The sequence below is a fragment of the Dendrobium catenatum genome, unplaced genomic scaffold (genome assembly GCF_001605985.2).
Source record: "Dendrobium catenatum unplaced genomic scaffold, ASM160598v2 fragScaff_scaffold_703, whole genome shotgun sequence".
NCBI classification, from domain to species: domain Eukaryota; kingdom Viridiplantae; phylum Streptophyta; class Magnoliopsida; order Asparagales; family Orchidaceae; genus Dendrobium; species Dendrobium catenatum.
In genome coordinates, this window is record NW_021319165.1 from 220,360 (window position 1) to 292,448 (window position 72,089).

At 34.5% G+C, this 72,089-nt stretch overlaps 1 protein-coding gene across 1 annotated transcript; it reads left to right on the forward strand.

Annotated features, from left to right (window-relative positions):
- Positions 1-11,696: 11,696 nt before the first annotated feature.
- On the forward strand, positions 11,697-59,632 carry LOC110109304 (PH, RCC1 and FYVE domains-containing protein 1). The gene is made up of 9 exons (XM_020840311.2): positions 11,697-12,200; positions 15,141-15,227; positions 32,717-32,806; positions 34,320-34,400; positions 34,530-34,724; positions 34,808-36,940; positions 38,022-38,168; positions 55,964-56,334; positions 59,075-59,632. The coding sequence occupies exons 1-9, from the start codon at positions 12,141-12,143 to the stop codon at positions 59,208-59,210; spliced, it is 3,300 nt and encodes a 1,099-aa protein (XP_020695970.1). The 5' UTR covers positions 11,697-12,140; the 3' UTR covers positions 59,211-59,632.
- The last annotated feature ends 12,457 nt before the right edge of the window (positions 59,633-72,089 follow it).

Sequence of the window (72,089 nt, forward strand, 5' to 3'; positions counted from 1 at the left end):
ATCACAAAACCATAGAATTTTCCTCCAAAGTTGGCAGTGCTAATGGGTCTAACTAAATCCATATGAAGGATTTTTAAAGATCTAGAGGTGCTAATGTCCTTAATGGAGTGAGAAGACGAATGGACTTGCTTCCCTAATTGGCAGGCATAATAAAGGTGGTCTTTAGAGAACTTAAGCTTGGGACACCTTTAACTAGGTCTTTCTGGGTCACTCTCCTAAGGGTTTTCATACTGGTATGACATAACCTCCTGTGCCACAACCATGAATCATCAGTAGTAGTTTTTAAGTAAAGTGAAGCAACACTTTTAATATTATTTAAGTCAAGCATGTAAACATTATTAATTCGCAATCCCTATAAAATAGTGTTGTTATTTAAGCATATAATGCAAGTATTTGCCAAGAATTTTATGATGAAGCCCTTATCGCAAAGCTGACTGATGCTGAGCAAGTTGTGTTTCAGTCCATCTACAAGCAAAATATTTTCAATCAAAAGGTTCTTGGAGTTTCCAATTATACCTGTGCCCACTACCTACCTGGTGGTGTTATCTCCAAGAGTAACCTTACCTCCTATCCTAGTTTCTAGAAAAATGAATTGATTGGCATCTCTAGTTATATGTCGTGAGCATCCGCTATCCAAGTACCACATGCTCTCATGAGGACTTTTGTGAGAGCAAGCCTGCAAAATCATCAAACGTCAAATTTAGGAACCCAAATGTGTTTGGTTTCCATCTTATGGAAAATAGAATGCAATGTATGGGTGTTATGCTATGAATCATGCGATTTGAGTCTCCACACCCAATGTGTACTACAGTGAATGGTGCAAGTGTGTGAAATGTGTCCTAACATGCCACATGAAAAATATCTAACACTAGGAAAAGGATGTACTAATATACTCAGGTGGTAATGCTTCTTTTTAAAATTATGTGATACATGCAATGATGATTTATTATTTTTGAAAGCTTTGAGATTTGCTAATTTCTTAAACTTCTTTTCTAACTCAGCATGGGATGACTTTAAAGAATCATGTGCATTAAATAATTCAGTATGGTTTTTGTTTAATACATCAAACTCATCAAGTAATGACATGTGATTGCTATTAATTATAGAATGATCTTTAAGAACAATTTCATACTATTTTGTAAATTTAAAAACTCTAATTTCAAGCTAGTATGTAATTTCTTAAGTTTCCTATATGATGTATGAATTTATTCAGAAACTTCAAGTAGTTGCTCATAGGTTAGTTTATATACCTCTTCTTGGTCACTTTGGCCAAAATTTTCGTCTACCATCAAGCACAAGTTTGTAGTCTCCTCTTCAGCTTCAGTCTTAGAGGAGTTATATATATAATCTACCCAGAATGCCTTTTAGAACTTCTTATCCTTTTTTAACTTAATTTTCTCCTCACCCTTCTCCTTGCTAGGATGAGTTTTAAATATAGGGCAATCAACTTTAACATGTCCTGGTTTCTTGCATTCAAAATAAATAGTATCATTAAAACTCTTAAAATTTTTACTACCCTTACCTTTATTCCACTTATGATGGTTCTTATGCTTCTTCCTTAGAAAGCTTTTGAATTACCTCGTGATTAAGGCAACATCATCGCTTTTAAACCTGAAAGATTCAGTGTTTGTATTGTTGGCCTTCAGTGCCATAGTTTCTCCTTCTTTTTTCTCATCTGCATTAAAATTTCTTTAATTTACCCCTTGATCATAAGCAATGAGTGATTCAAGTAAGTTATATATCAAATAAGCATTCAAATCTTTAGATTCAATAATTGTAGTAATCTTAGTATCAAAAGAGGAAGGCAAGCATCTTAAAATTTTATTCACTTTTTCATACTTAGTGAGTTCTTGTCCTAAGGCATGCAAAGAGGTAACAATTTGAGTAAACCTTATATACATTTTAGAAATTGATTTAGAAGGCTTCATACAAAAATGTTCATAATCATGCAACAAAATATTCAAATAAAATTGCTTAACTTCATTTGTTCCTTCATAAGTAATACACAATATATCTCAAATCTCTTTACTAGTAACATAAGTTGAAACACGTATGTAGTCTTCATATTTTAAAGCACAGAAAAAATAGTTCAAATATTTTATATTAAGTTATGCTAAATCCCTATCATCAAAAGTCCATTCAGTAAAATGAAGTTTAATTTTAATACCATTAATTTCATGTGAAAAAGGTGAATATCCTTCTTTAACAAGCATCCACATGCGATACTCAATTAATTATAAAAATATAGACATGCGAGTTTTTAAAAAATCAAAAGGAATATTGTCAAATAAAGATGGTTGGGTAATAGAATACCCTTCCATAATATTACAATTACTGGAGTTAGCCATGGATTAAAATTCAAAAGTTTTCAAAAAAGTCATTTTTATAAAACCTATCTCTGATATCACTTGAAAGTTTGTTAGGGATGTTAAGTCCTTATGAACTAGTCCAAGCTAACCAAGAGGGGGGGGAGGGGTTGAATTGGTATTTTAAAAAATCTTTCATGATTAAAAAAATAAAATCTTAACCAAACCAAAATTCACCACAAAGAAATCGTGAGGAAATTAAATGCGAAAAAGTAGTAAAAAAGAACACAAAAATTTATAGTGGTTCGGTCAATTCGACCCTCCGAGTATTGCACTAAACTCAATGACTCTCCTTTTACTCCCATAGCAAGGCGGAGAAGCCTGTACAAAACCTCCTTTCCACCGACACCGGTGAGGTAGAGAATCTAACTCCTTTTGTTTCCTCCTGAAGCAGGAAGAGAACCTTGATTAATTATTGAAGTGGACCTCTCTTGAACCTCCAAGAACAAGGTACGATGATCAGAGAAGACGACTTGGATCCTTGCTTGGATCAACCTTTATAAAACCCCCTCACAATATCCTCTCTCTCCCTCTCCTCTAGACTCTCTCATGTTAAGACAGCAGCAAAAGATGAGCTCTTAGATAGAACAAGAGCTCTTAAATAGAAGAGTTTCGGAATAGCTCTTATTTTATACAAATTGACTTTATCGTCCTGGACGATCAGCATAAATTTTGCTCAATCGGCTTGGATGGTTTCGGATAATCAGATGATTTTTGTTCATATCGTCAAGACTGATAGGATATCATCCAGTATGATTAGTACAAATCCTTGAATATCATTCAGACAACCATACTGAATGGATGTCTACACGATAAAAAATAGCTTGATCGTCCAGGTCGATCTCAGGATCATTTCGGATAATTAGTTTAAATCCGTGAAAATCATCTAGACAATCACCCTGAAGGCAGTTGGTCGATGAAGACCGTCCAGGAATAACTAAGGTTTTTTGAAAAGATCATCTCGGCCGATGCTGCGATCGTCCAGGATGATTGGATCGAGTAATCAAAACCTTAATTACTTTCCTTAATAAGCAGATTAATTTAGGCATAATTATGTTACATCATCCACGATGATGTCCAAAAATAAATAATACCTAAACAGATCTGGCGATTGATTCTTTCTATTTGATCTTATTGTATCAGCCTGGCAGATGATACTTTCTTATTTGAGCCTATCATCCCAGCCTATATAAATATCATCCAGGATGATAAGCTTAATAACGACTACCTTAACCAGGATGCCATAATTAGGGTTTCTATTTTTAATAGATCATCCAAGATGATATTTGGATCATCTCGGACGATGTGATAAATATAGAGAACTCTAACAAACAGATAAAAATTTTCCCCCATGTGTGTGTGCAAGATTACTTAGCATCAGGAACCATATCGTTTACAATAGACTCAAAACAGAAAATAATTATAAACTGACTCTGACCTAATCTTCCCAATCTTAAGCTAGCTTGAGTTGCACTCGATCTTGTGGACATGAAATGTTAGTGGGAAAGACAGTCGTAGAAAAAACATGAATGTGTCCTATCATCAAAATTCTAATCCATAAAATCAGATTTGCAACACATTATTCTTAAAACTGAAGATCATATTCATATTACACCACTTACCACTTACTACATCATGGCTAACCTGGACTTCAATATATCTAATCTTATCATTCGTTATGTTGACCATTTAACCTACATTAGAGACACTGGCTATAAATGAAAGCCAAACCTAACCCTAGGACATCGCATTACCTTTGTCCTTGAATCAAAATACAATATTCAATTTTCAGCTCCACCTGATAATCACCCTTTCTTATATTCCAATAGCTCTCTCCACACCCTTCACAGTATGCATCTTCACAATATGCATGAGGAGCCTAGGGAAGAGGATGAAGAACCTATTCTTGCACCTGTCCCTATCAGCCAGCAATCTTAGATTGATCAACTGATTTGATCAGTGGGAGGCTTAGTTTGTCTCCTATATAATAGAATATAGCAGCAGCATAATTAAGACTTAGCTCATTTTGATGCATATATAGTATAGTAGCAGCAGCAAAAAATGGCCTGGTTTAGTGATCAATTTGCCTCTCTTCACCCATACTTTTAGCCACCACCACCACTTCCTGATAAGGATCTCAATGGGTTCTAGTTTATTTTAATTTCTATTATTATTTTTTCTTTATGATGTATTTATTATTGCTCTATTTTGTGTTTTCTTTCCCCTCCTTTTTATGATATCAAAAGGGGGAGTCATGTGTCATTTGCATCCTATGTTTTAGAGAAATTTACTTTGTTATGATTTTATTCTATTTTTTTCTTATGTCTCATAATTCCTTAAAAATAAAAAATAAAATTTCCTAGCTCTCAAAATTTTAAATAACAATATTTTCCATTATAAAAAAGGTGGAGATTATTGAAAATTTGTGTCAAAGTACTATGATTCTGATGATAACAAATATTATTATTTTTTTACTACAATTATTTTTGCATATATGTTTTGTTTTCCATGCTTACTAACCTTTTAGATCCAGAAGTTCACTTGCAATGCAAATCAGCTCAAGATCAAGTAGACTAGAGTCGAGTCTGTCTGTAATTTCAATTTCATTATACTTTTTTACCTTTTTGAGTTAAGTCATGTATTTAGTGGACCCCAAGCTAAGTAACCTTGCACACACACTCAAGGGGGTGAGTTAGTGAGTTAGTAGAAAAATGAATTTTGTATTAATTATACAATACAATGTAAATCGTGCTAGACGATCAATTATATAGAAAACCCTAATTAGGGCACCCGTTATTAAGTAAGATTGATTAACTAATAATACATAATGATTTAGATCATATATGATGATTAGTTATAGATATAAAAAATAGTTACTAATCACAATTTAGGTAATATTTCAAACTTTAAATTTTGTTCTAATCGTATAGGATGATATACATCGTAATGAATAATTTATGACAATCATGCCAAAATTTATCCTGTGATTAGGGGACTAAGTACGGTTAGATTGCTCGATCTGATTGTACAGGATGATCTATGACGATCGTACTAGACAATTTTTGATATTTCATGAAAAGATCCCCCATCGTCCAAGATGAAAACTATAATTTTCTTCAAATCATACAAGCGATCATCTTGGACATCCGAGGGATGTGTAGGACAATATGTAAACCACCTCTCATTATCCCATCTTGTACTAGACGATCAATACAGTATCTTGAACTAATCATCCTAGATGATCACAAATTCGTACTGAATGATATGTACAAATACTTGAATAGAACGTATAAGATAATAATATTTGTACTAGCTAAAAGTGTTACTTTGTACTAATAGTATATGACGATATAAGGATTATATTGGATGATCTTTGACGGAAAATTAAAATTTTGGGCTTCTTTTGGAGGATTTCTATTTAATCTCTCATATGTTATATTTTGAGAGGTCTTTTGATATTGTGTTGACTTGAGAGAGAGCTTAGAGAATGAAGAGAAGAGAGCTTTGGGATAGAGAGAGAGAGAGATCCTTGTAAGGGGGAGTTATGAGGGATTCACAAAGTTTACTCCAAGAAAGGTTTCCACCATCTTCTTCAGGCTTCTTACTTAGTTCCTTGGTTGCTCTAGGGAGACATTCATCGACATTAGGTCTAAGGTTTTTTACCTACTCCAACAGGGAGTAAAAAGATTCTAAGGTTCTCGGCCTACTCCGTGAGGGAGTAAAAGGATTTTCAGGTTCTCTATTTGCTCTAGGAGGGAGTAAAAGGATTTAAGATACTCTGCCTCACTAGATTAGTGGAAAGATTTTGTAAGGGCATTCCTCCTTGTTGTGGGGGAAAAAGGTGATACACTACTTTTAGTATAATACCTAGAAAAGGAGGTTTCCAAGGAGTGGACGAAGGCAAGTTGATCGAACCACTATCATTTTGATGTGTTCGTTCTATTTATTTTACCGTATTTAATTTATGTATTTGTCTGTGATTTGTTCTGTGTTTGAAATATCTCATTTTAGTTATTGAGAAATTAGTTTTGTTTCTAGATTATGGGATAAGATTTCTTATTTTAAAATATTCAAAAGGATTTCAAAAAGATTTTCTTTTTATCTAAATAAAATTTTTAAAATAACCAATTCACTCCCTCTTGATTAGCCTTGGGCTAGTTTATAAAGGTTTAACAACTCCCATGAACTTTTACATGTCCCATTGAAGGATAAAGACTTCTCTACCTTCGCAGGAGCAAAATGAGTGGTTAGTGAAATTCTTAGGGTGAGGACTCTAGGGAATGGATGTAGGCCAGGTTGACCGAACCACTATAAAAATTCTAGTTTTCCTTTTTTTTTTGCATTACTTTATATTTTGCATACTTTGATTTTATGGTTAGAACTACTTTGTGTTAGAATTAAAAAAAAAATTATAATAAATTCTAATTTTTTAAGAAAAATATTTTGTTAAATTATCTTGCACTCAAAGTTTTTTTTAATATACCATTTTAAAAACCAAAATTTAAAAATTATTAAATTAGTTTACTTATGTTGTTACTGTGCTACATTTATTGTTATAATTTTCAAAAGAATTTATTTAAAGTCATCTAATTCACCCCCTCTTTTAGTTCTGCCAAGTCACTTCCATAATTTATACATATAATTTTTAGCATGTGAGAGTTCTATTTAGAGATGCTTGAAAATGCATATGGCTAGAAATCTTGTCATGGAAGGCAGTTTCAAGTGGCAGGGATGGTTAAGTGAAGTCCAATAGGGATGAGAGACATGTCCTGAAATGATCCCTAGGTTTAAAGACATCTGGGAAGGTCATTCCACCATTTGAGTGCACATTATTGGGTCAACTATGGCTATTTCTTCCCACCCTAACCTAGCTAGCTATTTAGTTGAGTTGGTAGGGGTGCTATGAGATTTTAAGGGTTTTAAGAAAGCATATATTGGGTTGATTTGGCTTTGTTGAGTTGAATTAGGTTTTTAACAATTTAGGTGCATTTGGGTCAACTCAGTGAGTTCACTTTGGTTAGCCTAAGTGGCTAGGCTGGCTAAGGGAGCTAGGTTAGAGTCCTATAACTATAATTCCTTGTTTTGGTTCCATGGGTTTGATGTTTAGATGAATCAAAACTTATGAGAGCTAGAATGGGTTTATGAATGGTATTTTGATAATTTGACTTAATAATAGTCAACTAGGATTAACCATGAATTAAGTAGGTGTTAAGATGATCTTATGATAGTATTGAATGATTTGAACATAATTATAAGATCAAATGAAGGGTATTAAGAAACCTAAGATATGCATCATAAGGGTGCATTTTGGAAAATTTTGAGTCCAATTATGGTCAACAGGGGTTAACCATGAATTGAGACGAGTCAAATTTCTCCCATAGAAAGTCCTAGATCAATATGACTCAAGCCCAAGGTCACAAGACTAGCTTTGAGCTAGACTTACTCAAGGATTAGGGTATAAGGGTATTTAAGGAATTTTTGTTGATGGATTGACCATGGTCAAGGGAGTGTATCAATGGTCAACATTGACTCTAAATGACCCAAAATGGGTTTGGATCAAAGAGAGACACTTACAAGGTCTTCTGATTAGGTTTAGGTTATTGGGTCAAGTCCAATAGTCAATGTGAAAATTATGAAATTTTCTAGTTAAATAGCTAGTTTTTGTAAATATACTGTTATGAGTAAAAAATCACTCCAAATGACTCCAAAAGAGTTTTGGAGGTATTTAGAATCAATAATAACCCAATATCCAGGGTTTGACCTCATGGGTACAAGGGTAGGTCCTATAGGGGCATTTTTGTAAATTTACCTTTTCTTGTCAAAGGGGTTAACCAAGAATAGGGAATGACTCATAATGTTTAAAAAAGGTTGTTAGGACCCTTTATTTATTTATTTTTTCTTTTATAATGTAAATTATATAGCATTTTAGGAGCCTTTAAAATCTACCCCAAACTTTGATTTAGGGTTTTGATCTAAGGAGCTTACATAGGGCACCTTAGGGTATTTTGGTAGTTTTACCATTTTTGGTCAAATAGGGGTTGAATAAGATTGGAAATGAGTTCAAATGATTTTAATATAAGTTAGAATTCATTTAAAACTAATTCCAAGAGCAAATCACAATGCTTGAGTATTTGGGAATAGGTTTAGGATTTTCTATGTATTTTTATTCCTTATTATATTATGTTAAATGTTAAGTATGCTTGATAAAAATATTATCTAGGTTTAGATTTTTTTTAAAAAATTTTTTAAATTTTTTTGTTTTTTAGATTTATGTTTTTCTTTTTTTTTTAAGAAAAGAAAATTTTATTCCACGAAAAAAAAGGAGTACAACAAGGGCCAAACAAGCATAAAGACTGGATACAAGAAGAGATTACAATAGGGGAGACCAAGAAGATAAGTAGCCACCAAAGCCCACTGGGCTCAGTATTGGCAAATACTTCCAACCACTCCGAAGCCAAGCACGGATCATCCAAAGGAGTGAGTGAGCAATAATCCACCAAAAAGCCAACCAACCGCCAGCACCGCTAAGAAGAAACACCAGCAAAGGTTGCCAATGAGCCACAAATCCAGAGTGGTGAGCTCGAGTCACATCATAGCCCAAATAAAAATAGCTATAATAGCAAAGCCAACAAAATACCACCTCCAGAAAAACCAAAAATTCGCCAACAAAGGAGAAGAAACAAAACAGAAAATTGGCACCCATCAAACAAACCAAGAATGAGCTATTTTTTGGATTTTCGCTTTCTACGTATACCCACCCAAAAATTATCATCTTGCAAAATACCTTTATGAGCTAAAACTTCCATTTCTTCAACCTCAGAAGAAGAAGGAGAAGAGCTTTCAAGCCAATCAGTTTGCATCTTAACCCTTTCCCCCAGTTTGACGCCCACATGTGCAATCAAAACATTAGCATAAATTAAATTAACTGAGATCTCAACAAAGTTGTCCATACAACTGAACAGTAGGCGTCACCGGAGAAACAACAGTAGGGTCCACTTTGTAAGAAACCAAAGAATTAATCCTGAGCTGACCCACAAGAGAAACAGTCAAAGCCAAATCCACAGAATTTTGAGGAGAAACAACATGAACCGAACCACTGGACAGCTCATGCCCAACTTCCCTATTAATCTCACATAAAGCATTATTCTCCTCCTTCAAACATTCTACAGCTATAGAAGTAGAAACTCTCATAGGTGAAAGATCACATTGTAAAACACAATCACTCAATGCATTAGGACCACCCAAACTTTCTGAGTTCGAAACACCTTCAAAAAACTCAGGAACAACACAATTTAGAGGGTCAACCACAATAGGGGGCAAGGCCACAGGCCTAGCAGGCATAACCACCACACTAATGGGAGGAAGACTATCATGAAAAGAATATGTGAGAATTAACACATCCGAAATAACAGGATTAATACTTGTAGAATCAAGCATAGGCAACTCAGCTAAATTTACCACATTACCAACAGCAGTCGCAGAAATGTCGTGATAGCCAACCCCCAAGGAATCAGGAGACACAACAGGACTAGCACTCGAATTGACTAAACATTGGTTCGTCTCTAGTTCCACAACAATAACCTAAACGTGATAGGCTAACCTAAATTCAAAACCTAAGTTAACCATAGGGTTTGAATTTAGGTTTAAAAAAAAGGGTTTGAATTTAGGTTAGCCTATCACCTTTCTAAGGTCACGAAGAAGTGTCTTAAAGGGTTTATAGGCTTTCTTGAGCAAGTTATGCTATCTCCTTAGGTGTTCCCTAAGCATAATCCTATAGGCAATTTCTACACTATGGTATGAAATATTGAAATTCTAAGTACTAGGAGTCATCTTAAGAGAGAGAAGATTGTCTTTATTTAAAAATGAGATCAACAATGCCACAATAACGCAAATTATTTTTAATAATTGTAGCATAATAATAATCACATTATATTTAAGAGTTAAAAAAAATTACTTGTTTGACCCTCCTTATGTTAACATACCATTCTTTTTATCACCATATAGATTATGTATGCTATCATGAGGGCAATCTACCTCAAACATAAGGATTTGTCAACTATGACTATTTTTCTTCAAAAATGTGATTATTAATTCAGAATATCTATAGTGAAATAATTTATATATCATAATAATATCTTATTTTGAAAATTTTAATAGCAAATATTTAAAATGAATAATAATACTGTTTCTATAATAGTAGCCTTGTTCTTATTTACTAACACAATCATCTTATAAATATATATTTAATATCGAATATATACATATAAGATTCCAACTTTCAATTGAGATTACCCAAAAAAAAAAACCTAATTAGTGAGATCGAACGGCCATCATGGCGTTGAACCACGCTCTCATTTTCAACAAATGAATGGCCTTGATTTCATTGATCATGTGGAAAATCACTGAACTTTTTCCTAATAATGGAACTCAATTGCATGAAGCAGCAGGCAATCATTTCCTTCCCATCTTTTCCATTGCTCATCATCTCAAAAAACCTAGAAACCAAAAGAATACATCAATCTTCCATGATTTCGTTTAGAAATATTAGATGATAACTATATAGTTCATTTTTGGGGAAGTAAGAAAAATAATTAAAAAAAAGTGCTCTAACTATATTTTTAAATATTTTACTTCATTCTTACAATTTTGTAAACTTCTATAGAAAAAATAATTTTTAAAATTGTTGTAAAAAATATCTTCATAATATAAAATTTTTTTTGGAAGCAGCGAAAAAATAATGGCCAAATTAAAAATATTATTTCATGCTGAAAAAATACAATAATAAAAATGTTGTTGCACATAAAATATAAGCTTTATTAAAGTATTTATCTTAATTTTATTATTTGATGTAAAATGAAATTATGTGAAAAGATATGCTGCTTAAGTTAGAGTAGGATTTTTAATTTGAATCACATAATTTATAATTTATAGTAAATCATTCTTAAAAAAAAGATATTATTATTTTGTTGAAATAAATATATTTGTTGGTTTCTGCTTTGAAGTTAGTGTCAAAAGAAATTTCTATTTTTTTTTCTCCGGAAAATAAATAATAAGTCGTCATAAATGACATTTTTAAAAATTACATTAAATAAAGGCAAAAAGAGAATTAATTAATCAACATGGTTATACTTCCCAATGCGGGTTCCCAGGTGGCCGGGTTAACGGACGACCGGTTCGAAAACCGAACCGCTGGGTTTACTCCCCGATGGACTTCGGGCAAGTAAAGGAGGGTAGTTATGCAAAATTATCAGATGACAGGGTGTTTTTTTATCTCATCCACTCACTGCAGTGCAGCTCTAGCTCTCCTTGGTCACCGTTTTTCCAATGGTATATTTTCTTCTTTATTAGATCGATCGGCAGTGATAAAAAGGCACTAAAATACCAATAAAAAAAAAAGGAAGAAGGAGAAGAAGAAGAAGCGAGTTCTCTTTTCGTCCTCTTCCCTCTCCGCTTACATTCTCGCCCTTGATCCGCTGAGAAAGTGGGAGCTCTACTTCATCGCCATTCGGATCCAAAGACAGCCATCGGCTACTAATGCTCATACGAGGTGTTGAACTGCATTTCCGGTACCGTAGAGGCTGGATGACGGGGGGATTCGGTGTTTTATTTCCGATTGAGGGCTGAGTTTTTGCCGAGTTTTTGGGTGGGGCTGGTGATTCGGCGACGTTTTGCTGGAGATTGAGGTAGACGGGAGCTCGACCAGTTGGAATGGGGGGAGATTCGATGTATTTAAGTAGTGGGATCGGATCTTAATGCTTGGTAAGGGAGGAAAGAATGTCGGCAGCGGCTACGGATAATGCAAGGAGTGGCCATGTTGAAAGGGACATCGAGCAGGTACTACTCCGACGATTGTTTTTTCCTGCTTTGCTACTCTTCTTTGAGCTGAGATTGAATGTTTTGCTATTCTAGTAGTTTGAGATGTGGTGCTGCTTGTGGATGGACTGGGCAGTACTGAAAGAGCAGCACGTTTTGATTGTCTTAAGTTACACTTGTTTGGGAAGGTTGTAATACTAGTGAATTTTAGTACAAAATCGGAGGAACGGAATAAATGGAAGGTGTTTACGTTTATATCAATTTCGGTCGTCAATCAGTAATTTTATCTCTGTTGACTGTAGTTTGCTGCGTCATTTGAAACCTCATAGGACCTAGGTAATCACATGCTCAGGCAATATCTATGGAACCTAGGTTTTGATGCTGTTAAATCTTCCACTCTTTTTTTTTTTTTTGCTCTTTAAATCTTTGTGAGAGAAATAACATTCTGTGAATTGTCCAGCCATATGTCAATGAAATATTATTTATCATTATCTGTGGATTGTTTCTATTCTGAATGATGGCAACTGCTTAGGATTGTAATTAGTCCTTTAATGTTGTTCTTCCCTTTGAGGATAGGCTTCTAGTATGTGCGCATGGACTGTATTTTGTCTGGTGATAGAATACATTTCAGAGAATATCCCACTTTTCAACCTTATTTCTGTAGCGGATTTTACTAATGAATAAGTTTTCTGGGATCTCTTTTATGATGGAAGTTATTTCTATCTCTTGTAGAGACTCTTTGATGTATGTATTGGCTGTCCTGTTCTAATAATTACTCTTTAAAGCTAAGTTAGAGCCCCCTAAATTTATGAGAAGCAACATTTAGAAGATCTATGCTGCATTTTTAGTATAGCGTTGATTTATGTTGCTTTCCAGCAATGCTGCACTTTTGGGTTGATTAATACACACGATGTAAATCCCTAACTTGCTTTTGCGCCACCTCAATGGATTCGCGATCATGCAGAATGCACTTTTAGCAAGCTATTGCATCTTTGAGAGCAGTGTCGGCTTATTTTGTACATTATAACGTAACACAACAGTGGACAACAACTAAACAAATCCTGAGTTAATTTGTCATTTTCTGTGCATTCTAGGACCTTGTGTTGCATTGCCTATTATGAAAATATATTCCCAAAAAGGTTGTATTTCTTGATTTTTTTAATTATGATTTTAAAATTGATTTGGAAGATGAAGTTTATGAATATATTTTTCCATCACCCCAATTTATCAAATCCGTCACAAACAAAGTCATTTTTGAATTAATATTACATTGTTAATTATGACTTGATGACTTGTTAGCTCTTTGCTCTGACCAGAACTGTTGTGCTGGTTTGCTTGCATGCAAATATAATGAAATTATTGGCACTTATGGGTTTTTTTTTAATGCATTCCTTTAATTTGAAGGTTCCTGAATTATTAAGTTTTGATTTAACCATTATTACATGGTAAAATTATCTTACTTTGAAATTTATAAATGGATAATTCAAGTAAAGTTAAAAGGTGACTCTAGTGGGTGGTTAAGTTGTTATTGTGATTTGGAGGTCACATGTTCAAGCGAAGAAAATAGTTTCTTTGTAAATGCAAAAATAAGGCTGCTTGCATCAACCTTCCCTGACCCTACATTGATGGAAGCTTCATGCACCAACTATGCCCATATTTCATGAAGGATTAGTTTTTTTTTTTAATTATTATTCAGTCAACTGGCTTAATAAGTTTTCATATTGTTATTCTTCATTCTATCTAAAGATTTCTCAGCTTGGGCCAAACTAATCATGTCACGAGTCTTGTAATTTTATGGTGTATCAGTTCACACTTTGATAGTTTAGAATTTGTTGTATTCACCATGACAGATACCGCTACATTTGCATAAATATCAAAAAAGAATGTGTCTGAAAACCTTACAGCTGAAAGTATCTTGGAAGAAAACTGTTTGCTTTGGGAGGCAAGCTACCGTGGAAGGTGAATAGAACACAACTTTTCCAGTGAATGAACAATAATTGGCATACATTTAGGATTTGGTCTACAACACAGAATTGAGTTAGAAAGGTTGGAATTAAGTTTAGTGAGACTTGCTAATCAGTTGGAATGGTTGGAATTAGAATTAGTGCCACATTATTCAGTTGAAATTATTTGAGTAAAAAAGTGTTACATGGCAATATGGCATTTAGTTGTAATGGTTGGAATCAAATTCTGCTCAAAGTCAGATGTAGGATAGGATGTATCAACTGATTTTCCCTTCTCTGCTATTATCACTGTTTCAGATATGCACTGCTTTATGTTTAACCTTTGCCCCAAAAAATCTTTTCATTTCAATGTGCATGTTTGTTTCATTTCCCATTACGCTTTTTTACATGTATTTTTCTTTATAATTGATTTTGCAACTAGACCAGTTATGTTTTAGGAATCTAGGTATTAGGCAACAAAGAAGTTATTGACGACCAAGTTGAATTAGTTGAATAGGCCATAATGGAGATTGAGATGGTGGATAAGTGCTAAAATTAGGAAGGATGGAGTTTGAAAGAATGGAAGAGCACGTTTAGAAGTTAAGATGGTGGAAAATATATAGGAAAAATACAGTAGAGAATAAGAATTGAATGTTAAGGAAATGGATAAATTAAAGCTAGCCGGGCTAGCTTTTGTGGAAAAAAAAAACTTGCATAAACTAGGGTTAATACATAGCACTTGCAAGTATAAATGGAGAAGAAAATATATAAAGCCAACCTAAAATAATTGGGAAAAACTTTATTGATGATGATGAGGATGGCGATATTGCTTTTGAATTAAGGTTTTTTATGGGTCAGCCTACATTTTAGATTTCATATATCTCAATTTGATGCGCAGAATATTGAACAACCTTTTCATGTACGTTAATTTATCTTTACCACTAATTTTAGCGTGCATTAAAACTTAAAATTCATGTCCCTGAATAAATCATTTTACCTTTTGTTATTTTCCTTGCAGGCTATTACTGCTCTTAAAAAAGGGGCATATTTACTCAAGTATGGGCGCAGAGGCAAGCCCAAGTTTTGCCCATTTAGACTGTCTAATGTACAGTAACTACTTTCTTTAAACATATGCATCTCTATCATTTTTTTTCTTCAATAAATATGTCAGGTTTGATCGTTCTATTGTTTCTGTCTTGCATGTCATCCTCTGATGCAAGTTTTCATCTGTCCTTAGCACTTGAATCTATAATTAAATGTGCTTTAATTTTTTTTCTAAATGTTTTGAATATGGAATTCTATAAGAAATTCAACTTGAATCTAGTGGAGCACATTTTTAATCTTTTATACATTCATATCATGGCATATATATTTTTAATTATTTGCCTTATGAAATGATCCGTTTTAATGAGTATAATACAAAGTGTAAAAGATTGTGACACATCAACTTCATGGAGCTTAGTTACAATGAAGACTGATAAATATATTTATGTCACTTTCTAAGGTTTCAGGGGATTTTATGTTTGAGATACTTTGATTGCTATTTGCTAGAAACAAGTTAAAAACAATTAATATTGGTATTTTCACAGCGTTTAGCACAGTGTGATGCTCAAGCCTTTTTTTGCTTCATTGTGCAAAGTACAAAACAAATTGACACTTTCGAAACTAGATTCTTCATGACATGACATTAGTCATTTAATTAACTAAACTTAAATCATATCAGGTAATAATTTTTAACAAATATAATGATACATTCAATAATTTTAATTTATTTCTATTTTAAAGAAAAATAAAATCAAAGATATAAATAAGACAGCAATAACATCAAAGCTTTATCACATTATGTGGTATTGGCTACATGAATCATTTTTCTCTATTGTGTCCTATTAAAATTCAAATTTTCATGTAAATCTAATAAAAAATGCCATTTCTAATATTTTTTAACCAAATCTTTTTAGCTATATCTCTACCTCTCTTAACATAGGTCAAATCTAAAACATTTACGCTCCTAACTGGGTTATCAAAAGGCCGAGATTTTATGTGAACAAACCATCTAAGGTGACTTTCTAATCTTATCTGCCACTGGAGCTACTCCAACCTTTTTCGTATATGCTTGTTTCGCATTCCGTCTCTAAGAGTAAGGCCACTCATCCACCCGAGCGTCCTCATCACTGCAACAGTCAATTTAATTGCATGTTTTCTTTTAATGGCCAACATTTTGCTCCATAAAGGATTGTAGGTCTCACCACCATCTTATACAATTTTCCCTTAAGTTTGAGGGGTACTTTTCACAATAGGCCCAATGCATTCCTCCACTTCAACCATCCAACTTTGAATTTTACTGATAAAATCTTCATCTATTTCACTATCACTTTGGACAATAGATATAACTAATGAAGAGATAAACAAATACTAACAAAATTATGAATTCTTATGAGAATGAGTGAATAACTAGAGATTAAGAGGCAGACTCAACGTGAAATGAGAGAGAGTGAAGATAATGCTTCAAGAAGCATTCTCAAGAAGAAGCTTTTGAGTTAGAAGCTCTTACTCCAACAACAAGAATCAAGCAGTTTATAAGAAAAATAGTGAAAGAGAGAGTGTAAGCAGAAGAAACTTGTTTCAGTGGTTAGCTTCTTCAAAATATTTTTCATCCACATGCATGATCATAATCCCCTTTTTTTCCTTTCAGTGAGCATTTAATAAAGAGAGTGTGATTAGTTTGATATTGAGTCTCACACTTTTCAACATATTGGGAAAATTTGTCAAGCCAAGCTCCAAGAGATTGTTTAAGGCTACAAAGTTTTTAGATTTGACATACCTTATTAATGTTTCTTTGATTTTTCAATCTAAGTGGGATTTCCATGTGTGCTTCCTCCTCAAGTTTCCCAATAAGAAGATCATTCTTAATATCAAGTTGATATAGAGGCTGGTCCAAATATGGTGTAAGAGAGGGTCAAACTTGAATGCTGATGAGTTTTGCAACTATGAAGTGTTTTGTAATAGTCAGGTATCATATGGTTGGGTATATTATTTTGTAACAAGTTGGGCTTTAAATTTATCCATGTTCTTGTCTGCTTTATATTTTACTGTAAAACTCCATTTATATCCAATTGGTTATTTTCTTGGTGGAAGTTTAAAAACTTTTCATGTACCTTTCTTTTTTAAGGCATGAATTTTTTCCATTATGATTTTTTTCCACTTGGTAGTTTTTAGAGCTTCACAAATATTATTTCGAATTTATTTTTAATAAAGAGAAGTGACGAAAATATGAAATTCAGTGAAAGCTCTTTAGAAGTTACGAAATCATAGATTGGGTGTTTGGAGCATGACCTCATCCCTTTTCTTAAGGCAGTAGGATAGTAGTGATCTACATCATCATCTATGGATTTATTCAAACTAGTTTATTCTTCATTGGTTTTTGAATTAGGTTTGTGTTTTTGGGTGTGCTAGGGATATGTTGGTTGTTGCCTTCTTAGTTTTCCCTTTCCGTCCTAGTATAGATATGAAGCTCATTCTATATATGATGGTGTATTTATAAGTTCATGGGGGAGTTTGTGGATCCGGTAAGGGTTTCGTAGGTTGAATTGGGTTGCACTAAGAAATATTCATTATTGATGACTTTGATGAGAGTTGATGTTGGATGGTCAAATTAGTTTTAAACTTGAAATTCTTGTTTTTGAATTTCCTTCTCCTGAATTGAGTTTGGAATTATAATGTTGGTGTTTAAGCAAGGTTATGTCCATGATATGATAAATTTTTCTAGTAATCAGGAATTAACATTTGTACATTTTTAATTTGGTGAGTGTATAATAAAATTACTCTTGATAGGTTTAGGGCTTAATTTGATCTAGTGCTAATGAATGTGAATTAAGATTGAACACCCAAAATCTTTTGAAGGATGATAAAAAATGAATTTATTCTTGGGAAATGAATAAAGAAGGGTTTGAAATTTAAGTACTGTTGAGGGTGTTTTATTAATGAGATTTATAGTTTTAGGTCAACTTCTCTCCAATGATGCTTAGGAATATTTATGGAAACCATTAGTGATCTATCTAGCTCTAAGAGGTATTAATTTTTCCTTTCAACATCCCTATTGAGGAGTGTTGACATAAAACTTTGGGAGATAATTTGCTAATACCTATTCAAAGTATTCTTTGGCATTATTGTTTTTTAAGAAATAGATTTGGATTGAAATTGAGTGTGGATCATGGTGTTGAAATGATAAAAATGTATCCCATGTCGGTTTTTTCTTTCAATAAGAAAACCCAATGAGATGTGCATGATGTCACACCTTATTTCAACCCTCCCTATCTTGTTAGTTTACCTGAGGTGTAATAGAGATGAATAATCCAATTATATGTGTTTTCCACCAACACCTATCCTAAAATACACTCATTAGGATCGAGTGTGTAGAAAATTAGTTTGTCTACACTATCATAACACAAATACTGTACTTGAACTATGAGATTTAAGGGGGGAGAGATGCTCCAGGATTTCAGGGGGATAAAGCTTTGTTTATTTTTTGAATTACTCCGATCCTCAATTCCCAATTTGATTGAATGGTGGCGGAGGGTTGCCGGTCATCGCCTTCTGATGACGGGAACACCTCCATCCCATACTCTGCGAGGTATTCTAGTGATTTTCATGGTGGATCCAAAAGCATGAGTATTACCAACCGGGATATTAAGATCAAACAACGTCCTTTGATCATCTATGAATGAGGTTGTTTCGGTGATGGGTAAGGGGAAGGAAATAACTGAAGCCGTTCAGAAAAAGATTTTGATGGCTCCTTCACCAATTAAGAATCTATTGTCTGGAATGGAAAATGATTCGGAAGCTTCATCTTCCATTGGCTTCAAATTGAAGGTTAGCAGATTCTCTAATCTTGCTATTGCTGAAAACATTGCGGAAAAATAGGGATTTTCAAATTTGAATTTAGATATGACAAAGCAAGATAAAGATTTGATTACTGTTGAAGAAATGCCTATGAAGAAGGGAATGAAGGTGTTACTGGAAACTGACAATAGCTATTTTGGTTCGGTAAATGAGTGGTATAAGAGCCATCATATTAAAGTGAATTATGTGAATCCGGAGCCTGCAGAAGTTGTAGATGCAAATGTGGTTAAATTGAATATGGATAAGGTATGTGAGAATGTGAAGTTACTTCAAAACTCTCTTGTGGTGAAAGTGTTTGGGAAAGAAATTCCATTTTCTCTTTGTAGCATTGAGCTAAGGAGACAATGGGATAGATTTGGTTCTTTTCAGCTAACCTCATTGGATTTAGATTGGATTTTGTGTTCATCTCAATCTACTCAAATTATGGAAGAAGTTCTGAGCGGTGGTCCTTGGTATGTGGGTGGACATATTATAGGGATGGATAAATGGACACCGCAATTCTCCCCAACGTCGTTAAAAGGGTTATCCTCACTAATTTGGATAAGATTGCCTCATCTGCATCTGCATTGTTGGGATGAGGTTAATGTTACGAAGATCGTTTCAAAGATAGTAGTTCCATTGTTCTTGGATAGAAAAATGTTTAAGTGGGTAGACTGAATTTGCTAGAGCTTGTGTTTGAATTAATCTAGACTATAAATTACTAATAGAGTTTGGATTGAGGGTTTATATGAAAAATTCTTTCAAAATGTTGAATATGAGAAGATCTTGTGCCCGTGTTTCAAATGTGTAAGATTGGCCATAAAATCGATTAGTGTCAGGTTGTTCTTATAGAAGATCAAAATAAGGTCAACTTGGAATCAAAGAATAATGAGAATAAAGGTTTGAGCTCTGAAGGACCGGTTGGTTCTGATAAAATAGCTTTGGGTCCTTGGATACATGTTAATTTCAAGAGAAGTAAAAGAAGAAAGAAATTTCAAAATTAGAATTCTGCAATTAAGCCTTTGGCTGGGAGAATTGATGCTTCTCATAAGGAATCAGCTAACAAGTTTAATGTGCTAGCTTTTGGTTCTGAAGCTAGTAAGGAAGTAGAAAAAGGTAATATCCCGGTTCAAATTGAGCAGGTCAGTTTGCAAGCTACTGATACAAGAAGGAAAGATTTCGAATTTTGATGCTGTTCCTATTGAAGACGGAGAGATTGTTCAAAAATCTGTCAACATTGATGTTGATTCAAAATTAATTGATATGTCAATCCTTCAAACCGAGCTCTTTGAGAATGAAGTTGTTGTAGTTGTTAAAGAAGGAAGTTCTGGAAGATGTTGCAGATATTGATAAAAATATTCAAGTTTTTGAAAAGGTAAAGTCTGATGCGGCTGATTCTTTGGCTTTTAAAGATAATGTCAATGCTAAGGAATGTTTGATGGAGGATGGTAAATTTTTCATTTGCCACCTAAATCAGTTCATCATAAGAAGAAGTCAAATAAAGATTTGAATTCTTTTGGGCCGATCAAAGGAAGTCTTAGAGGAAAGAAATTGGAAAGTCTTGATGAAAGTGAAGGTGGATCTTCACTATTCAAATCATAAATGAGCTTATGAAGGGTGTTGACGGTAGGTATCAAAATAGACGTGGTAAAGTCTCGGAGGAGGTTAGCTATCTGCGGGTAGATGTGGTAAGCTATTCCAACGATGGTGTAATCTGTCAATGGGAGTTCTTACTTTATAAAACTGTTGAGCTTTTTGGTTGGTGCATTGGAAATTAAGGCGTGGTTTATATGAAGAATATGAAGTTTGTGAAGATCCAGTATTCTCCAAAGACTTTAGGATCTTTTTTACATGTTTTTCTTTCTTGTATTAGTTATTATTTTCATTTTTGTTTTTGTTTAAAATTAAGCATGAGTGAGTATTTGAAAGATGGGGATAGAATAAAGAAATTTAAGAAACTTTCTACTCTTTATTTTTTACTTAATCTCGAATTCTGGGATACTAATCAACATTTTTGGTTGTTTAATTTTTGGTATCCCCTCCACCCCAATTGGTTTAAAATAAGGAGTAGAGAATCTTATTTTCTTTATAAAATTTCATATCCTTCAAATATTTTTCTTATGCTTGATTTTCGGTTTAATAAGGCTTCCTTGTTTTCAAAGGATTGCCATTAGATTGTAATAGCTTTGGTTTTCTTTTAATGCAATTTGCATCTTCTAAAAAAAAAAAAAAAAAAAAAAGCAATGAGATTATACCTTAGGATTAAATATTCAGAAGCATGCACAATATTCATTAATACAAAATATAGAGCTTTACTACATAAACTCATAAAATTTTACGTGTTCAAGATCTTTAATTTATAGCTTACTGATCAGCATTCTATCTACTTAAAAAAACATACACCTAAAAGGACTATGTATAAAGTGTCGTTGATCACCTGCCTAAAGTTTCGTTGGCTCCATTCCCTTTCCTGTAGCATATATAGTAACCTAAACACTCAATGGGATAAACAATTCTCGTATAGGATTCAAAATACGAGAATAAGAAACAATTAATATGCATGTTAGTATTTTGAGCTAATGCAAGAGTACTAAATAGAAATTATATTATGCCTTAGTTTTAAAAGTAGGAAGGCTTAAAAGAGAAGATTATAAATAATATAAAAATGCAAGTCTAAAGGAATGTATAAAGTGTATCTCATTTAATAATTGATTAATGCATAACAGTGTGCAATTACTATATGAAATTTTCAAAAATTCTCTCACTGAATTCCTATTTCATTCTGTTCATTATTTTAAAAAAGTCATATGATGACTATAGGCTTTCACACATTCAAGGTAGGTTGTCACCTAGCCTGCCGGTTAACTATTTAAGGTAGCTTGTCACCTAGCCTGCCGATTAACTATTTAATAATGAACTCTCTCATTAAGGTTGGATTCCAATGTGCCAACTTTTTATAAGTCAGAGTCAAGTACCTCCGTACAATCCCTATTAAGGCTTATGCTGTTAGGTCTTTCACATTTTCCTAATGTAGGTCATTATTTGTTGGCCTATCCCCCATAACATTGAATTTTCACAAATTTTCATTATCAAAAGTATTGTTTTTACCTGTAGTGACTTGGTGAGCATGAATGCATATGTAATAAAAATAAACTATCCTAATAGACATATAGAATACATTTTGATAAGAAACAATTCTAATGAATCTTGAATATCACACATTTGAGATAAATTCTTTATAAGCATGTAATCCTAAGCGTGCAATTTCAACTGTAAATGAAATTATTGTTCTATGCTCAACATGTAGAAATTCTATAAAAGTAGTATTTGCTTCCTCTAGTAGAAATTGAGCATCTTACTAAAACAATTGGGTTCTCTTTTGGATGCATGTCCTTATTTTTTCCCTCCGAAGTCTCAACCTTGTATAAACTAGCAAACAATGATGATTTTATTAAATTATAATGCTTTTTTGAATGTCATATTTTAATTAAACACAAATAATCTTAAACAACATATTACCTCAAAATGCTTCTCCCTCATTCAAGTTTCTTATCCCTACAACACGAGTCCTACACAATTGAAACTTCCTTACCTAATCTCTACTTCTTCATTTCCTTCTCTTTTTTTCCTTTTCTTTTTTCTGGTTCTAGCAGCTTCTTCTTCTTTTCCTTTTTTGTTTTCAGCCTCTACAGCCACCTCTTATGCCTTCAGATTCGGCTAACTGCTACAATACCGCCAGCAGCTCCTCACGGGCCACTCTTGCTTTGCCCCGCTGCAGGTATTTGCAAGGGAAATGGCTTAGGGTAACTTTAGATATTTTTTATGTTATAAGAAATTATATTAAATTGAATTAATTTTAAGTTCCATCAACTTAATCAATACCATTCTATCTTTATTTATTAGTTTTGAAATCTGGATTTCAGCATAGCTATTGTAGATTAATTAATCTGCAGTAATATTAAACCTAAACTTTAGAAAAATGTAATTCTATGCATATATTAATTTAAGTTGATTATTTCTATAATCTCCTATATATCAAAATGATTGAAATGAAACGTAGTATTTAATGAAACTGATTTTGATGAATTTCGAGATGTTTGAAAAAGGGGTGAAATTTTTAAGGAAATTTTAAGCTAATATTTTTTGCAAAAATTTGGGTATCATATATGATCAGTGATGAAGGAAATAAATCTTGCTCTAGAGGCATTTTTAACTATTAAGGTTACGAAGGTTTGTAGATTTTATCATGATAGAATGTATGAGTGTGTTTAACTAGATAATATATTTCATACTAAAAATTATTTGAAATTTTTTTGTGAATAAAGAAGAAATTAATTTTTAAGAAAATTATAGTTTGGGCGTCTAAGGTGATAATTTTAAAGTCAAACATTACTATTATTATTTAAAATGTATATAAAATTTGAAGGAGTTTTTGTGACTATATAACTTTTTGTTTGAAGCCTGCACCATAATTTAGAAGTAGAGTCCCGGACACACATTTGCACTACCAATCATTTTCCTTGAGTGAACCTAAAAGTTGCAATGATTTGGTGGAAATCAACAGTACATTTCTTTTGTAATCTCAAGTGTGTTTGATGTTTGATAATAAGTTGCAATCTAGGTTAGGTACTAAAAGCATAGAGTTAAGTGACAGGTCTTTGGGAGAATGACAAAACTTGTTTCGATCACTTTTAAGAAGTAACCCATCTGCGATCTTTATACTAAATTTTTTATGGCTTGGTTGAATTTTGGTAGATATTTTTGTCTCCTGTCATATAATTTGACACTCCTGAGTTGGCCATTTAAGTAGTAGTTTTCTTCTGATTTTAATGAGGGTGATTAATGATTGACCTTTTTGAGCAGCCAAGCTTATTGTCGTGATATTCTGGGAAAACTTTTACTACGAGAATAATTGTTTGTTTTAGGTTTGTTATTTAGTTGGTTGAAATAAAAAGAACCGAGTTATTGCGATTGTCTTTGTTGTTGTTCTTTTTTGAAAATGTTCAGTCCAACGTTTCATTATGGATTATTTAGATTTTGGATTTGAGTTTTTCATTTTGAAGCTAGTTTCAAGCATTGTAGTTGTCAGCTTGTTAACCAATGATTGTTTTGGTGGCAGTTGCCATCATCATCATCATAGTTGCCACGAAAGAGGATCATTCACAGATGTGTTCAACACTTCTTTTTGGATGAAGATTAGCTTTTAATATTAGTGTGGACCCATCAACATAGAGGAGAGGCTCTATACTAAAGAATCATTTCATCTCACAGGAAGTAGAACAGTAATGTATCTGATACAAACTTGAAAATTAGAATGAGAAGAGTGAAGAGTAGAACATGAAATGTTGTATGATTGAATTTTATTCCCTTGTTTTGTGTTAAAATAATATGAGAAATTACATAAATAAGTAAAAAAAATAACAATCAAGGAAAGAAACAAATATGAAATCTAGTCTTTAATTATAGAATCCAAAATTAACTACACAACAAAGAATGGATGCTGCTGTCACAACCTGGCTCGGATGCTCGACTTAACGAGGTTGTGGGCTCCAAAAATTCCATTGTTCATTTGCCCCGGCCTCTCCCTACAAGTATTTTTTCTTTTATTGTTTGTGTAATGACGGCGAAGAGTTTTAACGGATTTAAGTTCCGGGTGAATTTTTAGAAGGAAGATTGGGTTTTAGAAAAGACACTGACTAGAGATTTTGACCTCTTTTTGTGAGGATTTTATGATCTTAGTTCTGGTTTCCTATAGGCGCAATGTCCATATAATTAATTACCCCTCATGATAACAAGAGAGCACTTTTGATTAAGGCTAGTTATTAAAGAGGTTAAATAGGTTGTAAATCCAGCATATAATAGCAACAATCTTAGGGTTTGAATTTGAGATATGAATTTTATGATTTGGAATTTATCACCATAAACTTAAAACTAGTGGTGGGGGGAATGAAGATGAGCCCGATCAAGATCCCATGGTTCCGTTGTCCTGGGCTGTCATGTTCCTTGGGCTACTTTGTCAGAGGAGGTAGTCGACCGAACCTGACAGAAGGTACCTTATCGGCAGCCATGGGTTGCTTCGTCCAAGAATACATTGTAAACTTGGGTTGATGTTTGTCTAAGGGTATAGATTTGAATCCACCTTAGATGACAGAGGGCTTTATGCCTATTAAATATACCTTATGATTCATCACTCAAGGGTTTGACACTGTTAGGAAACATACGGGCTTTGGCCATAATCGTAATATAATGGTGTTATTTTATGCCAAAACCACCCGATCAGAGGGCACGTGCCACTTCCCTGCTGGCAAGAGACTATTTGAGGATGAATCTTACTGATACACTCGACACGCATGCGCTCTTTGTGAGCTGAGGTTAATTTCAAATTTATCACCCATGACAAACTGTTGTGGGAGGTGAATTGATTTTAGTTTTAAGTTTTTAAGATAAATAATTTCATTTTAGAAATTTAAACTTTTGTTGAATTTGAGATTTGACCCCTCCGGTTGAGAATTTTCTTCATCACGGCCATCATCGGGGTGGAGTTTGAAGTCATTTGTATTTTAGTAGAACTTTAGGAGGTATTTTGTACTTCAAGTCATGTCAACTCCGGTCCTTTCGAGGAGGAGGATGAGACTTGAGTATTTGACCCGTGCAACATTCTCGAACTATTAGATTTCGGACTCAGATGTAATGATCGGAGCACATGCGGGTTATGTTTAATTTAATGATATAATGAGTGTTTGGCCCTACGCAACATTCTCAGACATTTGTGTTTATAACTTTAGCACATTTGTCTAACCACATGCAAGGTTATTTTGTGCTTCAGTTTAAGGGATTATATTTAATATATATGGGACATTTTAAAATATTTAAATATGATCCATTTACGCTAGTGATTTTATTTAGAAAAATGCCCGAGATTTTATTTAAGGGTCTACGAACGCCTTTTATCTGCTTGTACATATGTTGCAGATCTGATGGCATTTGAGTGTATTAGATTTCACTTTTCACTTTAAGCATTCTATCCTTCAAATCTTGAGCCTTTATATTCATGCTCATGTTATCATATGATCTTATCATTGCGGTGAAAATAATATAATAAAACTTATATTTATTTCTCTTCATGAGCAAGCACATTTCTTTTCTTGCATCTATGTTTCTAGTTCACCCTTATGTATCAATTACATCATTACGAAGCTTCCAGAACGACTCTTGTTTAGTATCTTTTCTACAAGCTCTTATTGACACTAACAAGTGTACACTAAGTAATGGAGCTTGATTCGATGCATCATTAATGTTTATAACATCAACAATAACATGATGGCTTGCACTTTTCAATACTATGATCAATTGCCTTGGAGGTTAGTTCACATTTGTAGGAAGTTGGGTCAATATAATATAATCATCTTATAATTGATCTTGACATTTGACAAGCAACATAAGCAAGATGTCTTAGAAACTTAGAACATAATAAAAATCTTCTATCAAACGATATTTATTTTATAGATGTGAACTCATTTACTAGCCTTAGTTACAAATCTAATACCTAATTAAAGTTGGCAATGCAAATTATATATAGAGAAAGTTGCTAGCATCAAATCTTCCGCTATGGACTTCTAAAAAATTTTCACCTTCATCTAGAATGTAGTCGTTATAAAGGAAATCTAGTGATAATTTCCCTTTTAAACTACCACTATATATTTAGGTAATTCCATGATATTTAGGTAATTCAATGTTCCTTTATAGAATATTTTCCTATCAATGGATTACTATTATCATCAAATAACCTAGTTGAAAATATAGGTTTCACAACCACATAAGATGAACTGCCAGTATTTTCTTTGATTTGCAAGTCCTTGTCGGTTTAATATTTCTCTTCTAGTAGGATGAATTCATACAATATAGAGAGGAGAGGCAGGTAGCTAACTGGGCCTCCTAAGGTGCTTTCATACAAAATGCTTAAGTGTAAAGGGTGACATATTTTTTTTCAAGTTATAAATCATGCTTTCATTAGAAAATTACCCCTTTTTATAATATAATTTTGAAATATTTTCTTATCCAGAAACTTTTTTAACACAAGGTGTTTTCATTAATCCGAATTATTTCATTTTGAGATTAATTATGAGGGGTCCTTTAATTTGTTTAAAATTTTGGCAGCCTCCCAACATCTCCTCTCCTTGTTGAGAGGTAGAGGAGGGCACTTGCCCTTTTGGCTCAACTAGGTCGGATCAAATCGATGGCAAGGAGCTCGGGAAAGTGAATCAATCCCGTTAATAGTGTTCAACAATTCTTGTTGCGCGCGATGTGTCGATTTAAGCAATTTTAATTTAATTAAATTTTTTTTAAAAATATTTTTTATTCCCCTCGAAAATCCGGCAGCCTTCCGGCGCCTCTTCCCCGCTAGGAGAGGTTAGGGAGGGCACTTGTCCTTTTGGCTCGACTCGGTCGAATCAAATCAATGGCAAGGAGATTACGAGAGAGATCGAGTTTTCAAGTCTTCAATCTCTCGACCGGATCAGCTCGACGGCCAAGGGTTTTGGGGGATCGAATCAACCCTGGGACTTCATTCTAATTTTTAATTTATTGTGATACCTGTTATTATTATTATTATTATTATTATTATTATTTTATTTAAATTTAATTTTAAAATATATTTTTTTTCTTTTCAATTTAGACTTTGTTTGGTATTGCTTTCTTAATGCCTATTAAAGAAGCTTTCTAGTAAAAGATTAAAATTTGTGTGCTAAAATGCTGCTTTAAAAAGCAGTAAGAAAGCCGTCTCAAATAAAACCTTAGTACAACGATTCAGATTGATCTTAAATGGTCCCTCAAAGATTAAATTACATGTGATTTTTTTAAATTAAATATATAATATTATATTAATAATGATAATATATATATATATATATATATATTGCATACATTTATGTAATATGTATATATAATATAATATAATTTGTTATAATATATTATAATATGTATAATATTACATATATTTTATAGAAGAGAGGAGGGGAAGAATCAGAGGAAGCTCAATTGGGCTAGGTCACACACGGCGGAGGCGGAAGCGGTCAGGTCGACCTGGTCGTCGGCAGAGGCGGCAAGTCGGCCGGTGAGGCTAGAGTCAGGCACGACGGCGAGAGTTGGGATCGGGCTCTGAGAAGGAAGCACAACAAACAGGTTAGAGTTGCGGCTGGAGATGGAAGAGGATGGCTTTGACATCGGGTGTTTGAGTTGCCAGCGGGATGAGAAAGTTTGGAGGTCAGCATTGGCGTCAGTTGTAGCAAACGAAGATTGGTGTTTACGTAGGCTTTGGATGAAGGAAGCAGCGACGGCGAGCCGATTAATTCGGTCGGCTAGGGCAGAGCGATGAACAAGAGCATAGGTAAGGTTTTTTAGCCTTTCTTCCCTTGCGTGCATGATTTTCTATGTGCGTAAACCTCCGAATGAGGGAGGGCATTGTTTTTGTGTCGTGAGTGCGACAGTTGTTCAAGGTCATGGGATCGTTGGTTGAGGTTTGTCGACAGTTAGAGGTCTGTGAGGTTGTGTGGTAGTTATAGGTCAACAAAGGCGGGAACTAAAAGTCGGATGGTATTAACATTCCATTCTTTTAAATGATCACATTAACATAAAATCTCTTAAATCAACTGAATAGCCACTATAACAAAGATATTCCATAAAATTTATTCATTTCACTTTTCAAAGCTAACAATTACAACTGTCATAATTTACCTGTTTTCATTGTTACATCGTCTTCTATAAACAATTTCTTCCTTTCCGGCCATTTCTAATCTCTGAGGACTTACCTGTAACATAATTTAATGGAATGAGTTTAGAAGATAAACTCAGTGGGTTACTGTTAAAAATAATTACATGAAATAAAATATACAATACATATAACATTTAATATACATCTATTCATTTCCCTTCCTTATCTTTATTTTATTCATTTCAGTCATTCATGCATATCATTTCACATTCATTTATAACATTTATAGAGCTTTGATATTTATTCATTTTTCCATTTCATTTGTACATGAGCACCGTCTAAATATATCGAAGGTACAACCATTTTCATTTTTCTTTTCCTTTTTCATATCCTTTTCCTTCTTACATGCACGAGTACATTGCTTCCCTAGCCAGTACTATGCGGGGGTGAACTTTTGTAAGTTTGCATGCATATCATTTTTCCTTTTTCATTTATTTTAAATTTCATTCATATAACATTCATTCGTATGTATACTTTTTAAATACATATGAGTATCATGTATATGCATAACTACTTTCTAATTTTTCTTTCCATTTCTTTTACCTTCTTTTGCTTATTCATGTCATCTCTACATACTTTATAAGGATAATCTAATACATTTGAAGTTTACATGGCTTTATTCTTAATAGCCTTAAAATAAGCAAAGCAATTATAAAAAGTTTTCTTTCTAATAGCCTCAAAATAAGCAAAACAATTATATAAATCTTTCTTTCAATATGAAAATGGAATGAAATAATGAAAATTCAAATAATTGTAATTACCCACTTTATTTTCCTCTTCCAATATTCGTCTAGTTTTGAAAATCTTTAACTGTTCACAAGAATATAATAATTTAATTAATATTAAATATCAATTAAATCAACCATTAAAAAACGGACGAGGCGTTCGCATTGAGTCGCGTCTCAAGTCGAGGCGGAAGTCATGCGTATCGGGGCTTACGCCTCGAACCATTCAGCAAAGCGTACGATTTTTTCGCACAAGGCATACGCATCAGAGTGTAACACCTCGAGGCAGTACGAGGCGGCCGTGAGTGCATGAGACGAAGTCGAAAGGAGACGACGCAGGAAACGAAGCCGAAAGCAATAACGGTTTCGAAAGCATATAACGAAGCCAAATTTGTGAGTGCAAGAAACGTTCAGGCCTCGGTTAGGTCGGAAGAGGAGGTGAGTGGTGTTGTGGGCCTTGACTTTGATGTGCAGTAACGAAAGCTTGAATAACTCTTGATTCGACTTTCTTTCATTCGTCTTCTCAGTACATGCTAGGTACTGCTAGGTATCGCTAGGTACATGTTCGATACCTAGCAGTATATGTTCGGTACCGAGCATGTACCTAGCGATATCTAGCGGTACCTAGCAGCATGTACCTAGCAATACCTAACGATACCTAGCAATACCGAGCATGTACCTAGCGATACCTAGCAGTACCTAGTGATACCTAGCAGTATATGCTCGGTACCGAGCATATACCTAGCGATACATGCTCGGTACCGAGCGGTATATGCTCGGTACCGCTCGGTATCTTTCCATACAAACAACTTATGATCTTAAAAACAAGCAGAATTTCAAAATAACTCTTACAATAAAATTTTGTTCATGGGGCGCTGCCCCTGAAAACCCCCGCAGGGGCGCTGCCCCTTGACCCCGCGACCTGACCGGGATATTATAGATGAAAAGTAGAATCGTCAATTACACCAACACTTACATGCAGTTGCATACTATTTTAACCCTCAATTTCATTATGATAAAGACTTTGATGTTGATAAAGAGGTGAAAATTGGTTTGTATGCATATATGGACAGACTCATTTATGAAGAAGACTACCTCAAAGTGAATGATCAACTTGAGGAATTTTATTTGAAGAAGGGAATGTTTGGATTTAGAGCAGCACAAACATGCTACAAAACACGATCTCCTGGTATGTTTATAATTTTGATTTTAATATTTATGTTTAAGTCTTATACTTCAATCAATATTTATAAAATTCAATTCATTTTCATGTAGAATGTTGGTGGAGTCAGTTTGGAGATGATGTTCTTGAATTGAAAGCTTTTGCAGTTAAAGTTCTTAGCCTAACATGTTCGGCTTCTGCATGCGAGCGTAATTGGAGCATCTTTAATCAAATTCATATTAAGAGAAGAAATCGATTGGCGACAGATCGAATGAACAAACTAGTTTATGTTATTTTTTAACAAAAAACTGAAAGATAGACATCTCAAATTACAGAAGCAAGGAAGCATTGATAATGAAATTGACCATTTACTTATTGATGCTTTACAATATGATGATGAATGAGTTACTCCTAAGAATGTTGATGTTTCTGAAGTTGAAGCAAAAGAAAAAAAAAACTCTTATCAATAAAGACAATGAAGCAACTACTCATATATATAAAAGAAAGAAACAAAGTAAGATTGAAACTTAAAAAAAATTCAAAGGTATTCTTAAATATAATGAATTTTTTTTTATGCTATTATTATTTTATTCTAGAGCTAATAAAATATTAATTGATATAGGGGATAAAAGAAAAAATATTATAGATGAAGAAGAGTTTGAGGATGATTTTGACATTAATTATGAAGATTTTTCTAAAGACAATCAAAGTGATGATAAGCCTGCATTGGGTCTTAATCCTGAAGGAATGTTTTATTTTTAAGTGAGTTTATTTTAAATCTTCTTTTCCAGTAATATACTAATATTATCTTAGAACAAATCATCAAATTCACAATTGACATAATATTTTATTATTTTTTATCATTATTCATAATTTTAAATTACATTATTTTTATCATTTTTGAGGCTTACGCCTCGATCCGCCTCGAGGCTTGCGCCTCGCCTCGCTTAGCCAAAACGCCTCGATTCCCGATTTCTCCTTTTAAAACGTTGAGTTAAATATATCAATAAGCATTTAATAGCTTCTTCAAAACTTACCTCACAAAATTTTCTTTCTTGTTGAATTCCTTGAAGAACCCAACTTCTACAACTTGATCTCTCCCTTTCTAAAATCTCTAAATCCATACAATATAACTTTTATGAAAATGTGATTAGATAACAAAATTTAAATAAAGTTATAAATAGAGAATTCACTTACAATGGAATTTTCTCAAAATCCCAAAATCCTTCTTTCTCTCCCAAAATCCTTTCTCTTTGCTTTCAATCCCTTCCTTTTCTCTTTATGAAAATATCATTGATTTTAAATGAGGTAAATGACGAAATTTATAAGAAAAATAGAAAAAAATTTAACAAATCTTCTTCCCTCTTTCCCTTGGTCGTTCCTCTCATTCTTCCTAATCTCCACTTCTTTAGTGATAGGAATAAAGAGGAGTTGATGATTCTTATCTCCAAACACGATGGAATGCTGAAAATGGTGAAACAAGTTCTCCAAAAACTTCTGCAGCGAGTTCGGCCATTCCTGTCGTGTTCCGCCCTTTGGCCCCTTTCTGTTCATCCGCTCCTGTTCGCGGTTAATAAAAAGGGTAGCCAGCCGGTTCAATTGAACCGGCCGGATGAACAGGTGTTTACAGCTGCTGTCCATGGATTTCTGTAGATGGAAAGTTGTCCACATTGGATTGTTGTAGGTGGAAATTTGTTGTCCACAAATTGCTAAATTGCTGTAGAGGGATTGTTGTTGTCAATGAATTGTTGGGTTATTGTAGATGGAATGATGCTGTACAATTATTCAAAATTATTTCAACACATATTAATAATGTATGGTGAATGAGATTAAGTACTGCTTCCATGTTTACTTTGGTCTTTCTTACTTTAAGCAGATGAAAACAATATCTGTATTTATTATGCGCCCCGATTTTGACAATTGTTTTTGTGGATCATATATTATCATATTTCAACACTCACGATCCATTATTTATTTTGAGGCATCAGCCTGAGTTTTTATTTCATATTTTCTAACTCCGAGCCTATCTAATTTGACTTTTTTTTTTTTTTTAATTTCAGGACGAATCCATGTTAATATGGTTCTCAGGCAAAGATGAAAAACACTTAAAACTAAATCATGTATCCCGGATCATGCCAGGACAGCGAACTGTAAGTCAAATTATAGTCTAATAAGTGACGATACCTTGTATTTTTGGTCTAAGAAAATACTTCAATTAAAGCATCTGCGTTTTTTGTAAGCAAGTTCCAATTTAAATCTAAAGGTAAGTTGTTGTTTACTATGTTCATGAAGTCCAAAGTGATTGTTTTTTGAACAGATTTGTCACTTACAATGCTTTTTTTATTTCACTGCTTCCTTTTAATTGCTGCACAAGATGGCGTGGTCATTATTTTAAAACAAGATTTATAGCAATACTATGTGAAATTCAATGTTTAAGACTGTTAAGGCTTGTTTTATACCTTGGAGAACATATTCATTGAGTTAGAAATGTGTAGATAATACCGACTAGTAAGATGACTCACCAATTGCATGCTCCTATTTAATTCTCTTGCCGCCAATGCAGGCAAGGAGAAGCTCAAGTTACTGTTTCAGCATATCAATGAAATGAAAAGAGTCATCTTATCACGTTCATGCTAGTTATTTATAGTCTAGACAGATGGCATGATTTTGTTAGAGAGGAGGAGCGGGGGACAAATCATGGTTTGCTTTGGTTAGGCTGCCTCACTAAGTTGATACTCATAGATGAGCTCATAGCACAATCTTGTGCCATCAGTCATTTATATGGCTCTTCTCTACTGAATAAAAGTTATAGAATGAATGATGGAGCTTTTTTTTTATTTGTGCTGGACTAGTATATGTTAGTTATTAGTATGATATATTTAAAACAGTGAAAGAAGAGATTTTGTATACCATAGGGCTAGTTTGTATATTAATATTTTGGGGATCCTCTAGACAATATTGCTAGTTTGTATATTTATATATTCACTTTTTTTGTCACCAATGAAGGTAAGACTGCACTCTAGTTTCTGCTTCATAACGGTGGCATGAAAAGGATTAGCTAATCACGTCATGCAGGTTCTTGAAAGTCTAGACAGTGGCATGGATGCAATAAAGAGAGTGGGGCGGTGGCAAATCATCATTCGTTTAGTTTGTACGGTGCTTCCTCATTGGCTTGATATTCATAAATAGAAAATGATCTAATTGGTACCTTAACTATTTTTAATGACTAAAATAGTAAATATGGTATCTTGACTCTTTAAATATGGATCAAATTAAATGGGATCATTTAAGTCCCTATTTAAAAAGTCAAAGGACTAAAATGAGGTTTTTAAATAATCAAGGATCATATTAGTCATTCGGAAAAAGTTAGAGAACCATTTTGATCTTAATAGAAAAATATAGAATTACCAAAGGAGTCCTTTTTGATCCTTGCTAAATCATTTTATGTGAATTAGCTATGGTTGATGTTTAAAGCAGAGTTAGTTATATTGTTTCAAGGATTGAAAATGTCTAATCTTGTTAGAATAATCTGAAAGTTCAATTGTTTTGATTTCCCTATTGCGGCTCCCTATTCCTACTACATAACTTTTAATTTGCATTCTTCTGATTTGAAGTTGTGCTGAACTGATTTATGAATGTCACTTTTTACATTGATATCTTCAGGCAATTTTTCAGAGATACCCTCGGCCTGAGAAGGAATGCCAATCTTTTTCTCTTATCTATAGTGATAGGTCCCTGGATCTTGTAAGCATTACTTATTTTGGGACTTCTTGCTACGTTCCTATGAAATTATTAGTTGAAATTGGCTCACTTTACTGATCTCTATCATTATATAATCCTAGATCTTGTGTGGTTTTTTTGCTTGTATGCCAGATATGCAAAGATAAAGATGAAGCTGAAGTTTGGTTTGCTGGTCTGAAAACATTGATATCACGCAGCCATCAGCGGAAATGGAGGACCGAATCAAGGAGTGATGGAGTATCGTCTGGAACACATAGTCCAAGGACATATACCAGGAGAAGTTCACCTTTAAGTTCTCCTTTTGGTAGCACTGACAGTATGCAAAAGGTACTGTAGGTTATTTATAATTCTTTTACTTTCATGTACCTTGTTATTATCAATGATCGTCTTAAGTCTTTAATTCAACTCAGGATGGAAGTGATCCCTTACGAGTTCGGAGCCCATATGATAGTCCACCAAAAAATGGTTCGGATAAGTCATTCTCTGGTGCAGTATATGCTGTTCCTCCAAAGGGTTTTTTCCCTACGGACTCTGCTTCTGCTTCAGTTCATTCTTTGTCATCTGGATGCTCAGATAGTTTAAATGGGAACATGAGGGGTATGAATATGGATGCATTTAGAGTTAGCCTATCAAGTGCTGTGAGTTCATCAAGTCAAGGATCTGGCCATGATGATGGAGATGCTTTAGGCGATGTTTTCTTATGGGGGGAAGGAATTGGGGATGGAATTTTAGGTGGAGGAAACAATAGAGTTGGAAGCTGTTCTAGCAGTAAAATGGACTCTCTGATTCCAAAAGCCTTGGAATCTGCTGTGATTCTTGATGTTCAGAATATTTCTTGTGGTGGACAACATGCTGCGCTTGTTACTAAACAAGGAGAGATCTACTCTTGGGGCGAAGAATCTGGAGGAAGGCTCGGACATGGAGTGGACTCTGATGTATCACAGCCTAAGCTCATTGATGCTCTAGTCAATATGAACATTGAACTTGTTGCATGCGGTGAGTATCATACTTGTGCTGTTACTCTGTCTGGCGACTTGTACACTTGGGGTGATGGTACTTTCAATTATGGGCTTCTTGGTCACGGAAATGAAGTGAGCCACTGGGTGCCAAAAAGGGTTAACGGTCCTCTTGAAGGTATTCATGTCTCATATATTTCATGTGGACCTTGGCATACTGCCGTTGTCACATCGGCTGGACAGTTATTTACTTTTGGAGATGGAACTTTTGGTGTTCTTGGTCATGGAGACCGAAAGAGTGTTTTGATACCGAGGGAAGTAGAATCTCTGAAGGGTTTACGCACGGTAAGAGCAGCTTGTGGTGTTTGGCACACTGCTGCAGTTGTTGAAGTTATGGTGGGAAATTCAAGTTCTAGCAATTGTTCTTCTGGCAAACTATTTACATGGGGAGATGGAGATAAAAGTCGTCTTGGGCATGGTGACAAGGAACCCAAACTCGTGCCTACTTGTGTTGCTGCTGTGGTTGATCCAAACTTTTGCCAAGTTGCTTGTGGCCACAGCCTGACTGTTGCCCTTACAACTTCAGGCCAGGTTTACACCATGGGAAGTACTGTCTATGGTCAACTTGGAAGCCCCCAAGCAGATGGAAAGGTCCCTGTACGTGTTGAAGGAAAGCTCTTGAAAAACTTTGTGGAGGAAATATCTTGCGGTGCTTATCATGTTGCGGTTTTGACTTCAAGAACTGAAGTTTATACTTGGGGTAAAGGCGCAAGTGGCCGTTTAGGCCATGGGGATACTGATGATAGAAGCACCCCAACATTGGTTGAAGCATTGAAAGACAAACAAGTTAGAAGTGTTGTATGCGGAACTAATTTTACTGCAGCTGTTTGTATTCACAAGTGGATTTCTGGCGTGGATCAGTCCATGTGCTCAGGCTGTCGGCTTCCATTTAATTTTAAAAGAAAACGTCACAATTGTTACAACTGTGCCCTTGTATTCTGTCATTCTTGCAGTAGTAAAAAATCTCTTAAAGCTTCAATGGCTCCCAATCCTAACAAACCTTATCGTGTTTGTGATAGCTGCTTCAACAAGCTAATGAAGGCATTTGAGAATGATTCATCATCTCATTCTGCAGCTAACAGAAAAGGAGGTACCATTCAGGGCCTCAATGACGTGGTTGATAAGGAGGAGAAGATTGATTCAAAATCTCAAGTACAAACCTCCAAATATTCATCATTAGAATCTTTAAGGAGTATGGATGGTAGATCTAAGAGAAACAAGAAGCTAGAATTTAGCAGCAGTCGTGTTTCTCCAATACCAAATGCAGGCTCAAATTGGGGCTCTCTTAACTTATCTAAATCTTTCAATCCAGTATTTGGAACATCAAAGAAATTCTTCTCAGTCTCTGTTCCTGGTTCAAGAATTGTTTCTCGTGCAACTTCACCTATATCTAGAAGGCCTAGCCCTCCTCGTTCTACCACACCAACACCAACCATTGGTGGATTAACTTCTCCAAAATTTGCAGTTGATGATGGAAAAAGGACAAATGACAGCTTAAGCCAAGAGGTGCTTCGACTGAAGGCTCAGGTAGACATTTTAGCTTATAATGTTTGACATCATCGTTCTTCTCAACTACAATTGATCTAGCGTGTACCTCTGTTCCATCAAACTTAACATACCACGTTAGTTACTAATGCTCAAGAACCTGAATATTCTACACCCATATATTTTGGAGCGAAGAAACAAAAAGTTCATTTGTCCATCATCTTTGGGGCATTTTTTGGGTTCGACTTTCCTGGGCAAACCAAATAAAGTATCTCAAAGGCGGCCAAATTATTTATTTCTTCAAAATTTCTGTAGTTAGTTCTCTTCATATACTTTCTACCAGCTTTTTATAATATACTGAACTGACTATGATCAACAAGATCGTTTGCATAGGTCTACTTATAAAGTTTCAATAATTTTACTTAGCCAATGGTCATTAATTTATTTGTCAATGCATTGCAAACTTGTCGATGGGCTGTTTGATCGGCAATATTAATAGGGATTTGCATTTTATTTTTCTGTATTTAAATTTTTTATGCTTGTTTTTAAACAAAAGAAATACGAACAAAATGTTTTGAGGGATTTGAAATATCATTAAATCACAGTTTTTCCTACATTTGAAAATAACCCAAATTTGGCAATTTTTAAATTCCATGCTCGTGATTCCCAGTTGCTAACCGCTCACCTCCTTCGTTCGCCAGTAGCCTTGCCCGCCAATCATTGCCAACACACTCTGCCATCGTTCCCTGCCCATTGCCATTGCCGTTATGCTCATTTCAATGCCTTTAACATGTATCATATTTAATTTACATCTAAGTGACCAAGTGCTTTATTTCTAAAATGCATACATCTCAATTACTTTGAATTCTAGAATGCGTGTATTTAAGAATATCAAACCAAAAGGCCCTAAGTGGAAAAAATGTGCTCTGTTCCATGCGGCATGGTTGAGATACTCCATGATCGTGAATACCATAGCTGCAACTCTTAAATTTGGACTTCAATTTTAGTTTGGAATGTGCTTCTCTTTTGACAGTAGAAATGGAATGCTATATAATCTTGCATTTTATGGAAAACTAGAAAAATACTGAAGTTGTTGCGAGAGTTTGATGATGCTTGTTTGTAGGTGGAGAATCTCACTCGGAAGGCTCAGCTACAAGAAGTTGAACTGGAAAGAACGTCAAAACAGCTTAAGGAGGCTATTTCGATTGCCGGAGAAGAAACTGCAAAATGTAAAGCAGCCAAAGAAGTCATCAAGTCGCTCACTGCACAAGTAAGGTTTTGGTTCAAAGCCACTCTGTTTTATTTAACTAATTTTGTAGTTTATTGGTTAATACTGCTTAGTGGATTCGTAACTACAACTAAGAAAAATGTTTGTTATATGTGCACCTGATAATTTGACAATTTTTTAGCCTTTTACATCTTATAGGAACAGTGGCAGTCATTCAAATAAATATTTTTGGATTGGTGTTGAAGGAGTTTTTTTGTTCATGCAGCTTCTATGGTTTAATATTAACAGGACATCGATGCCATAGTTTTTTACTGTGGTTTGATTGCATTTTTGAGTTTATTTCCTACTTCAGTCTAGCAGAACATAATATTTCTTCTCGTAGAACTTGTGTCCCTGAGACAGTTTGTCAGGAGATGGCCCAACTTCAAAGTTATTTGTTCAACAAGATAGAGCTGGTTTGAGTGTACCATGATCATGAATTTTCATGTTAGATTCTATGCTGCTGCTTACACTGCTCATTTCCAACCCAAGAAAGTTCATAATAGACAGTGTGTTACATTCTCTATGCAGTGATCAATCCCAGTTCCAGCCTGAGCCAAAATGATCTAAATGTGACATACCCCTCACATTCATCGACTCTGAGAAAACTCCACTCCTGCATTGTGACTACAGTGAACCATTGCTAAATTCTAAAATGGGCATTATTGAAGTCAATAGGGTTGATCCAAAATCATTAGCTTTCATGCTTAGTCCTTGGACCCTTCATTCTCTTAAACAACTCTCTTTCTCCCGAAACTCCTATAGCCAAATTAAGTTTTAATGGATAATGTTCCAATCGTTTAATCTCTACCCTTTATTCATTCAGTTTATAAATAGAGAAAAGTTTATTTATTTTTTTTTCTCGTATAAAGGGAAGATAAATATGCTTGATGCTGCTAGGGGCAGAGCTAGAAAATTCTTTTTAGTTGTTAAAAATATGATCCATATTTTTATAAAAAATGATTGTGCTTTAGAGACTTTGGGGCTATTTGGTTGCTTGAAAAAAGAACGTAGTAGAAAAGGAATGCGGTGTAAAAGAATACTTTGGAGTTATTTGGATAATTGTAAAATGAATGCATGATTTTAGTTTGATTTGAAGTAAAGTGAATGCATTGTAAAGTTGGAGGGTGGTGGTTGCGGGTGGCAATAGCAACAGTGGTGGTAGTAGATGTTGGGGGTTGTGGCGATGATAGCGGGTGGTGATGGTTGTAGCTGCGATGACAGCGGTTGGCTGCGGCGGTGGTGGGCGACGATGGTGGCGGCTACTCGTGGAAGTTGCAGCGGCCAGCAGTAATGGTCGTAAATGGTGGTGGCGACGGTGGCGGCCGACCGGAGGGCCACAGTAATAGCCATCGGCAGTGGTCAAGTAAGCGAACAAGCGTTGTAAATTGTTCTCGATCAAAATGGACAATAATGCTTTACCTTAAAAAATGAACTAAAATGGAATGCACTGTATTTACTTTATGTTGGATTTACTTTTCATCCAACCAAAAACTGAAAAAGTAATGCATTTGGAATGCAACGCTTTTTTTCCAACCAAACAGCCCCTTTGAGCAAATTTTAATCTCGTTAAAAATGATGATAATAATAAAAAATATAATATTTTCAAAGTAATTTAAAAATAAGATTTTTTTTTTGTTAATACTTTACATGATAATATTTTCAAATTATCATTGTTGATCTTAATGTTAATAATCTTGCTATTTACGGCCGTCAGCTAACACATGGGTGGTTGTGGTTTAACATTCCCAACTTATCTAAAATATTTCCAAATGCAGAATTGTAAAGTCCCTTGGCGAGTTGACTACCCGTCTGGACGTAAGGAGTGTATATCACTGCATTCGCAAGCTTTTCTTTTACAAAATGCATGTCCACCTGCACATATTTTATCCGATCATGTGAACTAGTTTGTGGGCAGTGTTAATGGCGCAATTGTTATCATAGTTTATTCTTATATGTCTTTCTCATTTAATCTTCAAGTCTTTTAGAATAGTTTTTAGCTATATGAGTTCACAAATTTCTTATTCAATTGCTCTGAGAAAATACTCTACACTTGATCTTGATTGTTAAATATTCATCCATGTTACAAGATTTCTTCCTAGTAATATCCTGAAGTTGATATTTTATCAGCCAGCATAATCAACATTTGTATATCCTTCCAATTATATTCATATTCATCCATGTTACAAGATTTCTTTCTACCTTAGTTTATATCTTACTAAACTTTCAATATATTTATATTTTAATGTAAGCTTTTATATACATCTCACAATACTTTATTCTTTAGGCAAGTCAAGTATCTTTGTTGTGTGATTCCTTTCTAGAGTATTCATCTCTTTTCTCCTATGATGCACCGACACGGACACGTCGACACGGACACGACACGACACGGACACGGGACACAGCATTTTTTTAAAATATAGGACACCGGTGCGGCGTGGACACGGCATAATAATTTTTTAATATAATATATATAAATTAAAGTGACATTATATTAAAAATGACAAGCAATAATAAATCAATTTCATGATAACTAGGTACCGAGCTTGTACCTAGCGGTACCGAGCATGTACTAAGCGGTACCTAGCGATACCTAGTAGTACTAAGCATGTACCTAGCGATATCGAGCATGTACCTAGCGATACCTAGCAGTACCGAGCATGTACATTAACTTTTTTTTGGTAAGTTTCAAAAAACAACAATTAATATTTCAGGCGTCGAGAGTCAGGTGTCAATGCCATTTATCAGCCACCGAGAGAGGAGATGAAAATATCTTCATTGCCAAAAAGAAATGAAAATGAGAATATTCGATGATTAGGAATTAAGCGCGGACGTTGATTTTGTGTTGTGGATAGAAAATAAGAAATTTACTTTAAATCTCGCAAAATACAATAAATTATATTTAAAAAAATTCATAAATTATTTAAGATACGCGTCCGTGTCGGACACGCGTATCCAATTTGCATTTAATATTTTTTAATCGAACACGTTTTCGGCGTGTCCGACATGTGTCGGAGGAGTGTCGGACGAGTGTAGTGTCGGACACGGTGTCGGACACTGCATGCCTCTTTGAGGAGAAGTGTCGGTGCATCATAGCTTTTCTCATACTTCTTTCTATTTTTTTTATATGGATAGAAATCTACCCTAAATTTGTATTATGTTAACCCAATGCCAATACATATATAAAGTGAACACAAGATAAGATATATATCTGGTGGAAGAGCAATTCTAGAAATTAAATCTACATAAATCTAGAGAAAATTATCATAGTTGTGTTTATTGAGATTGTTGCCTGAAACCGTTTAGTTAGACAAAAAGGAGTGTGGGCCGGGCCTTTTGGTAAATAATCAATGATTATTTTTTTAGGGCTTCATGGTTCTTTCTAATTCTTGTTTCCCATGCTTTAAATAAGATTTGTGGAATTTCAATGGTGATAATTTTTGTGAGGAAAACTGTGTTAGTAGAATTGACAAGGCCTCCAACATGTTCACCACCACCAACAACAACAACATCAAGCCTTTGTCCCGCTACGTGGGGTCGGCTACATGAATCCTTTTTCTCCATTGTGTCATGTTAAAAGTCAAATTCTTGTTTAAATCTAATAAAGAGAATCCTTTCTAATATTTTCTAACTAAGTCTTATTAGGTCTATCTCTACCTTTCTTAACATAAGTCAAATCTAATACCTCTACTTTCCTAATTGGGTCATTGGGAGACCATCGTTTTATGTGCCAAACCATCTAAGGCGACTCGCTCTAATCATATCTTCCACTGGAGCTACTCCAACCTTTTCATGTATATGCTCATTTCATATCCTATCTCTAAGGGTGAAGCCACTCATCCACCTGAGCATCCTCATCTCTGCAACTCTTAACTTAGTATTATGCTTCTCCTTTAATGGCCAACATTTGTCACCATAAAGCATTGTAGGTCTCACCTCCATCATATAGAATTTTCCCTTAAGTTTTAGGGGGACTTTTCTATCACACAACAAGCCCGATGCATTCCTCCACTTCAACCATCCAACTCGAACTCTACTGATAATATCCCCATCTATTTTACCATCACACTGAACAATAGATCCAACATGTTCACCATCCTACAAAAAGATAAGCAACATGCTAGCGGGTTAGGTCACCTTGCCTATAAAACACAATTTTAAGTCCCAACTTTTGGTCTCTCCATTATTAGTTCTGTTAGTCTCACAGTAAGGCATGATTACTACTTACGAAAGAGTTAACTTGGCCCATAGCTTGATAGCTTCCTACAGCCCAATCCTCTACATGAAAAAGGAAGAGTTGGCAGTGTTAACCTAATGGCTTCTCTAGATCCTATCCTCTACATGTAAAGGGTAGAGTGGATAAGATCTATTGCCTAACAATAGCACTAAGCCCAATCTTCTGCATGAAAAGGGTAGAGTTGACTAGGCCCATAAATTAACAACTCTCAAGACTTAATTCTATGTACATGAATGAGGGAGTTGGTGTGGTCAAATAAAAAGAATCCCAAGAATGACTTTAAGTGTTGGGACAAATATTAAAGATTGCTAACTACATGAAAGAAAAACTTACAAGTAAAAGATAAATGCGAAGAAGACTCGTGCCAATTGGCGCATATAGTCATTATCTTGATGACTTCTCTAGATCCCATCCCCTACATGTTAAGAGTAGAGTCGATAAGGTTTATTGCCCATCAATAGCATAAAGCCCAATCTTCTACATGAAAAGGGTTTAGTCGACCAGGCCTATAAATCAACAACTTTCAAGACTTTATTCTCTATACACGACTGAGGGAGTTGATGTGGTCAAATAAAAAGAATTGACAGATTGACATCGAGTGATGGGGAAAATATTAAAGGTTGCCAACTCTGATAATGAAAACTTATAAGTGAAATATAAATGCAAAGAAGACTCATGCCAATCGGTGTGAGCATTCATTATCTTGGTTTGCATACCAACATGTCTAGCTACTATGATCTGGAGACTTAAAAAAATTCCCACCCTACTCTTTTATATGAGCTGGTCTTTGTTAACTTTTCATAGCGTATATTACATATTAAATAAGACACTACTTAGCTAATTCACTATCATTTTGCAAGGAATTTATGAAATTGTTTCAGGTTTCTCAAAGGTTCAAGCTTTTATGAATAAGCATCATTTCAAAATCACGAGTGAGAATTTTCTTTTGCTTAGAACTTCTAAAAGTTTGAGAGTTTTAGGATATAAGCCTTGTTAACTCCGGTCTTGTCATAGAAAATTAGGCTTGAAAAGTGGGATTTATGGTCCTACCTTTGTAGGTAGGGTGGCCCACTTGAGCCCATGCATGTTGCATGATGAGTTTTGATTTTAAAAGAGAGTTTGCATATTTTTAAAGACTTTTGTACATCTATTGAAGCAATTTTATGATCTTTGGAGCGATAGAAGTTTAGATTTTCTCAACAACAACAACAACAACAACAACGTCAAGCCTTTATCCCACTACGTGGGGTCGGCTACATGAATCCATTTTCTCCATTGTGTCCTATTGTGTCCTATTAGATTTTCTCAAAGTCGTTTTAATTCAATCTTTGTAGATATGACTAGAGAGAGTTGCCTTAGATGATTTGAACACATAAAATTTTATCTTCCGATGACTCGGTGAGGAGAGTAGATGTATTGTATTTGGTCTATGTTAAGAAAGATAGAGGTAGATCAAAAAAGATTTGGCTTAAAAATATTAGAAATTATATTTTTTATTAAATTTAAATGAGAATTGGACTCTTAACAAGACAATGACGACGACAACAACTAGCATTTATCCAACTATGGGAGGGCCCTTAACAAGACAGTGGAGCAAAAGTATTCATATAGTTGATCCCATGTAGTCAGATAAAGGCTTGATGTTGTTGTTGTCCTCGTCTTAATTCAATCTTTGACACTGGCACTTATATGTTAGAATGCATGCACAAGTTTTAGTTTGGTGAATCAGCATAGTTTAAGGGACGTGCATTCTTTTAAAAGTGCATATGATAGTTTACTTATAACAATTGGTATGTTGTTAGGGGATTGACACATTTGTTAGAGCTATTACACTTTTTATGCAAGCTAAGTTGTTTGTGTCGTTGTTGTTAGATGCAACATCATGGAATGCAAGCATAATTATTCTTTTGAGTTTATTGTATTGCATTTCATTTTCTTGCATGACTTGCTAGGCACTATATTTAAGTTGAAATCTGCATCATGATATATGTACAATATTTTAAATTATTCAAATTTAATTATTTATGTAAATGTATTTCTATTAAAATGCATTATTTTTGTTTGAAATTATTGCTCACATTCTATCTGATTGCAGATCTTCAAATAGTAGACTAGTTAGTTAAATTATATGTTTTTTCTGGATCTAGTTGCCAGTATTTATAATTTAAATTTTTATTGCATACTTAAGGCTGTGAAATTTTCTTGTATTTGGTCTGCATTTTGTTCCCGTAGACCCCACAGTTTATTTTTTTACATATAAATTGAGGAGCTAGAAAGTGGTTATTTTTACAGCTAGTTCAATTTCTAAGTGTGTTCTGATAGTTCTAGAAGCAAATGCAAAGATTTTGTTCATGCTCATATTCGAACTGTCATGTCTTATGTAAGTCCAATTTTAAGTTAGTTCTATGAAAAAAAATTTGTTTTGAACATTCATTTTATTCTTATATTAGAATTTTGCAATCTTTCATTGTTTTTGGTCACATAATGCCCAAACAAAGCATTGTAATTTTATTTTTTTAGCCTATTAAGAGAATTTCAACAACATCCTAACATCACTTTCATGTAAGGAGTATTAGGGGAATGTTAGACCCGCCTACTATGTTAAAAAAGACATCAATGAATGGTATAAATCATGACCAAGGTCTTCGAAACTCACCATTCAAGGAATGACATGCATGAGTAACTTTTGCAATGCATATAGTTTTCTTTGTTATGCTAAGAAAAGTATATATAGGGCTTAACCGTTACATCACATATGTTTCCTACAAGTTCACCTATTGTATTAGAAAAAGCATGTACTGGTTTCACTCGTGTCAAATGCGTTGCAGACAATATTTATGTGACATTGAGAAGTTGCTTTTTATACATTTGTTAGTGGAGGCGTTGGCAACAAAATTTGTTGCGAGGAAAAGAACAAGTCTACACTTTTTTTACCTCTTTGAATACAAGAACGGAAAAAAGAAAAAGAAAAATATCACTATATATATATATATATATATATAAAGAGAGAGAGATGAATAGTGTTCGGGGAGAAAGAAAGAGCACGTGAGTCAATGACTAAGATATAATAAAGTGAGTGAGTTGAGAAGAGCATGGGTGTAAACAAGTCGAGCTAAGCTTTAGTTACCCCTGGCTTGAGCTTGAACTTAATTAATTAATCGAGTTCGAACTCGAGCTACATATGAATTTTATAGAGGAATTAAGTTAATGTGTTTTACTTTAAAAATATGGGAGAGAGTTATGGAGCATAGGTTGCGGCGTGACAATAATGTTTCTTAAAATCAATTTAGATTCAGGTCAAGTAGGTCTATTATGGAAGCTATATATATTTATTGAGAGGTTTGATGGAGAAGTATAGAGAGAATAAGGAGGATCTATATATGATTTTTATTGATTTAGAGAAAGCATATGATAAAGTTCCAAGAGAAATGCTATGGATAGTTCTACGTAAGAAAGAGGTTATTAATGCTTATATTCAATTCATTAAGGATATGTATGCATGAATTGTTACTTGTTTTCAAACACAAGGTGGTTTGACCAACTATTTTCCTATTTTAGTTTGATTACATCAAGGATCAGCCTTAAGCCTATATGTTTTTACTTTAGTCATGGATGTTCTCACTAGACATTTTCAAGAGGTTGTACCCTGGTGTATGCTTTTTTGTTGATGATATTCTTCTTGTTGATGAGACTTAGAGAGGGAGTTGAAGGTAAACTTCAATTATGGAGGTCAACCTTTGAGTCTAAAGATTTTCGTTTGAGTAGATCTAAAACTAAATATATGGTGTGTAATTTTAGTAATGATATATCTTGTGGGGGGTTTGTAACTTTGGGCGATCAAGTCATTAATAAGAGCACTCATTTTAGATTTCTTGGGTCTATTGTTCGTAGTGATGGTGAAATAGATGGGGATATTATTAGTAGAATTCAAGTTGGATGGTTGAAGTGGAGGAATGCATCAGGCATGTTATGTGATAGAAAAGTCTCTCTCAAACTTAATGGAAAATTCTATAAGATGTTAGTGAGATTTGCAATGCTTTATGGTGCAGAATGTTGGCCAATAAAAGAGAAGAATAATATTAAGTTAAGTGTTGCAGAGATGAGGATGCTCAGGAGGATGTGTGGCTTTACTCTTGAAGACAAGATACGAAATGAGCATATATGTGAAAAGATTGGAGTAGCTCCCATGGAAGATAAGATTAGAGAGAGTCACCTTAGATGATTTGGTCACATAAAACTAGCGGCCTTCCAATGACCCGGTTAGAAAAGTAGATGTATTAGATTTGAAGAAAAGTAGATGTATTAGATTTGATTTATGTTAAGAAAGGTAGAGGTAGGCCTAAAATGACTTGGTTAGAAAATATTTGAAATGATCTTTTTTATTATATTTAGATGAGAATTTGACCTTTAACAGGACACAATGTAGAAAAAGGATTCATGTAGCTCACTGCACAAAGTGGGATAAAGGCTTTTTTTTTAAGTGGGATAAAGGCTTGTTGTTGTTGTTGAGCTTGAGCTAGCTCATGATCCGGCTCATTTATTATGAAAAATAGAAAAAGTCTTATGATTCAAGTAATTATCGTAATAAAATGGTAAGAAAATGAGATAGTCAATGAAAAATATAAAGAATCATTTAATATAAGAAACAACATCAACAACAATAACAAGCCTTTATCCCACTATGTGGGTTCGGCTACATGAATCTTTTTTCTCCATTGTGTTTTGTCAAGAGTCAAGTTCTCATCTAAATCTAAAAAAGAAAGGTCATTTCTAATATTTTCTATCCAAGTCTTTTTAGTTCTACCTCTACATTTCTTAACACAAATCAAATCTAATACATCTACTCTCCTAATCGGGTCATCAGAAGGCAACCGTTTTATGTGACCAAATCATCTAAGGAGACTCTCCTAATCTTATCTTCCACTGGAGCTACTTCAACCTTTTCATGTATATGCTCATTTCGTATCATGTCTTTAAGAGTAAAGCTACTCATCCTCTTGAGCATCCTCATCTCTACAACACTTAACTTAATATTATGCTTTTCTTTTCTTTACCAATATTCTGCACCATAAAGCATTACAAGTCTCACTACCATCTTATAGAATTTTCCCTTAGGTTGAGAGCGACTTTTCTACCAACAAGCCAGTTGCATTCCTCCACTTCAACTATCCAACTTGAATTCTACTAATAATATTCCCATCTATTTCACCATCACTCGGAACAATAGACCCAAGATATCTAAAATGATTGCTCTTATTAATGACTTGATCGCCTAAAATCACAATCCCCCCACTAGATCTATTATTACTAAAATTACACTCTATAGTTCAGTTTTAGATCTAATCACTTAATATAAGAAAGTGAGATATAATTTTAAATATTTTTAATAATTTTGTACTTAAAGTTTTGAATGCTAATATATTTTAAGTACATTTTATATTAATATTTTTTAAATGAGTCAGCTCGCAAGCTAAAGAGTTGAATTAGGGATGACTCAAACTTAGCTTGCTAACTCATTGAGCTTGTCTCACAAGCTTTTTATCAAGTCGAGCTTAACCAGTCTCATTAGTCAGCTTGACTCACACCCCTATGAGAGAGTGACATTATTATAATTATAGTTTAGGGTTTAATAATGTTTTTATTCAAGTCATTAAGGATATGTATGCGGGAGCTGTTACTTGTGTTCAAACCCAAGGTGGTTTGACCAAGTATTTTCCTATTTCAGTTGGATTACATCAAGGATCAACCTTAAGTCCATATCTTTTTTGCTTTAGTCGTGGATGTTCTCACGAGACATTTGCAAGAGTTGTACCCTGGTGTATGCTTTTTGCTAATGATATTCTTCTTGTTGATAAGACTAGAGAGGGAGTTGAAGGTAAATTTTAATTATGGAGGTCAACCCTAGAGTCTAAAGGTTTCATTTGAGTAGATTTTAAACCAAATATATGGAGTGTAATTTTAGTAGTAATAGATCTAGTGTGGGGGGATTGTGACTTTGGGCGATCATGTCATCAATAAGATACACATTTTAGATATATTAGGTCTATTGTTTAGAGCAATGGTAAAATAGATAAGTTTATTATTAGAATTCAAGTTGGGCGGTTGAAGTGGAGGAATGCATCGGGCTTATTGTGTGATAGACAAGTCCCACTCAAATTTAAGGGAAAATTCTATATGATAGTGGTGAGACATGCAATGCTTTATGGTGCAGAATGTTGGCCATTAAAAGTGAAGCATGATATTAAGTTCAGCGTTGCAGAAATGAGGATGCTCAAGTGGATAAGTGGTTTTACTCTTAGAATAGGATACAAAATGAGCATATACGTGAAAAAGTTGGAGTAGCTCTAGTGGGAGTTAAGATTAGAGTGAGTCGCCTTAGATGGTTTGGTCACATAAAACGGCGGCCTTTTGATGACCCGGTTAGGAGAGTAGATGTATTAGATTTAGCTTATGTTAAGAAATGTAGAGGAACCTAAAAATACTTGGTTAGAAAATATTAGAAATGACATTTCTTTATTAGATTTAAATGAGAATTTGACTCTTAATCAGACACAATGGAGAAAAAAAATTATGTAGCCGACCACACATAATGGGATAAAGACTTGATGTTGTTGTTGTAGTATTATCTAATTGCCTTGTATTTCTTCCCTTTCTTAGTACAACCCCATAAGGTATCCCTATCACGAAGCTCTTATTCTCTTAGTTGAGATTCAAATATTAATAGTCATGCTGGGACCAGGCTTGTGAAATGCCAAGTTTTAACTTGATTAATATGAAATGTTATTCAGTTAAGACATTAATCAACAAACGTATTTGACAATGTTGGATCGTGAGTCATTCGACACATGCTGACTGAAATTTTTCCTGCTACGCCTCTGAATGTAGAACAATGTTTTTATACCTTTGATTGTGATCATAGACATGTTAAAATGAAAATCAAGTATGTTCAGTATGATAATATTCTTGGCTTTAGAATTTATATATAGTCAATAGTATATATATGTAAGCATTATATTGAATGGTGCTTAGAGCTTCCATACTCATTCCAAATTGTTGTGCTTGTTTTTTAAACCTCCATTGGTACGAAACCCATAACCTAGTGACATTCTGTCAGGGTGCATCCTACATACGAGATATGATTGCAACATATTAAAAGAATAAGTAGTGATTTTTGAATGATTTTTTTTTTCCTTTCTATTAACATCTGAGACAATTACTTCGTCCCAGACTGGAGCAAGTTGTGGTGAAAATGATCAATCTAGACAGAATAAATCTTCAATATCTATATTGAATGAAAAAAAGGAGAGAAGGAGAAGTTCGTTGTTTCAAATTTCAAGAGGGATGCTCAAAATAGTCAAAAAAATTCTTGAAATCATTCAATAAAGTCAAAGTAAATTTTTTTTTTTAATGATTTATTTATTGGAAAAGTTGTGCAAGCAGTTAAAATTTTTATCTATCCCATTGAGCTTGAAGTATTAGATTGAATCAAGTAGAAATCTGAGCATTACTTTCGCCTCCTTAAATAGCCCACCGCTCCCATGTCATCCTCATAATTCAATTGTTTTCACTATGCCAAGCATTCTATAGGCATCCTATGTGAGTCAAGGTGTGGTGCTAGCACCTTGCGCGTGTTGTAGGTGTGCATCATTAGTTAAGTGTTGCTTATTCACAGAAGAGAATTGTGGGCTCCGAAAATTCGGCCTCGGCCTCCACTCGCTTTTCTTATTCGGCGAGGGAGTTTTAACGAACTAAGTTCCGGGGTAAATTTTGGAAGGCAGATGGGTTTGTAGATAAGACACTACCCAGAGATTTCGCCCTCATTTTGTGAGGACTTTATGATCTGAGTTCTGGTTTCCTATAGGCGCAAGCCCCTATAGTTAATTACCCCTCCTGATTACGAGAGAGAACTTTCGATTAAGGCTAGTCGTCAATCAGATACGTATAGAATACGTGTTATCTGGCATATAGTAGCAGCAATGGATTTTGATTTTTGGAAATGTTTGTAAGTTTGAGAATTTGGAGAATTTGGGAATTTGGGAAGCGTTTGATATTTAAAATGAGATTTCACCATCTTTCACTTAAAGCGGATGGTGGGAGAATGGATGATGGGCCCGATCAAGATCCCATGGTTCCGTCGTCCCGGGCCATCGTGGTCCCTGGTCTACTTAGTCAGAGGAGGTAGTCGACCCAACCTGACAGAAAAATCCTTGTCGGCAGCCATGGGTTGCTTCGTCCAAGGAGACCTTATAGACCGGGGTTGAATGTCTGTCTAAGGGGACAAATTTAAATCCACCTTAGCTAACAGAGGGCTTTGTGCCCTATCAATCATATCCTATTGATTCATATCTCAAGGATTTAACGCCATTAAGGAGCGTATTGGCTCTGGCCATAACCGATATTTCGTGGTGCCATTTGGCGGCAAAACCACTCGGTTCAGAGGGCCCCGGGCCATAACGTTTATCCTGCGGTGCTATTTGGCGGTCAACGCCGGTTAGAGGACACGTACCACGTCCTTATTGGTAGGAAATTGTTGAGAATGGATCCTAGTGATATTTTTGACTAGGCATTTGGCTCTTTGTGAGCAGAGTATATTTGAATTGTCCACCCTGGGCAGATTGTGTGCGGGGGTGGATGGATTTTGCTTTAAGCATTGATGGATATATTTCATTTTTAAATATTTTTTGGATTTGGGGCTTGTAGAGTTTGGATTCTGGTAGACATTTGAATGGAATTTGAGATATTTGTGGAACCCCTCCGGTTGAGATCTGCATTCAACACGCCATCATCGGGTGTTTGGGGTCATTTCCATTTGATTGAACCTTGTCGACCCTATCAACTTATCGATAGGGGATCGGGTTTCTCATAGCTTTGTGCCTTGTTTGATGATTTTCTCAATTTTAGGCTTGAAGGCTAAAAAGAATGTATTTAAATAAATACACCGTTGCTACACCGTGTATTTTGTTAGGTAGAGTTCGAATCTTGTCGACTTCTATTGATCCGTATAGAATGATCGGATTCGAACTTGAATTCACTTGTCACTAGTGTAGCATCCATAGCGTCAAACGTGTGTACCAATAACACGCTCGCAGGGTCCATGCGGGTTGAGATTGTATTACCCTTGTTGTACCTATGTGTATACAAACTAAGGTGCGCGTGTAAGGGGTATTTGAAATATTTTGTAGTTGTGCAATGTATTTCTCATTTGAATGCACAGCATTCCTTGAAAAGTCTATTACACGCCTTCTGGTCTGCTTTCATAAGTGTTGCAGATCGGTGGCGTGGTTTTGTAGATTGTAGACGCCTTCTGTCTGCTTGTATGAGTGTTGCAGATCCGGTGGCGGTGCGTTGTAGATTGTAGACGCCTTCTGTCTGCTTGTATGAATGTTGCAGATCGGTGGCGTTGGATTTTGATGTTGACTCCCCTTTCTCAATCACCAGGGGAGATTTTTTGGATTTTGGAGTCAAATACTGCTGATTTGGAAGAAGAACTCCTTTAAGCTCTTCAGTTTAGCAGACTTTTATTTTCGATGTTTGTGGCATCCAGACTGCTTTTCTTCTAAAGTATAGAGATTAAGAAGAAACTTTGAAATACCAAGGAAGTTTGGTTCTAATTTGTTTCAAACATTTTCTCCCTTTCCAGGGCGGGTGTCCTTTTCCGTACATCGGGTTGCCTTTGTACCCGATGTACTTTTAGATTTTTATCACTGCTGTCGTAGGTGATATTTGCACTCGTGTCCACAGTGATTCGTTATACAATACACTGTTGTTATCCACAAGTTGCTTTGTAGCCATTTGCAGGGGACTGTTGTACTCACTACGACCTTCCCGAAGGTATTGTAGGAGACCATTTGACATCAGTATTGTGTCCACCTTCACCAATCTCAGGTGGCATATTGAATTTGTTTGTAGAAGATGGATCTTTGATTGCTGGTCTCCATATTACCTTCTCAATCAACAGGCAATTGTAGGGATTATTGTAGGAATTAACACATCTTTCGTGTCCACAGGGATTCATTCCCCCGCTTGTAACTTGTTAATTTAGAGAACTGTGCATTTAGACTCTGATTGGTTCATTCACCCAAAGTCCCAATTCTATGTATTCCATCGGACCCGATTTCAAAGTTCAACCATGCTTGAATCTCCCTCGTTGTCTTGAAAGTGTGGTGCATTTGACCTCGTAGGAACTATTGTAGGAGTTCGTTATATTCAAGGTCTTGTAGTTTGAGTTTCCCGTGTGTGATCCAAACTTTGATCTTTGCATGTGTTTTGGTCCAAATTCAGTTTCATTCAGACTTGAATTCATCAAAGTTTACAAGTCCCCACTTGATGTCGTATAGCCCGAGTTCAAGAATGGATTCAAGTTCTTTGGCCGGCTCAAGTGCAATTCTTATCTGGATTTCTTGTTCCCTCTTGATTTTTGACTCCATTCGAGCTCAAGTTTGGTTCAATTTGAGTACTCGTTCAAGTTCAATTTGATTGTCCAGGGTCCTTTGAAGTTCTTGCAAGTTCAATTTGTGTTCAATGATCTGAATTTGAGTTTAATTAAATGTTCAAATTATTCGATTTTGGTCCCAATTTGATTTCATTTCACTTGAATTTGATCCTCAGTTCTGTCTTGATTTTATTTGGACTTGAATTTTAGAAATCATTTGAATTTTGATTCTGATTTAGGTCCACAAGTCCTCTGTTCTTGTACAGGTCCTCTGCTCATTTTAGTTCAAGTTCTGTACATTTTTATTCGAGTACAGGTCCTCTGCACTTTTAGTTTCAAATTTCTGTGCATTTCTGTTCCAATACAGATCTTCTATATTGTTGCCCAATAAGATTTTCAAATTGTTCAAGCCTTTGTAGATTTCAGTGAAAATTTCGGCAACACCCCGGCATATCCCCCATTTGGGGGAAAATAGGGGAGCTGGGCCTTCCCACCACGCTACTAGAGCGTGTATGGTAGGTGTCCTTAGACACCGCAGCCGTACAAATTTTCATCCCACCACGCTACAAGAGCGTGTATGGGGCCTTCAACAGTACCCGTGCAGCAGAACAGCAGTGACGTACCAGAACAGCAGTGACTCCCCACCACGCTACAGAGCGTAGTATAGGGCTTCCCACCTCGTCGTATGCGTCGCACCGGGCTCCCTCCTACCGTGCTACAAGAGCGCGTATAGGTGGTTCTCCGGTCCGCTGCAAACGTCGAGAATGGGATTTTGGACCATCATACCTTTCGTAGCAGTCGTCGGCGGTGTCGGTGTCGAGGTCGGGTCGAGGACTGTTCCCCACCACGCTACAAGAGCGTGTATAGGCTTACCCGCCTCGTCGTATGCTTCGCACCGGGCTCCCTCCTACCGTGCTACAAGAGCGCGTATAAGTGGTTCCCCGGTCCGCTGCAAACGTCGAGAACGGGATTGGAGTTATACCTTGGCGACTCTGGCGGTGGCTCGTGGATCGAGGCAAAAGGAGGATTCCGTTTTTTTATTCTTTTTTTTTCAACTAATTATAATTAATAATAATTAAAATAATTAATTATAATTAAATTTAATTAATTATAATTAATTATGATAAATATCGATTAATTATAATTAAAAATATTAATTTATAATTAACTTAATTAATTATAATCAATTATAATTATTAATAATTAATTAAATTAGATAACTAATTATAATTAAAATTAATTAATTATAACTAATTATTTTTATTAATTAATTATCATTTAAAAATAATTAATATATAATTAAATTAAGTAATTATAATTAATTATAATAATATAATTAATTATAATTAAACATAGTTAAATATAACTAATTATATTAATGATTATTATTATCATTATTAAAACATTTAATAATAATAATAATAATAACAATATAACAAAAACAGCCCTAAAGGCTGTTTGGTAACAGGGATTTGGCCGAAGAAGGTAAGGGAGAAAGTTGCCTTCACAGTGAGCAGCTTCCGTTCTTGCACCCGATCAAAATGTCTTAACCTCTGATCCGACAGTAAGGGAAGGTCGTTGAAGGAGCAACGTCGCACGGCCACGAAGAGTCGAAGAAGCAACGCGAGCTCCCGTTGTATCTCCCGAACAAAATGTCGTAACTTCCGAACCCGACAGGAAGGAAACGTCGTCGAAGCAGCGAAGTTGAACAGCAAAGGAGGATCCGGAGAAGCAACTCAAAGGGGAGAAAGTTATCTTCACCGCAAGCGAACTCCCGTTTGTGCTTCCGATCAAAATGTAACTTCCGATCCAACAGGAATGGAAAGTCGTCGAGCAGGTGAAGTCGAGCAACATCAAAGAGGCCGAAGAAGCGCACGACCGAGAGAAAGTTATCTTCGCAGCCGGCGGGCTCCAGTTGTTGGTTCCGATCAAAATGTTGTGACTTCCGATCCCGACAGGAAGGGAAAGTCAACGATCGAGTGAAGCCGAACAGCTACGAAAAGGTTGGAGAAGCAAACAGGTGAGCTCCTTTGTTCCTTCCGATCAACCTGTTGTAGCCTCCGATTCGAAGGAAGGGAAAGTCGTTGAAGGTCGAAGTCGAACGAGGGAGTAGAGCGAGAGAGATTCATCCCAAGAGCTTCCTTCATTCGGCCTTTTAACGACGAAAGGCGACATACAAAGATCGTGTGTGAAACGACGTCGATGTGCAATGAGCCACGCGGGATCGTGCGTTGGATGTCCGATTTCGCAAGATTTGCGGGATTTCGATCGTGTTAGCTGTCATTGTACAGGTACGAGAGAATTTTTTTTTTTTTTCTTTTTGGCTCATGTATACAGGTCAACAAGAATGCCTTGCCATGAGCTTACATATGAGTATCAATACTTAAAATGCACAAGTAGTTTTGGATGATGAAAATTTGATTTGCTGATATAGAAAGCGCAATAATAGTTGGAGAAACAGGAATACGCTGTAGGAAATAAGTTGACATTCAAGTTCTTGATTAGTAAACCTTGAGAAATAAGAGCTTGAGTCTACCAAGATAGAAGAGATGGAGGGATGCAACTAATAAGGGAGAAAATAATGAATGATGATGGATTAAATAACAGCAAATATTAGATAATCTATAGACTATGCTAGCTATAAGGTTAACTAGTTTTAATTTTTAAGCCATTTATATATATATATTTTGAGTTCTTTGTTAGCATTACTTATTAAGGTCTTGGAAAGTGGAAAGGAAACTTGAAAATTTTTTATTTCACCTACTGTGTACTGTTCACTAGTATTTATAGTAATTTAAATAGGGATATCAAGTAAAATATCGTGAATTTTTAAGAGCCAAATTATACTCAGGCAAGTGCCTAGGGTGGCGCCTGGCATTTAAAACATTATGTAGTTATGAGTGCGTCTAACACTTTTGACAATACAACAAAAATCTATCGACTTTTCAACCTAGATCACAGGACTTACCCTCTAGCTCTTTCACTTAATCAGATGTCTTATAAACAGATAGAGGTCTACTTCCCAATAACCTAATTCTACCTTTATTACATTGTACATTGATCTTATGTTCTCTTCATTTGTGTCCACATTCATCCAGTCCAAGTATTTACTTTTTGTGATTGGTGCAGTTGAAAGATTTGGCTGAAAGACTACCCGTTGGAGCAACCAAAAACAGTAAACTTTCTTCCTTGACATCGTTGAGCTCTATTGCAGCTATCAATGACATCTCTGCTGCTTCTATTGAGCAAATGGGTAACTTCAACGGTAATCCCGAGCCAGATTCAAACTGTTCAAATGGACTAATAGCTACTAGTGCAGCTAGTTCCATTGGCCATCGAAGCAGAGGTGGTCATTCTGAAACAACAAAGAATGGAAGCAAATTGACCGATGGAGATACCAATCAAGAGTCTGAATGGGTTGAGCAAGATGAACCAGGCGTTTATATCACACTAATTTCTTTGCCAGGTGGTGTTAAAGATCTCAAGCGGGTTCGATTCAGGTAAGCAGTAAGCATATCTAATTTTAACATTGCCTTTCTTGAAGCATCTGTTACGTAACATAACAAAATTAGATGCTTATGTCATATTTGAATTTATTTTTTGTTTTCATCTATTTTGTTTTGTTTTATTTTTATGTTTTATTTTATTTCATTTTTGTTTTCTCATAAAATAAAGGAATCTTCGCATAATCTACTTATTTTCTTTTTGCAAAGCAAAATTAGAAAAATTAAAAAATCAAAATAGGACACATAACCTTTATATATGTATGTAATTATCTCAAATAATTCATCTAATTACTAATTATCATGATGAAAGTTTATTCATGCCGTAATTATTTTAAGTTACCATCATAATCACTAATTAATTAGCAACTTTCCAGTTAAATAATTATAGAAATTTAACTAATCAAACTAAAATTTAATTAATATTTAATTAGAGTATTTGATGCAGAATAACTTATGGTTTATGTTTTAACTTCATCCAAATCGAGGATGAGATTCTCAAGAACACAGGATTAATTTGTAGCCCACAAACTCAGGAAAATAACTGCAATAATTTTTATGCTAAGTACAACGTATGTAAAAGTTACTCCAAATGATAATTTAAAACATACCGAATACTGAAATTCTATAAGAAATCCAAAATTTCAATAAACCACACAATGATTAGGATTCAACCCATAAGAAGGAAAATCAGATTATAGCGACTTAACTAAATTTAAATCACACGTGCATAATCATTAGTATTATAAATAGATGAAAAAAAAAACAAAAATAGAAGTCACCAAATAGAAGATTAGGCTTCACACTAGTACAAGAAGTTTCTCCTGAAAATTTACACTTATCGGAGAATTCACGTAACAACACAGAAATTTAAATGGAAATTTGAATTTTATTAAGCAATAGGATGATTTTTTTTACAAGCCGAAAGGCCCAATTTATAATAAAGAATGACCCAAAATTTATAGTTTTAAAAAAATCATATAAATCTAGCCTAATTGCAAGTATCAACTTCAAAAATTTCAGATTGCATCAAAATAAGCAAGTTTTCAATCCCAGTTCCAGCATTTGCCGCATGTCTAGGTTCTTCCAATCTCTCAATCATCCAATTTTTGGGTCCAACTATAGTAAAAAATCATATATGGATAATAATTTTTGTGCATCTCTGCTTCAATAGAAAATTGCATATAGCAGAAAACCAATCAACAAATAAGTAACACGCAACAACCCGACAAAAAACAAAATCGTATATGGAAGGAAACTCAACAACCACTGAATAAGGAAAAAAGTCAATGGATTTTATCGAAGCACCGACCCAACTATAGTGTTAAATGCCAACCCGGAGGGAAACATACCACATTGTTGAATACCGTGAGTAGGAAAATCCTAAACTAGGGAATTTGATAAGACTTGAATCAAATCATCTTTTACAACGTAAGCAATAAACAAAACTAATCGAGAAAATTAATATACTATTTAACATATCCTATTCACATAAATTTCATCATTATTTACATATTATATTAAATAACTGGAAACCTCAGACTTTCGCGTACCCAATTTATATATCCAGTAAGTATGATTTTTAGATTTGCTTCATTTTTTTGGCTAGAAAAAGAATTTATTCTAAAAAATTAAATATTTGATATTCATCAAGATTAGGTTCAATTTCTATTAGACATTTAGGTTCATAGCCAAGAATAGATTCAAATTTTAAACTAATCAAGATAATTAAAGCATTATAGAATACATACATTCTTTTAGGCATCATTATCATAGAAATTGCCACATTAAATAAATTGTAAAAAAAAAAACTATAAAATAAAATAAATCAATATCAATGCGCATGATTATCATATACAATGAAAATAGACTTTTAAGATTTGATTTATCAACCTTAAATAATCATTAAGCAACCACTAAAACTACTACGATGTTGATTAGCCAAGTAGAATTTTGAGGTTAGCAAAAGCTTTAGTGTGCCTAACTAGCTCTTTCTTTATTCCCTGAAGGGAATGATCGTAGTACTCTTTGATGCAGACTCTTCAATTGCCTTCTCAAAACTGAAAAAAAAAAAATCTCGAGAAGCAGTACAGTAAAAGAAGGAAGATGAAAAAGAAGATTGCAAGAGAATGCGTGATATCTCAAAATATGTTATAGTAAGAAGGGGAATCCTTTTCCCATTTTAAACCACGTAGTGTGCAACCCCGGGTAAACTGGAGAATACTTGGAAGTTGAAGTTCAATAGTAATAATGGCCAGACTACTCATCTGGAACTAATTATTTCGTAATCAATCATTATAAATAAATAACTTTAATTATTATGAGTAATTCATTGATTCGTGCATTACCCAATGCTTAATTATTATGATTAAATAGTAATAAATTCTTGTTGATCTTAATAAAGATTCTAATTGAACCTTTATTAACCTAAGTAAATACTTATAAATTGATTAGTTTAGTCACTTATGAATTGATTAGCTGCCATAGGTTTTATTTCCATAAATAATACTAATAAAATATTAATGATGTTAATACAACATTTTTTATTTAGATCATCTAAATGAGATTTTGATTCTTAACAGAACACTATGAAGAAAAATGATTCATGTAGCCGATCCCATGTAGTGGGATAAAGGCTTGATGTTATTGTTGTTGTTGTATGATAATATTTTATTTTAAATGCTCAATGATCCTGTTGATATATTTAATCAATCAACTTTTGTTAAATTTGACCCAGCCGGAAGAGATTCAGTGAAAAACAAGCAGAGCAATGGTGGGCAGGGAACAGAGCCAGGGTTTATGAACAATACAATGTGAGGATGGTTGACAGATCAAGCACTGTAAGCTGCAGTGGAACTGATGGAGCTCACTGAAGGCCTGTACGTTCATTCACCCAGTTTTTAAAGTATGGATTCACGCCCACCCGTCTAAAAATGAGGAGAAAAAAAAAAATTAAAATTAAAATCAGGGTACTGCCAAATTTCTCACTGATCAAGTAGTTGTATATGTGGCTATTATTTTATTTTAGCCCTTTAAAAGAAAAAAAAAAGGGGCTATGATAAAATGGGGGTTATGAGCTGGTTTTTCAATATATAATATATATTTTTTAATTATTATTATTATTATTATTTCCTTGTGTGGTTAGTAGAGTTTCGTTAGTGGTGAGGAATGTATAGTGGCTGGGGGTCGAATTCTTGTAAATTCGAAGTAATCATCTTCATCTATCTACCTCTCATCATCTTGGAGAGATGTAGCCTAACCATTTTATCCAAGAGCTTAAGGTTTTATTATCCCCCATTTAAAAAGAAAAAAAAAAGCTTGATATTCTTTATGATTTATTAATGATAGTAGCTGATTGTTCTCTGCAATATTTATCAGCCTCATATTCGGTGCATTGGAGCTATTTACTTTTAAATTTCCTTTATGAATTATGGGCATCAAAGTCTATCTCGACTTTAGAAGCTAAAAGTTTAGAGTTGATATGAATCACGATGTTTTGAAATTAATAGTAGATTGTAAGTTTTAGATTCAGCATAAGAGAGCTTCATACTTGTTGATGATATTCGTTGTAGATAATTTTAAGCAGAGTTTGTATTCTAGTTAATTAATGTGGATAGAAAAGTGAGATTTCAACCCTATATCACTAGAGCTTTTCAAAACTCCATCAACATATACACTCAACGAGGTGATGGGGGAGGAAGAATATGTGGCTCAATATAGATAGGGATGTTGAATTCGACAATAAAGTCAATGAGTATTTTTGACTTGATGTTTGGCCGAGGCAAGAAATATATGTCAAACTCCTCTTAACTCCAATGACCATTTGATCGATCTCTTATATGATTTTTTTTATTTTTAAGGATATTTCTTAATAGGTGATTGGTGTAGACCCTAATGGCATGAGCTTGAAAATATGGTCATAATTTTCACTCTATGAATATTAAGGCTAATGTTGTTCTATTTGTGAAATAATGCCCTTGTCTATCATATACACTAAATAGGATTTTGTGCTTTATTATCCTCTTGTACTAGGACTAAGCTTATAACACAAGGAGAAAAAAAGCAAAATACATCTACAACATTTCTCATTAGACTAGATTTTTTTCAAAAGGTAGATATATTGTGATTTTATTCAAATTATTCATAAACATATCATCAAAATATACTTCTATGACTCCAAGCCAATCATATAAGGTCTTTGAAGATCTTATTCATAAGATATTGGTAGATAGCTCCGACATTTTCTAACTCAAAAAGATTGACTCGATAAAAATACAACTCTTTCTCTATTTGAAAAGTAGTTTCTTCTAGCTTATAAGAGTTTATTGACTTTCTATTCAATTGCTTATTGTCAATTTTTGTGAGGATTTTGTAATTTGATTTTAGGTTTTTCATAAGCGCCCATATAATTAATTATCCCTCATGGTGATGAGAGAGAACATCTAATTAAGCCTAATCATTATATAGACATTGAATACTAAGTATATAATAATAGCAAATTCAGTATTATGATTTGAAATTTATCATGTTGCACTTAAAATAGATGGTAGGGAAAATGATGATGAGTCATATCAAAATCTTTTGGTTTTTTTATTCCAAGTTATCATGTTATTTTGATCTACTTAGTCAAAGGAGATATAAGACTCGACTTGAATGAAATATCCCTGTCAGTAGCCACATATTTTTTCATCTAAGGGTACCTTATATACCTAAGTTAAATATTTATTTAAGGGGATTAAGTTATATTTGTTGTGTCATGGAGTATTCGCGGCGGTAGAAAAATATAAAGTTTAGTGTCTTAGCATTGTACGAAGATCCAGCGCACAAGCAGATAAGAAAGAGGGTGTAGCATTCATAAGAGACACTAGAGTTTTTATGTGGAAACCCCTGAAAATGGGGAAAAATCACGGGGCCTAGCCCCAATTTGAATGAATCCACTAGTATTTGCAGTCAATTACAAATGAGGCCCTTCTTAGGGAGAAGGCCTTGGCTTGATATCACAAATGTACATCATATAGAGTGGATTACATGGTGGGAGTTACAATAATCAACATAGACATGTTTGTTTGGTCGGCAGGACTATAGTTGATAGGATAGAGGTTGGAAAGACTGTATTAGGTAGGAGATCAGGGTGAAAAAGATCATCTTTCAGGGATGTAGGTCGGAAGGACCATAGTATGCAGAAGACCGAGTTTAGAAAGATTGTTGTCTAGCGATGTAGGTCGGAAGGATCGTAGTAGGTAATAAAGGTCGTAAGGACCATAATCGGCAGGAGGCAGAGGTCCAAAAGACTGTAGTTGGCCAAAGATCGGGGTCAAAAAGACTGTTGTAGTAGTGCGGTACTCTGGTAGAACTTTAGGCATCAAATGGTGGCCCGACATAAGTTCGGGTCTCAGCTGGTAGTCCGGCAGAAGTCCGGGCCTCAAGTGGTGGTCCAGTAGAAGTCTGATCATCAGGTGGTGGTCCGGCAAAAGTTTGGGTCTCAAGTGGTGATCTGGAGGAAGTCTGGGCCTCAAGTGGTGATCCGGCAGAAATCAGGGCCTCAGGTGGTGGTTCGGCGAAAGTTCAGGCTTCAAGTGGTGGTTCGGCATAAGTCCGGGCCTCAGGTGGTGGTCCGGCGGAAGTCCGGACCTCAGGTGGTGGTCCGACGTAAGTCTGTGCCTTCAGTGGTGGCCCAGCGGAACTCAGACGGTGATTGAGGAGTGAGGAGGCAAGAGCGATCTCTAATCTCTCTCTTGCTCTCTTCCTTTTAGCCTCCCATTCAAGAGGGAGGATGACTCTATTTATAGATTTCCTAGAGTGGCATGACCCGTAAATAGATGGTAGATCAAGGGCATATTGGGAGTGGCTTGGATGGACGACTGATGTTGAATCCCTTGATCGTGGATTGTTTGATGGACATTTGTATGCCTTAGTGATGTTAGAATTCGGTGATCTTGGGCTCATTGGATTCGTCTCATCAAGCCGCTCAATTCGACTATAAACATGTCACGTTTAAAAACCATTTGGTAATTCAAATTATAGATTAAACCTTCCAAATGCATTTCGGGTGTTTAATTTGGACTCATTTGAGCTCAGATTGTGTCGAATTTAGTGTTGTTGGGTTCATATTTCCGAGACGTTCAATTTCCAATCAAGATAATTTTTAACTGATATATCAATATTAATCTTAGTTTATAGAAGGTTTTGTGCATTATGAAGTATATCATATGATTTATTACTCGAGGATATTTAGCTATTGAGAAAGTTTACCATAATATCATTTCAGGACAAAATCACTAGTTATAGGGGATTTTGTAAGGGGTATACTTGAAGGAGAAGGAGCTCGTTTAATTAAAAATTTAAATAGAAGCGGATTCATTGAAGCATTTGGTGAAGTGAAAGTACAGAGGAAGATGTCAAACAGTGTTGAACTGGAGGAATTCGCCAAACCTTTTGGTGCAATTCGAACCCAAGGAAAACACATAATAGTTTGCACATTGTTCACACAAATGGAAATTTTCCAAATGCAATGGCGCACTCCTCACATGACAGCGGGCACATGAAGTCCCTCAATTGCGCATAATGTACGCATTGGTTGGCCGAGGAAGTGGATTGATTTGGTCGGCCATCGTGGAAGATTTGAGTTAAGCCTGCACAAAGTAATGGAAGAAAAATTAGGTAAGATACATAAAAGAATGGTTTTGGGAAGGAGATTTACGTAGAGCTGAAGAGAAGAATAAGAAGGCAAGAATAGCTTTAGTTGGTATTAGAAGGTAAGAATAAGAAGGCAACTGATTTTTGCTAGTAAATGTGATCCCAAAACTTGATCTTTCCTCAAAAATGGAATTAACCACAGTGGGAGGCTCAACAGTCAGCTCAGGCTATTTTTCTTCATCACAAGACAAAGACAAAATAGGTCACATCCCTACAATTAACTCCAGTACAGAGGGGACTTCCATACTAGGATCCAAGTTAATTATCTTGTAGCCATCCATCGACAGCTCAAGGGTACTGAAATCCATCCCAAATAGTATGTTTGTTGCCCAAATTAATCACTTCAGAGATCAGCTCTTGATCAAACCAGAAAATTAACTAGCTAGCCATTATTGCTTGATTTGATTTTTTGGAATTGAAGAAGATTGGAATTAGATAATTTTTTGAAAGAAAATTTTATTTTGGAGAATTAAAAATTATAACAAAATCTTAATTCTATGATATATGTTGTGTTGTAAGAACTACAACCCGACATATAATGATAGAATACAAAGATTAGTTATGAATTCGAGAAGAGATGAAATCTTCACATCCTATACTAGCCCACAAGGGAATATTGTGGGGTAGTATATGATGGTATAGATCTCAAATTAATATTGAAAAGAATATTTTTGGAGGATTTTGATTTTGAATCCATCAGTGAACTCTCCCAAATTCTAAAACGCGAAAGGTCAAACTTTCATCTTGTACGAAGGCTTACATAATAGGGAGAAAGTTCAAGGAGGATTATTTGCCCCACTCTTTCCATTTCTATAAGTGAAAAGGGAAATGAGAGGTTATGGTTAAAATATTAAAAAACTGAAGATCTTGAGAACAAGATCAATAAAGCTCTCTCCTGAAGCCTCAACAGTCAAAGATTTCCTAATGGAAGTATTAGAAAACCTTAAGTAATGGGATTCAAGAAACCCTAGTTTTCAAGAGTTCTATCTTATATTCATGCGGTACGATACACATATCATACAGTACAATCAATATAATTCAGACTCATCCAACAAGGTCGTGCAGATGAATTCTTCAACCTTTATAATATTTCATAAAGTGCAATCAAAATATTATACGGTATGAGCAGTATATATATATTTTTTGTTTATTTGGGATGACTCTAAGGATGACCAACTTTGTATATTATCGATCGTCCAGCACTGTGGACATCGTACAGTATAATCAATACAAAATCATGGACTTTGTTTGATATGATCTTGGGGATGACCAATTTTCTACACTATTAATCATATTGTACATACTATATCGTATAGTACAATCAGTCATAATAATTCATGATTTTATTGTCTGATTTCAATGGATAAATTAAGAAAGATTTTAATTAGGGCATATAGAACGAACAAAATTATATGATACAATCAACACATAATTATTATCTTTCTTGACCTCTGACGGCTAGGGTTTTGACAGAGCATAACAAATCGTACAGTACAATTTAAAATCATACAATATGAAACAAGGTTGTACAGTACAAAATAAGGTCGTACAATACAAAGCCAAAATTGTATAGTATGATGAACTAAAAAACCTCTCTTAAAAAATATTTTTCTCTCTCCCCTTGTATGTGTGAATGGTTACTCAGCAATGATATCCACCAAATTATATGATATTACTCAAGAAGGAAAAAAATACATAACAAATTAAAAATCGACTGTAATCCTATTCTACCCAGTCTTGAACTGTTTAGAATTGCAAGTGAACGGTGGACAAATTTTTTGAAATGTTAGTACACACATAACAAAAATAGAATATCATAGAAATAGGAGAAAGTAATAATAGACGCAATAATATTTGTTATAATCAAAATCACAGTGCTTGGATCAGGTTTGCAATAATCTCCGCATTTTTTATATTGACAAATATTAATATTTTTGGATTTTCAAGAAGCTGCTTTTATCTAAACTCTCCCTTTGATGATATATATGTAAACAACAAACAAATAATAACACAACAACAAATAACAACAAAACAACAATAATATAATTAATACACCAACATTACAATTCTCCCCCTTTTGACATCAAAAAAGAGGGAAAAAAGCAAGGAGGAAAAACATAAATAGAAAAAATAAACTGTTGGTGAAATTTTTGAAAAATTGGTTTTGAAAATCATCGATTTTCTTTGGAAATTTAAAATTGACTTTAGATTTGAATTTTGAGATTGAACGTCTCGTTAGAAAAGTCGTACCACTTCGGGAAGTGGAAATAACATTTTAAAATGGGGTTCAAATCTTGGATTACAAATCCTACTTCGAATATCATAATTAGATTCAAGAGAGAACTACATATGATCTCAAAAAGTCAAAATGGAGTTCGGTCTAATTTCTAACGATGACATTCTAGGATAATTATCATTAATTTCATGCCCAAAGCTTTATAAATAAATGATATATCTTCCATAAGAAAGAAGATATCATTATTTAATAATCATTCGGGCATGACGATAATGATCGTCGTTGGTTGAATTTTTCCAAAGGAGACTGATTTGAGTTTTGAAAATTTCTTTTGGGAAATTTGGGACTAAGTCTAGATTTCAATTTTGAAGCTGAACAAACCATTAGAGATGCTATACTACCTCAAAAGATGGAGATAGAACTTCCTAATGGGTTCAGATCCAAAATTGTTAACTTTCTTATGACTATTGTAGTTTGATTTATGAGAGAACTACATATGACCCTATAGGGTCATATGAGATTCAACCAAATGTCGAACCATTATAATAAATAAAAATGATCATTAATTTCATATTCATATTAATATTAACACATAATAAATCTCTCTGGAGAAAGAAAATATCATCCGTTTACAATCATACGATTATGACGATAATGATCTCTTCAAGTTTGATCTCCCAAAAGAAATATCAATTAAGTTTTGAAAATCAATTTTGAAAGTTGATGGGGGTTCTAAATCTCCTACAAGTGCAAGCCCTCATAGTTAATTACAATGTATGGAGATTGAATTCCCAACGTAAACTCTTGTTTAAAACAGTAACAAAATTTTGTTAAAGGATTTTCAAGGGGTGATATCAAAGAAGTTGAATTTGAAATTTTAATAGGGAATGGATCAAATCGAATCACTTATTTTCATAGTCGAGAGAAGAAAATTAGGGGATACTTTGAGATTCTGGAATAATTCAGAAGTATCCCAACCTAATCTAAGAGTTGGGCTTTAAATTTTAGATTGAGAGAACATTTAGTTTGAGTTGAATATTTTATTAAAAATTTGAGATTATATATATTCTTGGAGGTTGGGGTCTTATGATCCAAGATCTGCCTCAGATCTTAAGTCTAAATTGGGTACCATACATTGGTGATCCGAACCTAACTAATGCAATGCAAAATCTGGACCTACCTGGCCTGGATTGAGGAGCCACCTAACTACCTAGTCGATTTTAAAGACATGAGTCCAGTCATTTTTATGAAAGAGTAAAAGGGACATTTTTATTAAAGTTTTGGAGAGCTGGGGCCGACATCTATAGATTATCCTAAATGACCCCTTTTACTAATGTTGGGTGAAAATGTTAAATATTAATGTAATTAAATTTTAGACTATTTTAAATGTATTTCTAATGTAATACGTGCTGGTCAAAATACCTAAATCATGTATATTTGAAATTTAAAAAAAGCTTTAAAATAGTTTTTTAGATGACTAGGCTTCCCCAGGTTCAGCACCTCATCCTCATACATCAGATTATCTGAACTCTACCTGCAGGCAGTGAAGTGTCTTAAAATAAAGAAAGAAGAATGCATTGATATGCATGTGACCCCGGGGGCGATCCCTGCTTATTTCCTAAATTTGTTATCTATCTATGTTATTTAATTCCTAAAATTTTAAATCTTTAATTCTGAGTAAAATAAATTTACACCCTCACGAGCCTCATGTATCCAAGCTAAAGTAAAATGCGGCATACAAATGCCAAAAACTAAGAAAAGCAGATAATCCTATACGCAATTAATTTAACACATCAAATGTAATCAAATTAATTAATAAATATCCATAGCCAAACTGACTTGCTTATTATAACCCAGAAATGCAAAAATTAAAGTGATCAGGCACCATTGATAATAACCCAGATTCTAGTCCTAACAGAGATGCAAGTAACTTTGAGTGAGGATACTTTTCATCTTCAATTCTTCAGTCTTCTTTCCTTCGGGTTCCTTGGATTCTTCGTAGTCGGCTACCCAAATGGAAAATAGAACTCTTCTCTCGAGGGAGAAGGTTACTCTTTCCAGTTTGGGTATGAAAAGGTGGTACAAATTTGGACTTACAAATAGGAAAGGATTATCCCCCAAAGGGGTATCTTTTCCTCTTTGAAATCCAATCTTTAGATCTGTGTATCCCAACTCAAAGCTCAACTTTCACAACTAAATACTCAAATGATAAGGAGACACATCAAATAATTAAAATCATAACATGCAATGAAATCTTAAAAATTTGGCACACAGCAAAAAAGTAAACACCGGCCTAACCTAGATCTAGAGATAGTTGTCCTAGCAAATCATCTAAAGTGTGTGTAGAAGGTTGTGTGGATGGGATAGATCCTAGATTGGGTAGTTTATTGGATTTGTTTAATATTTGAATTTGTTGAGAAAGAATTTAATTAAGAAAGATTTTTATTAGGCGTACAGTATGAACCAAATTCTATGGTATGATCAGTACATAATTAGTATCTTTTTTGACCTCTAACGACTTGGGTTTGACTTAGTACAACAAATCATACAGTTTGAAATAAGGTCATATAGTATGAAGCCAAAATTGTATAGTATGATATACTAAAAAAACTCTCTCAAAAATTATTTTTCTCTCCCCCTATGTGTGTGCAAGGTTACTCAGTAAAGATATCCACCCAATTATATGATTCGACTTAAGAAAGGAAAAAATATTGAATAAATTGAAAACCGATTGTAACCCTAGTCTATCCAGTCTTGAGTTGATCAAAATTGCAAGTTAAAGATGGATTGATTTCCTAAAATATTAGTATATATAAACCAAAAATAGAATATCACAGAAATAGGATAAAGTAGTAATATACATAATAATGTTTTTTAATATCAAAATCATAGTGCTTGGATTAGGTTTGCAACAAGAGTGACCATAGTATGTATCCTATGGTGGTTAGAGGGACTATAATTGGTGGATAATAAAGGTTTGAGGGACCATAGTAGGTAGATGATGGAGGTCCGAGGAGCCATAATCTATAGGTGAGAGTTGCTGGATGGATCATAGTCAAGCAATAATGGTTGGAGGGACCATAGCCGATAATCGATGGAGGTTAGAAGGATCTTAATCGAGCAACGATGGTCTAAGGTAGACTCAATAGTGGTGGCTGGAAGAATGTCTGATGGTGATGATTAAGTAAAGGTTAAATAGTGGTGGTCGGGTGGCAAGAGTTCACCGATAGTAGTGTTAGGGTGGAGCTTTGTGATACTTTAATCCTTATAGTTCTCTTGATCTCTAGCCCATATCCTAAGCTTCTAAAGGTGGTCAATGACCCCCCACCCTCTTATATGAAAAAAGGGTGTCTATTTATATATTTTAAGAGTGACATACCCCATAAATATGAAGAAGATCTAGGATAAACTCTGAGTATTCCAACAGATGACCAATAATGATTTCCTCAATCATGGAGCATTTGTCAAGCATTTAAGTGCTTTAATGATGTAGAAATTCAGTGATCTTATTGTTAAGAGAGTTACTATTTGCATATTTTACATTCTTACAACCTGTATAGTTTTAATGATTCCAAATATTATTGTTTTATGTGTAGTTATCTCCTAACACTTTTAGAAGATTTATTTTTGCTCTTGTGTGTACTAATATTTCAGGAAAATCAAACTCCCAACTACTGAAGACTTCAAATCAAATTCAGCATGAGATATCTTATATTTTGAAGCTTGTAATTTTTGTATGAATTAAGTTTGAGAGGGAGTGATTGTAATTGAGTGAATAAACACACACACACTTGAGGAGATCTTAAAAATTTTGTACTGATCGTACTGGACGAATATAATTTGTACGGGACGATCAGGTTAGTTATCTCCTTTTAAGAGCAATGGAACGAACAGTTTTTGGAGAAAATTTTTTCTAAGTCCTGATCGTCCAGACGAAATTATTTTCGTCCCAGGACGATCTAGGCTCTGTAAAATTTTTGTCCAGACAAAATTATTTTCGTTCCAGGACGATCTAGGCTCTGTAAAATTTTCATCCAGACGAAATTATAATCGTCCCCGGACGATTTGGGCTCTGTAGAATTTTCATCCAGATGACATTTATAATCATGCCTGGACTTGTTACTCTCTGTAAAAATTTCATCCTGATGAAATATTGTTCGTCCCAGGGCGATGGGAACAGACTTGAGAAAGTTGGTTACATCCTGTAGTTATTTGGGAACTGACCTATGAAATAACTGTTCGTCCGGATGAACCTTGTTCGTACGGGACGGTGATCGTGTACGAACATAGTTCGTACCAATATTCATTAGAATCGTTTCCGACACTTTAAGTAAAATCGTCCAGGACGATCCACGATCGTACGGGACGATCCATTTCGTGTTTACTTGAAAATTTGCAGTTTTTGGACGGTTTTTCTTGTTTCTTCTATATATAGGCCAATTTATACTGCTACTAGATCTTTTTGCCTACTGATCTTCGTGCCTATTGAAAGAAGAGCCAAGGAGAGAGTATGAGAGAGCATTTAAAGGAGAATTCTTACTACTGGATTGTGAAGGCTTCACTTGGCTTTTAAAGGTAAGATTCTCTACTTGTGATTTTGGATTACTTAACTCTTTTCTTTCTTCCTTCTAGAATTTTTGAGAGAAGATCTATCAAGGAGATCCGGTTATCTACCGACACTTGGAGAGTGTGAACAGCCGTGGGTTCTCTGCCCACACTAGGAGAGTGTGAAAGGATGAAGGGTTCTCTTCCCAAACTAGGAGAGTGTGAAAGGACGAAGGGTTCTCTACCTATACCGGGAGAGTGTGAAAGGATAGAAGGTTCTCTGCCATCACTGGGGATAGTGTAAAAGGATGATGGTTCTCTGCCAGCATTGGGGATAGTGTAAAAGGATGACGGTTCTCTGCCGCACCGGGTAGTGGTGAAAAGAGTGTTGTAAAGGCTTATTCGCCTGCTGTGGGTGCAAAAGGAGAGTCACTAGTGGTATTAGTGCAATACTCGGAGGGTGCCTCCGGGGAGTGGATGTAGGTCTGGTTTTGACCGAACCACTATAAATTTGGTGTCATTATTTTTCCGCAACTTTTTCATTTATGTGATTTACTGTTATAAAACTGTGGTTGAAAAACTATTTCTACAAAATTCATTAAAGTTTAAATTTCGGTTAAAAATTCTCAAAAGATGGATTACTTTTTTAAAATACCAATTTACCCCCCCCCCCCCCCCCCCCCTTTGTTCTCAAATATTAATAATAAATATAATTATTTATATTTAGTTAATTCATAAGAAATATATGGATTTAAGTTAAATTTAGTATATTCCATCTTGATCTGTTGGTTGTGAGTTTTGGCTATCAATTAGGATATGTATTAGGTTTGAAATTTGCATATGTAATTTGTGTGTTAGTTTGTCTTTAATTGACTCAAGAGTCCAAAAAAAAAGTTAAATTTGGTCAATCCTGGATTTTCTAAATCTAGGATTTAAGGTATAATAGAGAGAATTGAGAATTAAGATTATGTAGAATTTAAGATTGCCATTTTTGTTGCAGCTAGATTTAGACTAAATCTTGCTTAAATCCTGCTCAATTCTTTTTGCCAAAGAGCCCCTTGGAATTTATTTTAGTTTAAATTTTTTTATTTCATTGATTGAGGGGATAGTTATTTTGAAGTGATATCGTAGTTGCAAGATTTCATTAAGGAATAAGGATATGGATTATATATATATATATATATATATATCAAAATCAGAAGCAATGAGAGTTGGAGGTTTTTGCTTGCATGGAATAACAAAGGACCCTTATATATAAATAACATTTTTTTTAATTTTAATTAATGAATCTTTATAAATAGTTTTGATTAATATTTAAATTACTCATTAGTTTATAGTTATATGGTTAATTAAATATAATATATTTTATTTGTTCCATTAAATCATTAATGATATAAACTCATTTTAACAAATATATAATTGACTTTATATATTAAGATTAATAATAATTAATTTTGTATTACGTGTTCATAAGAAACATGTAGATTTAAGTTAAATCCAATCAATTCCTGTATTTACTTTATTTTGGATTTAAGGGGGAATGTCGGAGAATCGAGATTTAAAATTTCATAGGATTTAAAGTTATAATTATGCTATTTGGAAGGATTATGCTACCCCGGTGGAGTAAGAAACTTTAATTTGAGGTGAGGGATGGAAGTAACAATCCAAAAAATTGACTAGAGAGGCCATCCAAAGATAATGTTATAGGTTGATTACAACTTTATTGTAATGAAGTTGAATGAGTGAGTATCCTATTCAAAAAATTCTCCAAGTACATCTGGGAGGCTAATTGTTCCCTTCACCCATATGGGTCGACTATCAAACCCATACAATGGACCTACGACAGGTTTGAGTTGCTCTATGGCTAAGCATATATTCAAAAAAGTGTAGTAAAATAGGATATCCATTGAGCTCCCATTATCGACTAAGATTATCTTGACCTTGTAACACGAGTCACAAATTCCTATATTAATTATGAGTAGATCTTGATGAGGGATCTTTAATCCCTCTAAATCATAGTCATTGCTAGAAATGTTTGGTGTGGCTCATTAAGACTTCGTTGGGTAATGATGGTCCCCGATAATGGTTTCAATCTCACCAATCATTTGATGATTATTCAACTGTTATCTTCGTTATTGTTAATTTTGGCTCCTAGTGAGACTAGCTATATTTCTAGTTGGTTTTGAATGAATTGTCGAAGATATCCTAGTCAGACCAATCTCTTAGTTTTGGACTTGAGTTATCTGTATGCTTTAATAACGAGTCAATGGCTACG

Excerpts from the sequence above, each read along its gene's own strand:
- LOC110109304 (XM_020840311.2), top strand. The coding sequence starts at position 12,141 with ATGTCGGCAGCGGCTACGGATAATGCAAGGAGTGGCCATGTTGAAAGG. Across the intron at positions 34,725-34,807 it reads GCACTGACAGTATGCAAAAG|GATGGAAGTGATCCCTTACG; the intron begins GTACTGTAGGTT and ends AATTCAACTCAG. Across the intron at positions 36,941-38,021 it reads TGCTTCGACTGAAGGCTCAG|GTGGAGAATCTCACTCGGAA; the intron begins GTAGACATTTTA and ends GCTTGTTTGTAG.